The sequence below is a fragment of the Telopea speciosissima genome, chromosome 10 (assembly GCF_018873765.1).
Source record: "Telopea speciosissima isolate NSW1024214 ecotype Mountain lineage chromosome 10, Tspe_v1, whole genome shotgun sequence".
NCBI lineage: Eukaryota > Viridiplantae > Streptophyta > Magnoliopsida > Proteales > Proteaceae > Telopea > Telopea speciosissima.
The window spans coordinates 34,880,779-34,952,867 of NC_057925.1; the positions used below are offsets into that span (position 1 = coordinate 34,880,779).

Sequence of the window (72,089 nt, forward strand, 5' to 3'; positions counted from 1 at the left end):
GCATGGTTATCGAGGCGATTGGGAGTCTTCCTTCCCTCCATTGCCTGACATGTGGCAAAGTGGAGTTGGTTATTCCCCCTTAATGAGGGGAGATGTTCCCTAATGGCGAATGGAATCTTCTCTTATGCGTTGTTGGTTTAAATTGCTCTTTGAATAGCACCCTGTATCTGTTGCTTGCCCCCCAAAGGCAAGCTTCATGACACGTGTCGCATTGTCTTTCTAGTGGGTTACATGATAAGATCCTACCACATGTCGGCCGCTTGTTGGTTGGCTATTTTTTGGCGTATCACAACTAAAAATGTAAACAAACTTGGCATACTTAAGTTAAGCCTGTATTGCATTACTAGGCTCGGATACCACTAGATAGCGGTGGGGAATGACCAACAAAAATTTTGTATCCCCGCCTTATGGAACATGCAATACATATTTTGATCAAATATACATAAGAGAGGGTTAGAGTTACCTTAAAACTCACAAGTGCAGGTTCTCCAAAGGATTGCAATACTTGAACTTACGATCAAGGCAGTAAATATGTTCTTCCTAATTAAGTTAGTGTTTCAAAAACTCTAGATCTCAACAAATTGAAGAGAGAGAGAGAGAGAGAAAGAGAGAATTTTTAGGATTTTTAAACCCTAAAATTGTTGGATAATAGGTGATGTAATGTCTGTCTCTTCTCTTTAGCTATGTATTATTAGATTGACATCTAATAGTCTCCCAGGCTGAGTGTTCTAGCCAAGTGGTATGACCTTATAGGGTGTTCCCACTAAGGTTGCACAAGGTGAGTCTAACTCATCTATAGTAATTAGTATTATTTACTAAGTAAATAACACTAATTAACAACAAGTACGACAATAATTAAAAATAACATAAAACCCTGAGTAATAAAAAACATCACATTTAGGTCCCTCCATTTTAAAAACATTGTATAACAAATTTTCGAATATAGAAAATACAATTGTCGAAAACCCTAATCCGTTGAAACAGCCAGAACATAAAATCTAAACCATTGATTGGACATAAAATATTTTTAAAATACAATTAATTAATAACAATATTTGAATATATTTATAAATAATTTACAAAATTTTCACTGAGCTTGGTTTTCTTCCAATCATTATTTGTAAATTCTCGGGATATTCTTCCTAACCAAGAAGTGTTTTCCACGTTAGTTTTTCATTCCCTCACAGATACACAACATGAATTTGGCCTATCAATCTACAGCCAGTGTAGGCATCAATCATTATCACTCCAAGATGCATAAAGTATACCTGTAGCGGTAAGGACCTCTTAAGTATAGCGAAAAAAATAACTATTAGACAACCTTGTTTCATAAACAACTAACGGTGATCCATACTAGCCTCTAGTGTGGGCATCAATCATTATCACTCCAAGACGCACAAAGTATACTAAAGCGGTAAGGACCTCTTAATTATAGCAACAAAAATAACTATTAGAGAGCCTTGTTTCATAAACAACTGACGGTGATCCATACTAGCCTCTCGTAATGATCATATTCAACATACATACAATATGAATGCTCACATCTATATTACTGAATCACATTCCAATAAATATATAACATGACAACCATATGAATCGTATGTTCAATAATTGTGGATACTTTAAGGTGTAACCTTAGGACAATACATCGCACATAAAATAATAATGCAAATTAATATGCATAATTGGTTTTTGATGGACACACATGTCCAATATATAACCATAAAATAAAACCTGACATTACTACTTATTGCTTTTGTGAAAATATATTGCAAGTCAAAGCTTACTTAACAAGCAACTTTCAATATGCATAAAAAAAACTTGTAAGATCAAACAAGGCAAGAAAGGGAAAAGAAAGAAGAGAAATTGACCTCATCAAAAAAAAAAGAAAGTAGAGAAATATGAGAGCAACGTATCTTACTATTGCCCAAGACCTATGTACAATTAGCCTCAGACATATGAGAGCATCGTTTAAAAGAATGGAATCGGGACCCGAATTGGAAGGTTGTGCTTGGCGCATTGGTCAAGTGCTCACTTGCTGAACGCTTGGTCACGAGTTCAAGTCCTGGAAACAGGCTCTCTGGAAACAGGTGTAAGACTGCGTACATCTGACCCTCCCCAAACACTGCTAAACGTGGGAGCCTTGTGCACTTGGTACAACCTGAATTGTTCCTAGGAATCATCCTGGATTGGCCTACAATGGACAATTTTTGGATCGACAATGGATCAGCTCAAGAATCTGGTTTAAAAAAAAAGAACAAAACAAGGGAAGTTCCTCTCTCTCTCTCTCTCTCTCCCCATCACGACTCTCTGGTTTAAAAAAAAAGAACAAAACAAGGGAAGTTCCTCTCTCTCTCTCTCTCTCTCTCCCCATCACGACTCTACAAGACTACAATCCTCACTTGGTGATTCCAATTAGCATCAATGTCGATGGCTTTCTGCTACTGCTGTCAATTTAGGCTTTGGTAAGATTTCTCTCTCTCTCTCTCTCTATATATATATATATATATATGTTTCCTCTTCCCCCTCCCCCTCCCACTCAACACCACCATCAAAGCCCAGGTTTTACCTAAATCCCACCCCTTCATCCCTTCCCTACCCCTCTCTCGTCCTTCGCCCGTCCGTCTCCCTTCCCTCCCCTTCTCTCCCTCTTCCTCTCCTCTTCACCTCTTTTTTGTTTCCCCCTCCCCCTTTGATATAGAGGAGATTTCTGTAGAATTCCTGGATTGGTTGCACTAGTAGAAGACCACCCAATTAAGCCGAAAGTACTAATTTGCTAGCATAACTTTGGAGAGCAATAATTTTTTATTCGAGTGAAATTACAGGACCCATAACACCTTTTCGGAAACCTCAGCCAATGCTCTATAGGAAATATATTCAATTGATTCATTGGACCAAAAATTTTGGGTCAAATTCCATCATTTAAGGGGTCTATTGGGCCTCTAAAGTTTTGCGCACGATTTAGGAATCTTAGTTTTCTATTTATTATTATTATATCAGTTGATTCAGTTCATTTTTTATTTTAGGGAAATTTTCAGTGCCCCCCCTCCGTTGGACCGTGGTATTAATGCCAACTCATTAAGTCTCAATATTTCAATTTAAGCCCAAAAACTAACGGAAATCACATTGTAACAGTTAAATAGTGATGCCACCATGTTAGTAATTTTGTAAAGTCAATTTTGCCCTTGTTTTTTTTTTTTTTAATTCCTTTTTTTTTCCTTCTTCTCCTTCTGCTATTTTTTCCACTGCCGCCGTTGCCGCTGCCACCACCACCACCTCCAACCCTCCTTCTCTCGCTCCCCTGCAACCCCGCCACCACCCTCTTCAGTCTTCCCCGCCCCACCATATTCTCAGCAATTCAACCTTTCTAAAAGTGGGTTGTAGGTAAGAAAATTTTCAGGGTTCAAAATTCACAGGAAAAAATAGAAAGGTTGGGGAAAGAATGGATCAGACTCTTAGCTTGGATTCTCCGAAGAGAAAAAATAGCTTAGTATCATCAGAGTCGAGAAGTTGGGGAAAGAATCATCACTTCCATCCATTCTATACAAATCTCATTTTTCATCCCAAATTAAAACCCTAATCACGTAAAAAACAGAAATTCAGAGAGAGATAAAATGAGAAGATAAAAAAGAGAAATAGAATTTCTCCGGATCTGCAAGGGCACCTTTGATGCCGTCATTGCACCATCATGAATTCTCTCTCTGTCTCTCTTCGTTTTTTTCCTGTGTTCACTTTAGGGTTTTTTCCCCAAATACCAACCATGGAATTGGAGCAGATAATTTTCCTGGAATTAGGAGATGGGGACTTTGGAATTGGGAGAAGAAATGGAAATGGAAAATTTCCATTATGGGGACTTTTGTCTCTTCACTCCCCAGATTCTCATTTCACACAATTATCTCTAACCATGGATCGATTTGAGAGAATTGAAAGAGAGCTTTAATCTGAAACTTACTCACCTGGTAGAGTGAGTTCAAGCAATTGGAACAACCAGAAAGCTTGTTCCCTCTCCTTTAATCTGGAACTTACTCACCTTGTTGCTGCTCAAGCAATCCTTCTCAAGGCGATTCACATTCTCACCACCGAAAAGCTTCTCCTCTTTCGACACCGAGAACACATCAGGACAGCTCAAGGGTTGGAGCCTTGTACCACAATAGAAATAGATGAGAACGCAACTCTGAGTATGCAAAGTATGCAGAGTATGCAGAGTAGAGCCAAGCGGCAAGCACAGGGCAGCAGCGGCTTCGTTTCAGCCCTGTGTGTGCATTTGGGTTATTTTCATTGCACCGCAAGCATTGTTGAAGGCGTGGAAGAGCTCGTTAGGGAGGTCGAGAGGGCAGCCATGGAGGTTGAATTGTTCGGGGAAGGCTGGGATCATGGCTGGATGAGCTGACGTTGAGAAGAATGGTTGGATCAGAGGTGGATGAGATGGGGTTCGGAAGAAAGTCCCCATTTTCCATTTCCATTTTTTGTCCCTTTGTTCAAATGAGGGTAGTTTAGACATTTTACCCCCACTCAGTTAACTCTCGGTTATTTCCGTTAGGTTTTGGGCCCAAATTGAAATATTGGGACTTAATGAGTTGGCATTAATACCACGGTCCAACGGAGGGGGGGGGTGCTGAAAATTTCCCTGTATTTTATTTAGGTTTCATTTTTCTTTGTAATTTGACCTCCTTATATAAGAGTCATTTTGGATGAAATAAAGTATCTTTTTATTTTTTTTTGATAAGACAAACAAAATATATTAATTAAAGGATATCCACAAAAGTACATCGATCATACCGTTGTTTCAGCTTAGAGAAATTTTTTAGCCAAAGACATAAGTTAGGGGAGGGGCATAACATTATAGGCAACCCAGTGATATGATCAACTAGAGACAATAAAAGGTCCAAAATGTCCAATGGCCAGTGAGATCGGGATGGAGTTGGAAGAAGTCCAGTAATTGTCGGGTCTGAGCACCAAACTTCTTTCAGCCTCACTCCTCTCTTCTGGGTAAGAGTTAAACCATGAAGGATGGCCAACAATTCCGGTTCCAACAGGTGCCTAGACTTTAGCTTCCCTGCAGCCAACAAAAAGGGTTTGCCATGTTGCAAAATACAAAAAACCCAGCCAGAGTACTCTACCTCTCCTATGTCTCTGGGCTGAAACCCTGCGCAGAACAAAACAAGAAAATCTAAAGTAGGTAAATAAACCTCATGGATAGTCGGGGAAGAAATGTCATGAATAAAAGAGTTCAAAGTTAAATTAGGGGGGGGGGGGAAATACGAAGTTCCCGTAACCAAAGTTCAATCTTTCTTACTGCAGCTAAAGGATCAGGCATAACATTATTAAAAATCAAATTGTTCCGAACAGACCAGACAACATAACAGGTAACAATGAAAACAGAAAAAAACCAAACACGCGAATTCTTATCCAAACGGCGACTAAGAAAGGTCGCAATGCAGTAATGGCCAATAGAGGGGGCAAAAATAGATTCCGTTCTTAATCCAAGCGGCCCAGCTGCCCAGATGTGTTTAATCCAGTCACACGAAAGTAATATGTGCCAGATGGTCTCATTACAGGCGCCACAAAGAGCACATGTGGGATCCACCTGTTTCCATTTCGACACAATCTTTAACTGGAATCCCTGCATGTAATACATGCCAGAAAAAAAACTTTAAATTTAGGATGAATATTAAGCTTCCAAAAAAATTTCCACCATAAGGAACAAGAAAAATCAGAGGAATGAGACTCAGAGAGAAAATGTGCCACTTTTTTAGTGCTAAACTGACCATCTTTTGATAAAGTGCACCACCATCGGTCAGCAAAAGAAGAACAGGGGATGCGGCAAATATTTTTGACACAATTGGGTACCGTGTCTCGCAACAACCCCATGTTCCAGTGGTATTATTAATAAACAGACTAACCTTTTCAGGATACGTCCGCTGAGATTCAGAGGGCTTAAGTGTAAAATGCGGGATTGAAGGGATCCAGGGGTCTGTCCAAAAATAGGTATCAGTCCCGTTCCCAATGATCCTCAAAGAGAAGGATCTAAGATATTTAAGGATTTTGGCAATACTGTTCCAGACCTAGGATCCACATTTTACGGCAGTTGCTGGGTCAAAAAGCAAAGTCGAGGGGTAATATCTAGCCTTTAAAACCCTGGCCCAGACCGAATGTGGCTCAGTCAGAAGACGCCATCCAAGTCGGCATAGAAGGGCCACATTTTGAACCCGAGCAGGTCGAACCAGTCCAGAAGCAAATTTAGGAGAAGACATCTTCCAAGAGATTAAAGCAGATCTAGATTCCTCCTGTGACCCACCACACCAGAACTTATAGCTGATGGAATCAATCTTTTTACAAATAATATTAGGAAAGAAAAAGTAGCTCATTTGATAAGTAGGCATCGAACTGAGCACAGATTTAATTAGAATACTTCGCCCTGCAAATGACAAGCTGTTAGCAATCCAAGAAGAAAGTCGACCATTAATTCTGTTAACCAACGGCATAAGTTGTTTACTCTTTGCTTGCATTGGGAGCAGGGTGGTACCCAGATACGAAATAAAGTATCTTGAAGTTTATGAACGAAATTATTTATTTGCTCTTCTTCCCCATTGGAATTAAATTTTTTTTTACTTTGAGGATTCGAGGGTCGTGAGAGCCAGAACGAAATGTAGCCCTCATACGTCCTACTGTGTCACCCTCCAACTCCCACTGTCAGTGCAACACCCCCATCCATATATCCCTCCCCCTTTCGCTCCCCGTCCTCCTCTGACTAGCTCGAATTCCCATCTTTTCTTTTATTTTATTTTTTATCATATGATGGTGACACATGTCCACCATGCAGTTACATATTGACCACATGTCTATCATATTGACACATGACTTTTTTAATAGAATCAGTTGATCAATCCGGATCAGATCGATCCTGTTACTCGATCCACTTGACATCACTTCAAATTGAGCAAAATCAGGATCGATGGATTCCAATCGTTGAAGAAATGGGATCTTTACCCTCTCAATTACATTGTCCGTACTTGACGTCAAGTACATCTAATAGAGGAAGGTGGATCCCACCTCGGACAATGTGTTCGGGCAGGGGATAAGATAGTCATTTCTACCTCCTCTATTAGATGTACTTGGCATCAAATACAGGCAGTGTAATTGAGTGGATAAAAATTCGAAGAAACAATGTATGAGACAAGGAAACACACAAAGTTTGTCGGAAATCTTATATCGCGGCTATTAGTCCATGGTGGCCATGTACTGCCGACAGAGCATATGTGGCTACCATTTCATAATTCTCAGAACAAACCAACGAATAGATCCGTACAGATATACGTTGGAAGGTGTGAATAACGAATGTGTGGTTCCCTTTCATCGCTTCGTTGTTCTTCCCATGCTAACCACCCAAACGATAATGTGAGAGAAACACTTGACTCAAAAGAACCCACCAAATTATTATTCTTTAATTTCTGCACTTTTCTCCACTATACATATCCTTCCTTTTTTGTACGCTCTCTTTTAGTTTTCCTGTCGGGGCAATAAAAGGAACCTCACTCATAATTTAGATCCACGCATGCGCATGCATCATAAAACCAAAATAAAGAACAAAAACGTCTAGAGACCATCAAGGCATTAAATGGAGATAATTTTTCAAATATATAAAGGCATCAATGATTGAATTTAATGTCCCGGTCTGTTTTCAGGCCCAGCATCCAGGGAGGCAGTCAAGGGTTGGGCTGTGCCACACACCGGGATGTGTGTGGTACATCCTAGCAGCCAGATGCCCTTTGGGCACTCGTTGAGCACTAGGTTCCTTGGAGAGGAGTTCTTCCCTTTTCAATTTTGAACTTAACCGATGTGAGACTATGCCTCGAAAACTCTTAACATTTCAATTGACCACATGGTGCAAGTGAATTAGGGAAAAATCCTCCAAACAACTAACCTTAGGGTAAAAGAATGGGCACAATTTTTACTTTAAGATTATTAATTAGATCGAGTTATATGCATACTCTTTAATCATTCTATGTTAAAAATAACAAGATATTTAATATTTAAATCCATGCATACTTTATAGATTGACTGTAGATTCTTTAAAATTAATAATTTTAAAAAACCAAAGAATTGAAGAAGAATATAATATACTTATAAAATGAATATCCATTAATAATTAGATCCATAAATGGATCATACATTGCCTAAAAAAATATTTTGAAAATAAAATAAAGACTAAAGACGATGATGAGGAAGACGAAAAATTAGGAACATGATGATGTACTTATATGATTAGATTGAGTTGTTAATATGTTTTAAGTCACCCCATGCTTAAAAGAGAAAAGGAAGAAAGTAAAATAACTTTGCACCCAATTAAGGTTAGATTTATTGTTTTCCATTTTTTGGAAACTCTACTGATCAAGTGTAGTCATTGGAGGATGAACTACTTTTTCATCCATCCTAAGTTCAGACACTGATATGACTTTGAAAAAGGACCAATCCACCGCCAAAGGGGAGCCACATAAAAGTAAGGGCATTTGTGTTCCAAAAGAAACCATTTAATTTAGAGGGTGAAAAATGTCAAAAACATAAAAGGGAGAAAGTTCTCTCTGGGGAGTGTGCGCTCTGCGCTCAAACGCAGTGGGGCAAAATGATCTTCTGCCTCCATGAAAGGTGTTAATGACCATCCTATTGATGTTGTTGCATACGCTCTCATTGGCTCCTGCACGTGCTTAGGGCTACATTCCATAAAGAGAACCCTTGTTCAATATAAAATATGTTAGGGCAAGAGAATGCTAACGGTGTAGCGCCGCACCCGGGGGCCAATGAAAGTGCGATCGAAGCATTGGTTTGGATGGGATTTTTGATTTCACTAGGGGTTGAGGGTCTTTTTGCGCTCCTATGTCTGGGCTCAAGAACCATGTGATCAGTTAGCGTTCTTTTTCCCAATATGTTAATATTGGAAGGTATGATGCTAATAATGTCGATTATATCATTTGCAATCTGTCTCCTCGTTAGCTATCTATATGGAAAGAGAACGTCATCCGGTCGCGCAACGCATGCCGCCCCTGCGCCTTGACACAGGGGCACGCAAAATGACTGTCACACCCCCCAGAACCCCGGTATAAAAAAATCATCACCCGTTAGGACGTTACCTGAACGGAGATGAGAACTTAATAGAAGGATCTCATACGGATTTGGTTACAAGCTTTACGAACTTCAACAATCGTCTTCAATCTCTAGATATCTTTAAAGACTTCTCCACAGAAAACTCCACATCACAAATCTTTGGGAATAGATGCAATCCCACAAAGAATACACTGGTAACTTGGTGAGCAAGATTGAGAGTGAGAGACATCTCAATGATACAAGAATATAATTAGGTTTTGGGATGACTTGATTATATTTATAATTAATCAGTCCCCACCTCCTCATAGTGTCCCACTCTAAATAGGAATCATAGAGAGGGAAGAGACCTAAAGGGTAAAATGCCACCTCCTTAAGTGGTCAACCCAACTGGTTCAATCAGCTGCCCCATTGGTTGGTGCTGAACCCGAATCAGGTATGTACCCAGGTTTGGTTAACACCCGAAAATGACCAGGGTGCGACGGTCATTTAGCACGCCCCTGTGTCAGTGCGTAGGGGTGGCGTGTCTGGCGTGACTGAGTGGTTTTCTTTCTCCCATATATATATAATCTGATTTGATCAATTTTCTTTGTAATAATAGAAAGAAGCATCTAGTATTCCAGTACTCGAAATTGCATTTTAGTTTAATAAAATTATGAGAGAAAGAACCCCACTTGGTCGCGCCAGGACACGCCGCCCCTGCGCCTTGACATAGGGGCACGTGAAGTAACCGCCGCACCCCTGGTCATTTTTGAGGTTCAAGGGAAATGTGGCGGTCATTTCACAGGCCCTGCGTCAAGCACAGGGCGGCATGTGCTAGCGTTCACTTTCCCTAAAATTATAGAGGTTTTTTTTTTTGGGAAACCCCTAAAATTATAGAGGTAAAGATTTCTTCTATTATAAGCTATATGAGGTTAAATTAATGATAATTACTTTACTCAAAAAAAAAGTTTAATGATAATTCAAGTTAAAAAGTCCATTTCATCAAAAAACAAAAAAATAGAAAGTTAAAAAGTCCATTGCATACCTTTTAATATTGTCCAAACCTCGGTATCATTTAGTGAATTTTAACAACTATTTTTAAATGGGTTTTTTTCAAATGCCCCCCTCAAATTGCCCATAGGTACAAATGCACCCTTGAATGTTTATTAATTTCAAATGCACCCCTACTTTGAAAACTTTGTGACAATCTTGTCCAGTTTGTTAGTAAAGTGACCATATTACCCTCATCTTCTCCAAATCAGGATTTGAAATTGAAACGACTCCTTACATTTTATCAAAAAATTATGTAGCAAACAGACCATGACGATCAAAAATAGCAAGAACTCCATGCCGCCTTCTTTCCACCTCATTGAAAGAAGCTTTCACCATCCCTTAACCCCACCAAATGCCTTATCAACAAATTCCATCGCCCTGTTGATAAACCCAAAATCACCCCAACCAATCAGAGATCGCCATGTGGCACGATCCAGAAAAGTGGGCCAAGACAGAGTCAGTGAAGCACCATCCACCAACACCCATGGGCGCCAACCCCCTTGGGGCGTGGACCTGGCGTCAACCCCCTTGGGCGCGGATCCCTTCTCCGAACACGTCATCCTTGGGCATGGCTTCCCCGGACATGTCATCCCCGGGGCACAGTCTCCCTCCAACATGGCAATCATCACCACCATCAACAAGACACAGATTGCATCACCAAGGACTCTAGGCCAGCGCCTATCGAGTCACGTAGTCTGAACGGACTCATTTACTAGGAACCTCATCTACCACGTAGATGAGGTCTATCCACCAAGGATGCCAAGTCTATCAAGGACACTACTTTTTATAGGAAGACAACTACCAGGTCTACCGTGACACCACGTCTCACGGGAAGATAACCTATCAAGGAGGAGCCCTGCTACTCAAGGACTCTATCACCCACGGCAAACACTCTACATCAACTGGGACTCTCCGCCCCGCCATACACTGCTATAAAAGGCAAGGTACACAACCCCATAGGGGACATCTTAACTCATATGGAATACTACTATTCATCTATTTGCTCAGAGAGATCTAACTTAGGCATCGGAGAGTCCTAGGCCGGAACCACACCGGTTCTCCTTTGTCACCCCAGGGTCTTTTGCAGGTTACGACACTCGAAGGACCGCTGAGCGATTTCTTGACGCAACACCTTCTATGAACAGAATTAAATGACTATTGCGAGGAACTGTGCTCATCATCAATGTTTGATTCTGGAAAAAATGTAAGAAGCCATGGAAGAAGAGGAAAACAAGAATCTCTCAAAATGTACTGAGGTACTGATTTGCCATCGCCAAGCTCAAGAGCAGGCCCATTCAATAACTCCTTCGATTCCTCGACTCGTTGAAACAGCTTCGCCTTGCAGTGAATTGTGTCTGGACTCATGTAACTTGGCCAACCAGCAGAGACATCCAAGATCCTCCCTTCCCCATCCACCAAACCCTGCGCAATTATGGCTCCATCTTTCTTCCCTAACGCTCCTCCATCCACAGGAAACCTGCTGAACCCTAGAACGCCACAACAATTTGGTAGCGAAATCCAACCAAAACACTCGATGATCCTCCCCAAATCTGAGGGGAAATCAAACAAATACAACAATTGATTGTTAACTGCCTTGCAGACCGTATCAAAAGCACGGCAAGCAGAGGCTGAATCAAGCCCAAATCAGTCCTGAAAGTGTGTTTTCTTGTATTTCCTAAGTAAAATAGGTACTCCTTCTACTTGTTGAGGATCTTAATCAGCTCAAGTGCAACTTAAAAAATGATTTGGGGAAGATTTTAAGTTTCAAACCCTAAACGATTTGGAGAAGATGAGGACAATTTGATCACTTTACTCTTTAATTTTGGTGGATTTTTATCATAAAGGCATTTTTGTCATTAGATTCCCTAAAACTAACGTCTAAGTACTAGGGCTGTAAACGGATTGGATTCGGCTCGGATAGTGCTATATCCGCATCCGCATCCGCATCCGCATCCGATTAGCTATCGGATGGATTCAGATAGTCCTAAACAGATACGGACACGGATACGGATTGGATATTTTATCTATTTACATGTAAATATAGCTTTTTGAATAACTATAGCCTACCCGTATCCGCATCCATTTAGCTTTCGAACGGATTCGGATAGTGCTAAACAGATACGGAAACGAATTTTGGCTATTCATTTACACCCCACGTCCCGGACTACCAGACTGGACTAAATTGTTATAAAGTTTGGAAAGTAGGGTGCATTTGGAATTAGTAAACGTTCATGGGTGCATTTGTACGTATGGGCAATTTGAGGGAGGCATTTGAAAAAATCCTTTTTGAATTGGATAATAATGCACACAGATCTAGAAATGAGCAAGACACATAAGAAGTTTAGAAAGAGACATCCCTTACTGTTATAATCTTTCGGTGATCAATATTCTATGCATTGGACAGTTTTTTTCTTTGGGATGACGGGGGTGTGGGGCCAAAAGATTAATTAAAGGGTCTTTATGTCTGAATAATTTCTTCTTTGTCTTAGGAAAACTAAGGATTTGGGTCTCTTGATGCGTAGGCTGCCCCAACGGCCCTGCTGCGTAGACAGAAGGACATATGCAATGACCGCCTTACCCCTGCCAGAGCGCCTTGCCCGAGTGGGGGTAAGGCGGTCATTGTGCGCAGCCCTGTGTATATGTAGTAGGATCGTTGGGGCAGCCCGCGCAAAAGATGATCCGGATCCGGAATACTAATGGTTCCCACCTTAATGAATATGGTTCTGGGCAATCTATGATATCTAACAGACCTATCGATGATTTTAATTTCCTTATTATTTTCTTATCCATTAATTTGTGGACCTACATAAATAATAATAGGGAAAAAGAAGGCTGCCAAGTCGCGTGGCCCCTAAACCAACGCAGGACCGACAGGAGCTTGCACATAAGCATCTATTGTGGATGAAATCCAAGTGGGTGATGTGGATGACTTGCAAAAGGTGAAGGGCACAAAAGGGACCCGGAGCTGACTCCGAGGGGGGATTCTACAATTTCTAAGTCAAATCCCATGCAATAGTAAGAATGACATGGAAGTACGGAGAGAGCAGTAACTTGTTGAATGATCCTATCTCCCCCCCCCCTTTTCTTATATAAAGGAGAAGTAGTTAATGAAGCGTTCACAAAATCCTTACAGAGGTCGGAGTCCTTTCATGCTTGGAAAATTCGTATATTCCCTTATGCATGGTCGAGTGAGGCTTATACTTACCTTAATTAGGGGGGGGAATGTGCCTATCCTCCACGAGTATGGAGTGGAGTTCGAATCTTGAAATAACTCTAATAGTGGAGAATTGGCTCTTTGTGCGGAGTTTGAATCTTGCCAGGATTCTGATGTCGATGATCCATTTTCCTAACGGTTCTCTTCAGCTATGACTCATGTCTTTCCCTCGATTGGTCTCTTGCCAGGTGTCGCAGGCCCATTGAGAGTTTATTTTTTGTGTATCAGCATCCAAAAGGGGTGATGATCACCCAATAGGGATGGGTTCATAGGAGTGAGGTTGTCATACCCCAAAATCACCCCCTAGGAGGATTCGTGGGTTGAATCGAATATCCAATGTACTTGAGGACCTCTAAGATCAAAAGTTGTAGATACACATCACAAGCTCAACACAATGATAAAACAACAGATATGTCCTTGATCAGAGTGTACGAAAACTAACGAGTTTACTAGATAATTTACATGTTATTTACATTGTCATTTATCCCCCAAACTACCAGAAGGTATGATGCCCAACCGTCGAGCCAGAAACTAGCAAACTAGACAATATATACAGTGGACCACGCCCACCAAAAAGACTATATAACATCAAAAAACATGAGCTCCTCGCCATCAATTCCTATTCTCCAGGGACACCCTGATCATCCATGTAATAGGGGTCACACTTCTTTGAGTCCAAACCAGTATGGTCACTATAACCATTAGCCTCTGCCTCGAAGTAATCCTCCCTACTACCATCACATCTACCTGCAAAATCATCTAAAAAGAAAACATTCCACAACGGTGAGCTCCACCGAGCCCAGCAAGTAAAGGATAGACCACACACAAGCAATCACACATACAAATAAAGAATCCTAAATGCATAGATTCAATTTTTAAACCTAATTTTCACCTAACAAACAATGCCTAGGTCCGTAAGTCATTGTTACACCAACAACTTGGGAAAACATACATGGGTCCATCACCCCGACTGAAGCTGTAACCTCAATTGTTGCATGGAGCCCAGACCAGTTCTAATCCCCAGATCCCCCAATGGGTAGACTTCGATAATCATAGCCTGGACCTCATGCCGGCGTACCACACACTCCTCAGTGACAGGGAGCTATGATCACCCAGCATCTAAACCCCTGCTCGTAAGGGTTGTAGCACCAAGGATTGACTTCCCTAGCCATATGCCGACTAAATTGCATAGTACGAGGTGTACAGTGCTCCTGCATCCCATACTACGACACACTATACCTCTCATTTCTAAGCCATCTACGACATCTATTCTAACATACAGAGTTCACATTCCAACACATTCCACATCGAATCGTAAATCCACATTTCTATAATATAAAATATAAACGAAATAATTAATACGACAGATTCTAACAAGAATAAATTCATACATATGCACGGTTCCAAATAATCAATCTAAAATGATAAACATTCCAAACTAAAATCAAAGCCTATCCCTACTCACCTTATTATGATTGATTTTGCGATGCCGAGTTGGTTCTCGAGTCGATTGTCGGTAGGTTCGATGACCCAAGAGTTATGTCCTATTATTTATCAACCAAACATATATGTTAGGCGGTATCCTAATGTTACTGGAGTCCTAAGATAGGTTAGGGTTAAGTTAAAATAGGTTTGGAGTTAAGAAACCACTTGACAGCAACACTAGTCTGTGTCACTAGTTGACCAGTGACTTCCACCAAAGACAAACAGTAAACGAATTTACAAGAAAAACGGGTTTTAGAAGGGGGTTTTGGGTTGGTTTTCTCCAATTGACATTAGGGATGGTTCCCACATATGGCATTGAGTTCTTGTGACTCAAATTGGGCTAGGGAGATGGGCAATTTGGCGAATTGGGGTTGGGATTGGGTGCATGCAATGGGTTTGGGTTCCAACTTCACGGTTTTAACCATGCATGGTAGAATCAAACTTCCAAATGGTTTAATTTGGTATAGAGGATGACAATTAATCATCAATTATAATCAAAACCGAATTGGGGTTAGGTAAGCGATCATGGTTCAAATATGCATGGAGTAATCTGAGTTTTAATTGAATCAAACTAACTAAGCATGGCTGGAATTAATTTATAAAACCATGGCTAAGCATAATAAGATGTTAACTGATAGTAATGCATCCAAACTAGAACCAAAGTGAAGTCTCCTAACAGAATTCAAGCATGCATGGAGAAGGTTTGATCAAATTTAGTAACCTTCCAAGTAAATCCACATACATGCAAGCTGGGTATTTAGATTCCCAAATCAGAGATGGCTTTAGCATTAGGATCATGGTAAAGAAGGAAAATCAAGGAAAGATTTATGGAAAGAGTAAGAGTTACCTTTACAATAGTTGTTGCTTAGAGACAATGGGATGGATTTCCCACTTGAACCATGCATATAGAAGTTGGATAGAATTTACAAACAGATTTCAGAGAGGACTTGGTGGGAAGAACAGCTAGGATGAGATGGAGGGAGGAGTGGATGATGGATTTCTTACCAAATCCAGAATTTGGTTTCCAAGGCTGCCTTTTTCTCTTCTTCTTCTTCTTCTTCTTCGTTTCCCTTTTCTTCTCTCTGCTTCTATCATTTAGGGCTATAGAGATGTGAATAGTGATGGGTTTTGGTTTATATAGATAGTGAGTTAGAGGGTCAGTTTGGTCATATCCCATTTGATTCCAAAACCGATTAATTGGCCGATTTAGTGTACGTGGATTAATTAAGCAGGTCCCACATACCAACGTTGTTGGGGGAACATTCCAATTAGATAAATGGGATGCGGCGGCAAGAACCTTGACTCGAGGCACCGGGTCCCACACTCTCAAGATAAAATCTGCAGTAATAGCAACTTTGGTCTATGTGAGTGGTCGACTAGAGGGATCCACCAGAATGTGATCTTTATGCTGCCTAAGTGTCTTCACACCTCGAGCTTTGGCAGTTTCATGTATTAACACATCTCCAACAATGTTTTCATGCCACAAATACCCAAAACATGGTCAGGGTCGCTTACCAAGAACCGTACATTTGTTTATGAATTTTGCAATTGCATGGGGGAGGTACGCATCGTTTTGCTGGCCGGTGACATACTGATACAAGGGTTCCATCTTCCATGTCTACTCGCTCAAACACCCAACCCATGCTCCATAGGGTACACGAGGCTATGACCTCTGGTTTTGGACCTACAATCGAATTCGGGTTAGGGTTCAGGTTAAAATAAGTCAAACTGTAACATTCTCCCCACCTTACAGAAATTTCGCCCTCGAAATTTGGCGTGTCTGAGGATCTGTATAGGTGAGGATACCTTGACTGCTTTTCATCTTTTCGCCACCTAGATGTTCCTTTGTCGGGGCGACTACTTCATAGGACCTTTTTGTCTTGTATCGGCATGCCTCTTTCGTTTTGATTGAGCTACCAAGGTTCAATTCTCAAATATTCAGCCCTCAACAAGCGATGTAATCAGACCCAAGTTTGGTTAATCTAAGACTCTACTTAATATAAGGACCCAAGGGAAATCGAACCCCAAACGTACACTTCAAGAAATCAACTAATCAAACTATCCCCGCGTATTTCACCCACTAATCTATCTTTCTTATAGCTTTGGGTTATGTGGTATTAGTTTATACTATCTTACATACAAGACTTTTCCTATGAAAACTTTTACTTCTGGTTCTTCAATACCTAACTCAACTTTAGAATGAATAGGGTATTGATGGGATCACTATTGTTCACTCCCAATTACTTGATATACCTCATACTTACTTGAATTCATCCTGTAATGTTCCATCCATTTGGTTCATGGCCATATATCTTTATCGAGACTTTGTTACGTGTCTACGGTCTCTCACCGTCCCTCTAGAATCTAGATACGAACCTAAGATTTTCTAATGGATAAGGTTCTTGAGTGTGAGCTTATTCAATTCCTGATAATCAATGCACATACGCATGCTTCCATCCTTTTTTTAACAAACAACACTGGCGCTCCCCAAGGTGATACGCTGGGCCGAAACAGTTACTTTCCTAGCTTTCTTGGGTAGTTCAATTATATATATATAAACTCATCACCGCTTTGAATTTGAATAAAATTTTCTTCTCTGCACACATGGCATTGGCTCCATAAGTGGACCACCAATCTATACCTAGTATGACGTCGAAATCCTTTATGTCAAACTTGATCAGATGAAAGGTCAAGCTTCGCCCACAGATTTCCACCGGACAGGGTTCGTAGACTTCCTTCAAATTTACAAAACTCCCAGTTGGAGTGCTAACTACCAATTTGTGTCCTAAATTCTTCGGAGGTACGTTCATCTTATTAGCGAAACCCTTCGATACGAAGGAATGCGATGCACCAGAGTCAAATAAAACGTATGTAGTTGTGGATGCTATAGATAAAGTACTTGCCATCACATCGGGATTTTCTTTAGCTTCCTCATTGGTCAGAGCATATACCTTTCCTTGAGTCCTATTACCTTGGGGTAGGAAAGGTCGGTTAGCAGGCTAAGACTGTGATGGTGCACCTGCTCTCCGGTGAGGACAGTCCCTGGCCAAGTGTCCGGTTTGATTGCATTCGTAACATTGGAGCGGACTATAGGGTCGAAAGACAGTTGAGGGATTTATAGGTTGAGGAGATGCTTGGCTTGCTTGACTAATAGCCGGATGGAGAGACTGGGCAGCTGATGTAGCTTGACTTAGAATGGAGTAATTGTTTTGAGTGGATTGACCAAAAGTAGGCCGAGTAGTTAGCGAAGCTTATCCCGACTTAGACCTACGGTATTGTATTGGAGTAGGATTGTACACGAGTCCTCTGAATGATTTATTGGGCCAGCCATAGTTTTGGAAGGTGTTTGGTCTTTTTCCCAATACTTGTGATGCTGTCATCTTCTTTTTCAACCTATCTTCCACAATATTCGCCTTTTGAACCATCTGAGCGAAAGACTATATATCTAAAATGGCTAACATGGCACCGATATCGGGTTTAAGCCCCTTCTCAAACTTCTTTGCTTTGCACGCATCACTTCTAATGTGTACCGGAGCAAAATGAAATAAATCTTTGAATTGTTGTTGATAGTCCAAGACTAAACCTAATCCTTGGGTGAGAGCTGCAAACTCTGCTTCTTTCTCATCCCTGAAGCTTTCTAGAAAGAAGTTTTCGAAAAAGGCTTCCTTAAACTGTTCCCAAGTGGGATTGGGGTGTATCACTTCCAAATTTGCCTTTGTTGATTTCCACCAAGCCGCGGCCTCATCTTGCAACTGGAATCCAGCACAGATTATTTTTTGAGCGTCGGTGCATTCCAATACTTCGAATATGGCGCTAATCCATCGCTCGGGCTGTAGTGCATCCGTTCCAATCTTTGAGAATGAGGATGGTTGTAGCTTTTTGAATTTCTCCATCACCTTCGATGTAGAATTGTCCTGAACATTCGGAGGCATAGGGGGAGGAAAGTTTGGAACATAGTTGGGTCTCGGTGCACCCCTTTCTTGCATGACCGCCATGAATTGGTTATTCATGTTAGCCATAAGCTCATGTTATTGTTGCTGGATCTGTAACATATGAGCCATGATGGTAGTCATGTCGCCATCTGTTGCAGCAGGAGGAGGTACGAAAGTAGGAATAGGAGTAGGAGGATCAACTTGAGGGTTAGTTGAAAGAGTAACTGGAGGATCCTCCGCTACCGATGCAGGTTGGACATCCGATACGTTGGCAGAAGTGGCATCAGTTCCAATGTTTTGGGCCACGAAACCTTGAAGGACATTTCTGTTACCTCTTGTACTAGCCATGAGTACCTTCCGAGAGGATAGAGACAAAAAAAAAAAAAAAAAAAAACTAATACGCCATTGATGTTTTATACTCAAACACAATTTTCAGCATATATGTTCAAGTAGTTGTTAATGGAGGTAATCATTTCTAAAATCAGACTTTTGTATTCTAAATTACCAAATAGAAAAGAAGACTACATTAGTAGTTACGAAGACATTTATATGTGTTTGGGTAGGATACCTGTAGGTTCTCAAAATGCAAACTGTTGGAGTTCAAGTTCAAAGTTGCACTTCTCCCAGCCACGTGGAATTATTATTTGTCATTATTCATTTATTGTTCGGGAGTAATTGCCTCGATTTGTGGTTCTATTGGTCATATATAGCTCTTCTTGCTCTCTTAATATTCTTTTTGCTTTTTCGATGACTGTGTTTAGTTCAAAAATTTTCTTCCTAAACTGGCTCAAATACGTCATGGGATTAGAAGGCTAGTTGCTTGAGTCTCTTCTTGGCCAAGTAAATTTCTAGGTCAATATACAATATATCACCCTTTACCTCTTCAACTAAAGCAAGGTTACCCTTGGTATACAATCCAACAAACATCGCGTTTGATTATCCTTTCCAATTCCTCTTTAGCCTTAACTTTAATACTTTCGAGCCTTGCTATCCTCCTTCTCAATCTAGTAAACCAAATCATACTGTTAGTAGATGGTTAAGCTTAGGTGGCATTCCATTCCCTGATTCAGGAGAGTTGGGTGTTAGTTAATTAGCAAAGGTTCAAGTCAGGAACTTAAATCATATAGTTTTTTATTTTATTTTTTATTTTTTTTATGTACAGTTAATAAATTAAAAAATAGTTGTACATAGAGAAACGTGTAGAAGTAAATGGGTGTACTTTATCCTATGATTATGATGGTTAAATCATAGGGTAGATACCCCCAAATTTATATTTCTAAAGTGTCCAACTCATCCCCTTTCAAATTTTTACTGTTCTGTTTGTCTCTGGTCGATGCGAGTGGTCGATCAGAGACATCGACCAGAGAGTCGGGGACAGCTTTAAAACCCAAATCGTAAGTCATTTCTCATATCTCTATTTTGGGTTTTGGGGGGAGAGGCTGCTCAGAGGTCGACCAGAAGCCTTTTTCAAGCATTGCCCTTATTAATCCAAGGTTCTACCACAAGGTCCTTGCATCCAACATCAAGATTAGGTAAAAAAAAATTTTTTGTCTCCCAAATTTTGATTTTCCCTTCTCTATTGAAAACCTAATTTTTTTTGCCCTTGTTTCTTGTGAAATCCTTCCTTGCTTCTTTGTTTCCCTTCAAAGATGTTGCATATCTTTGTTCATTGTACAATCTCCATGCTTTCATCTCTTCTCTTGTTACATTCCACACCTTTTCTACTTATTTGTGTGTGTGTTTTTTTGTCTCTGTGGTTGCTGTTTTTCTTTTTTTTTTTTGAGATTTTGTTAACCTTTTTGTTGTTTTTTTTTAGGTTATAATCCATGCCATCAAGTTTTTGTTTGTGAGGCTCAATTTTTTTGTCTCTGTGGTTGCTGTTTTTTTTTTTTTGAGCCTCCTGTAATTTGTTAGCCTTTCTTGCTCTCATATGATCTATATTCCCTTTTTGGTTATAATCGATGCCTCTAGTTCTTGTTTATGAAGTTCATAATTATATATAAATATATATATATATATATATATATATATATATATATATATATATATATATATATATATATATATTGTTTATATTCATTCATGTTTATGTATATATATATATATATATATATATATTTTCATAACACATCTAACTTTCTCCATTTCTTATTATTTCTTTGTAGTCATGTCTTCAAGTAGAACCGGAGGTGCTCCAAGGAAGACCTTAGCTAGCAAGCGCCAACGGCAAAAACCACTATCACCATCATCTTCATCATACTCATCATCCGAGGATGAGCCATATGTTGTTCCTACAGAGGAGGAGGAAGAGAGTGAGGAAGAGGAAATGGGTGAGTATGATGAATACCTGTTCTTGAGTTACTCAAGTTCTTAGAAATGGGATGCCTACCGTGTGAAAAAGGTGGAGAATGGTAAGGTGGTCAATATAGAGCACCTCAGGAGGCTCAAAGTTTATGAGCGTTTATACGCGTTGGGTTGGGCACCCATGTTATTATTTGAGTTACCTTGTTACCTCCTCTTGGTTCAATACTTTTATTGCAACTTGACTGTTTCACATAGCGGGGAACACCGAAAATATCTTTTGACGAGTAGGGTCAAGGGAGTTGATATTGAGCTTACTCCATGTCAGTTTGCCATTATATTGGGTATTTCTATGGATGGGGAGCAATTTTATTTTAAGCCAAGGATTGACACTTTGACCATCATACCAATGGAGACTCGCAAGCAAGTGTACAAAGCACTCACAGGCACCGACTGAATCCCCACATCTGAAGTGGAGTACAAGCCATCTCCGAGGGTTTTGAGCCATGTCGTCCAATACAAAATATGCCTCAAGGGAGGGAATCGGAGTGGTGTTGCCATTTTGAGGGCATATATCACATATTGCCTGCCTATACAGGGCTGGTAGGGGAGGACCCCAGATTTGTTTACCGTATTTTTTGATGAAGACCATGATGTACCACACGGGGAATCCAGGGGACGGTAACTTACCTTATGGGAGACTTCTCTCCAAAGTCTATCGACATTTCAAAGTTGATGTACTGGTGAGGTGACTGGTGGAGAGGGAAAAGAGTTAATCAACTATGCTACTCTCAGAAGGATGCAATTGTTTGACAAGGCCGAAAGCGATGAGGAGGGAGGACCGTATCAGAGTGATACTACTAGAGGTCATGCTTAGGCTTCATCATCACAGGGATTATCACCACCAGTTGGAGTATTTGGTTGGGAGAGCATGATGGCTCACCTTGACAACATATCTACCCGATTAGATCAAGGCTTTATAAGTGTGCGGGAAGATATCGCTTCACTGAATAGCAGGGTGGGCACACTCGAGCAGAGGTTTGATTTTTGGGATGCCCGCTTTGGACTTGATTAGCATCCACCACCAGTCGCTTGGGATCCGCCTTAGGAGTAGACTTAAACCTTAGGATCTTTTGGAGTTACTAGCTATGTTTATGTTTTTATTTCTGTCTTTTGCTTTTACCAGGTGTATGTATTTTTTAATTTTTTTTCCAACAATCCTGATGTAAAAGCTTATGCTCTTAATTAATATATACATTATTGGCTTTTGCACCTGACTAGTCTCCTATGGTGTTCTTCTACCCCCACTTGTATTAATATTCTTTGAATTTTTTTTTTTTTTTGGCTCTAGGCTTTATTCCTATTACTTTCGTCACTTGTGACTATAAATAGAGTTTCACGCTCTGATACCAAACTTTGTCACACCCCGAAACCACCCCTAGGAGGATTTATGGATTGATCCGAATACCCGATGTACTCGAGGACCTCCAGGATAAAAAAGCTGCAGATACACGTCACAAGCTCAACACAATGATAAAATAGCAGATATGTCCTTGATCAGAGTGCAGAAAAGTAAAGAGCTTACTAGATAATTTACATGTTATTTACATTGTCATTCATCCCCCAAACTACCAGAAGGTACAATGCCCAACCGTCGGGCCAGAAACTACCAAACTAGACAATATATACAGTGGACCACGTCCACCAAAAAGACTATATAACATCAAAAGATAAGCGAGCTCCTCGTCATCAGTCCCTATTCTCCAGGGACATCCTAATCATCCGTGTAATAGGGATCACACCCCTCTGAGTCCAAACCAGCATGGTCACTATAACCATCAGCCTCCGCGTCGAAGTAATCCTCGCCGCTACCATCACATCTACCTGCAAAATCATCTAAAAAGAAAACATTCACAGGATTGAGCTCCACCAAGCCCAGCAAGTAAATGATAGACCACACACAAGCAACCACACATACAAATAAAAAATCCTAAATGCATGGATTCAATTTTTAAACCTTATTTTCACCTAACAAACAATGCCTAGGTCCCTAAGTCAGTGCTACGCCAACAACTCGGGAAACATACTTGGGTCCATCACCCCGACCCAAGCTGTAACCTCAATTATTGCATGGAGCCCACACCGATCGTAATCCCTAGATCCCCCCGTGGGTAGACTCCGATAATCATAGCCTGGACCCCATCCCGGCGTACCACACACTCCTTAGTGACAGGAAGCTATGATCACCTAGCACCTGAACCCCTACTAATAAGTGTTGTAATACCAAGGATTGACATCCCTAGCCATATGCAGACTACATGGCATAGTACGAGGTGTACAGTGCTCCCGCATCCCATCCTATAGCACACCATACCTCTCGTTTCCAAGCCGTCTAAGGCATCTATTCTAACATACAGAGTTCACATTCCAACACATTCCGCATTGCATGGTAAATCCACATTTCCATAATATAAAATATAAACGAAATAATTAATAAGACAGATTCTAACAAGAATAAATTTATACATATGCACGGTTTCTAATAATCAATCTAAAATGATAAATATTCTAAAATAAAAGCAAAGCCTATCCCCACTCACCTTATTATGATTGATTTTACGATGCCGGGTTGGTTCTCGAGTCGATTGCCGGTAAGTTCGATGACCCAAGAGTTATGTCCTATTATTTATCAACCAAACATATATGTTAGCCGGTACCCTAATGTTATTGGATTCCTAAGATAGGTTAGGGTTAAGTTAAAATAGGTTTGGAGTTAAGAAAACACTTGACAGCAACACTGGTTGACCAGTGACTTCCACCAGAGACAAATAGTAAACAAATTTAAAAGAAAAACAGGGTTTTAGAAGGGGGTTTTGGGTTGGTTTTCTCCAATTGACATTAGGGATGGTTCTCACATATGGCATTGAGTTCTTGTGACTCAAATTGGGCTAGGGAGATGGGCAATTTGGTGAATTGGGGTCGGGATTGGGTGTATGCAATGGGTTTGGGTTCCAACTTCATGGTTTCAACCATCCATGGTAGAATCAAGCTTCCAAATGGTTTAATTTGGTATAGAGGATGACAATTAATCATCAATTATAATCAAAACAGAATTGGGGTTAGGTTAGTGATCATGGTTCAAATATGCATGGAGTAATCTAAGTTTTAATTGAATCAAACTAACTAAGTATGGCTGGAATTAATTTATAAAACCATAGCTAAGCATAATAAAGTGTTAACTGATAGTAATACATCCAAACTAGAACCAAAGTGAAGTCTCCTAACAGAATTCAAGCACGCATGGAGAAGGTTTGATCAAATTTAGTAACCTTCCAAGTAAATCCACATACATGTAAGCTGGGTATTTAGATTCCCAAACCAGAGATGGCTTTAGCATTAGGATCATGGTAAAGAAGGAAAATCAAGGAAAGATTTATGGAAAGGGTAAGAGTTACCTTTACAATAGTTGTTGCTTAGAGACAATTGGCTGGATTTCCCACTTGAACCATGCATATAGAAGTTGGACAGAATTTACAAACAAATTTCAGAGAGGATTTGGTGGGAAGAACAACTAGGATGAGATGAAGGGAGGAGTGGATGATGGATTTCTTACCAAATCCAGAATTTGGTTTCCAAGGCTTCCTTCTTCTTCTTCGTTTCCCTTTTCTTCTCTCTACTTCTATCGTTTAGGGCTGTAGAGAAGTAAAAAATGATGGGTGTTGGTTTATATAGATAGTGAGTTAGAGGGTCAGTTTGGTCATATCCCATTTGATTCCAAAATCGATTAATTGGCCGATTTAGTGTACGTGGGTTAAATAAGCAGGCCCCACATACTAACATTGTTGGGGGAACATTCCAATTAGATAAATGGGATGTGGCGGCAAGATCCCCGACTCGAGGCACCGGGTCCCGCACTCCCGAGACAAAATCTGCAGCAATAACAGCTCTGGTCGATGTGAGTGGTCGACCAGTGGGATCCACCAGAGTGTGATCTTTATTCTGTCCAAATGTCGGAACACCTCGAGCTTTGGCGGTTTCGCGTATTAACACACCTCCAACAATGTTTTCATATCCCAAATACCCAAAACATGGTCCGGATCGCTTACCAAGAACCGTACATTTGTTTGTGAATTTTGCAATTGCACGGGGGAGGCACGCGTCGTTTTACCAGCAGGTGACGTACTGATACAAGGGTTCCATTTTCCGTGTCTACTCGCTCGAACACCCAACCCACGCTCCACAGGGTACTCAAGGCTATGACCTCAGGTTCTAGACCTACAATCGAATTCGGGTTAGCGTTCGGGTTAAAATAAGTCAAACTGTAACAGAGGTGGTCATTTCACTCTCTCTATGTTTGGGGAATTTTTATCCACTACTGTACAAGCAGCACTACTGTACGCATCGTGCGGCGCAGCAGCGGCCATGTGTGCACAACGAGCCCCACTATGCAGATATGGCCGCTGCTGCATCGCACGATGCGTACAGCAGCGGCTACTGTACTGGAGCGGATAAAGGTCCATGTTTGGGCACAAGGCCACGCAACCTGACAATGATCCTCCACTCATAATTATATATGCCATCACAACAACACACATACACTACATGATATTTCCACAAAGAGCTTTCAATTAAACAAATGGGTTAAAGAACGCCACCTGATCGTGTCCAAGGCTAGGACACTGCTCCTAGACATAGCTGAACGTGAAATAACCACCCAGCCCCCGCTATGGTGCCTGGAATTTCCGCCTTAGAATGGGAGTTGGGCGGTCATCCATGCCCAGCTGTGTCTAGGCGCAGTGTCCATGCCTTGGACACCACTGGTTAGCGTCTTTTATCCCTAAACAAACTTGGTAGAAAATGGTAAATGCATTTTATTAGAGAAATGCTGGGCACACTGCTCGTGTGCCGTAAGTAAGCTAACTTCCACTATTACTATAGTAAGACCATATATATTTTTTGGGAAGCAGTTTTCTATCCGGGAGTGTGGCCTACGCCAGCACTCCATGTGTCTATCTCTCTCCTCCTTAAAACAAAGGGGCAGAGGTGTCTTTTCAAATGGGGAGGAGAGAGATAGACTCATGGGAGTGTTGGCATAAGCTAAACTCCCGGACAGAGAACTTTCTCCCATATTTTTTATATTTGGAAAACACATTAAGACTATACTCATTCATGGAAACCAAGTAGTTTAGTTAGTTATTATAAATCCACCCACTGCATACACTCCCCCACGCCCGGTCACCCCCTTGGGCGCCCACCTAGTGCCCTAAAAGTTAGTTGTTATAAAGACAGACAACATGAAAACTAGTAGCACTATTAGAAGTTAGAAACCCAACCAATTCATGTCATGTGGCATTCCACAGAGTAAACAGCTTCAACGGTTTTATCTCGTCGGTCAGTAAAGAAATCAAGATAATGACACTTCAATATGCGCGATTTCTTTGCGAGATCAACAGTAGTTTCAGCATTGCCATTTGCTTATTTTGAATAAAGTATATAGATGTTTTACCTCAATCAAATTAGCCAAGTGAAAAAAATTAAACTTCCAAAAATTCAAGACGACCAAGAGGGTGCATGACAATGTTTAAACTAACAAGAAGATGCATGAAAATAAATGAGAGTATGTTATAGGGTTGAATTTAAAAATGAAATTTAACAAGTGACTAATCGAGATAATTCTCTAGATATCCAATGAACAAAATTACCACATTACATATCCATGGAAAAAAAGAGTCCTCTGCGATTCACTGCGATGCAGCCTTGCGGTATGACCATCTATATATAAATTTTTTGCATTTCATTTAAGTAGCCTTTGTCTTTCTTGAATACGGAACGGAATTCCTGAAAGCCACAAGACAGTGTGAACACTCAATCAAGAAGGTCTAATCTAGACATGAAGCAGCTACAATTGACCACTCATATCCAAAAAGGGAGAAAATTGCACTTCCTCACGATTTTAATCAACTTGAGCTGTTAATGCAACTACCAAGAAACATAAAGAAACAAAAACAGATTTAAGCAAGGATGGCACAAAGATTGAACGTGGTTCACACACTAATTAGATGCGCTACATCCACAGGTGAAGCTGAAGATGATTCACAGTATGATGAAAGAAAAATAGAATGGAGATTTTTCAAGAACACCCTAAAAGTCGCAACAAGAACTCTCCCCAGAAAACCCTTACACGAAACTGTCCAAATCCCACTTTTTCTCTTGCATACACAACAAAACAATAAAACAAGGGAATACTCCTCTAAGTCGGGTCAATCCATCGGGTCAGGTTAGGGGTGTCTTCCAGGCCCGACCGATCTTGCTTGCTTAAAGTCTGGCTCGGATTGGCTCAACTATTAAATATGTCAGGCTTAAGCCTGTCTAGTTTATAATCGATCGTTCCCGATGTGAGGTCCTAGCCCGCCGGGCTCTTGACTATACGCTTGACCTAGCCCAACCCTTTAATATTGCTTGAAATTCCCATTTTTTTTTGCCCTCCAATGCCCATAAACTAAGTGGTGGTACAACATATTAGAAGGTCAATTCCTATGGATGACCGAAACCGACTGAGCTCGACCAGTTAACATCCCTAGGTCGGTAGTACCCAAGTCCCCCCCCACAGGGTTTCATTCCCACACCCCCGTACGAGATCAATGACGGGCTCCAGGGCCCAAGCCCTCCACTACCATCACCGATCTCACAAAATTTCTCCATCATGTCGACACCAAAAAATGTCGAAAGTGAGACAAACTTCAAAACGCATAGAAGAATTCAAGACACACACATAATGGAGGGGTAGTTCTGTCAAATATACAGCCGTATTTGAGGTTGATTTCACAGAGAACTGCCCAGGTACTCTCCATAAGAGGGGTAGTTCCAATTGGAATCGAGATCTTCTACGATGCGCTGCCCGGAGCGGCCTGTGCGGCGCAGACTGGGCCACGCTTGTAATGACTGCCTTACCCCCTGCCCAGCACCTTGCCCAAGCAAGGGTAAGGCGGTCATTGTGCACGCAGCCCAGTTTGCGCTGTGCAGGCCGCTCCAGGCAGCGTGCCGTAGAAGATCAGGATCCTTCCAATTGTCCCCATCTACAGTCCAACTATGTACATTATTACAAGTTTTATTAGGTGGTTGTAAGCTATCAGCCGAACAAGAACCAAAGTATTACTGTAGATCCATACACATATCCTCATACATATATGCATTATCATACATGTATGTCAACATATATACAAACATATACACATGGAAGGATGTAGATGGGACCTCCTCTGTCTCTGTTGCCAAACTCTACTTGAACAATACTACATAATCCATTCCTGAGTCCTGAGAAAAGGAATTTCAGAAGACTAACTATCTGTTAGTGCTCAGAGCTTTCCTATTCTCCTCTGTGCTTTTGTTTCTTCACAGATAGACAGAAAAGGAGAGAGAGAGAGAGATGCAAAGGTATACAGTAACTGCGAACTTAAATGGTGGGCTTCCTCAAAGACCCATCTTTGAAGGGACTGAACATTCTCTTCCTTATACGTCATTTCCACCAAAATCCCATCTCAGAGACATTTCATTCTCTTCTTCTACCAGACCAGGTGGACCGAAACTGCCTGCTGAAGAATGCTTCGGGCCCGGAATCGATGACACAGAGATCAGCATTTTCGACGCCCAAAGGTACTTTAATGAGGGCAGAGATCACAAGGAGAAGAAACAAGCTTCTACTGTGACAGTAAATCTAGATAAAATCACTGACAGGTGTGATCTCTCTTCGGTTTCAAGGCTTTCTTCTGTCTCATCTGTTGATGGGTATGGGAGGAAACACAGAACTAGGTCGTTTCATGCAACCCCAACAGCTTCATCTGAAGCTAGTTGGAACAGTCAGTCTGGTCTGTTATCAATTCCACCTGGTTCAATTGCAGTCTCAATGAGAGATCTTCCTTCAGATGGGAAGAGAAGAGGTTCTTCAACCAAATGGCTTACTTTTGCGACAAGATGTCCCTGCTCTGGTAAGAAATCTGTTCAAGTGGAGGAGAAATTCTCTAATCCCAAGAACCCATTTTATTCAAATTGTAGTTCTAACACTTCTTTGAATCCCAAGAAACAGAGCTCTAAATCAGGGGAAGTTGCTCTTAATAGAGTAACCAAGGAGAAATCGAAGGAATTAGCATCCAATGAAAAAGAAAAGGTGATGTTTGACAAGAACATGATAATTATTGATGAAAGGAGAGAATTGAAAGTTTTGCCCGGAAACCATTCATCGTCGGAGTCAGGTGGTTGCCACCGAGTAATCTCCCCAGGGAGGTCAATTACTGAGGGTGGCGCCGCCTTCTCCTTTCCTGTACTAAATCCTCCGGCACCAGCAAAACTGCTCCAAAATCGTGGGAAACCAACAATTCAGCTTGAAGAACACTCACCTAGAGAGTCACTAGAGGTCTTCCGGCCACCAATTGATGAACCGGTTGAAAGGAGGACAACAGAGCTTCAGCGGCGCTTATTGATGTCATTTTCCGGCGAGACCGCTGAAGACTTCACTTTCCCAGCCAGTCCATGTCCGAAAACTCGAGCAATTATAACAGATGAAGATGTAGCAAGTGACACAAGCTCAGACCTGTTTGAAATTGAAAGCTTCTCAACTCAGACAACAATGCATCCATTGTACCGCAGCAGCCAGAGAGATTCCTTTGATGAGTTATTGTCAAGCAATGATGGAAAGAGAATTCTTGGGAATGGCAAAGGAATGTTACAGTTCCGGCGAAGCCTTGATGGGACTATGACAACTTCAATTGCTCCAACAGAATGTTATGAGCCCAGCGAAGTTAGTATTGATTGGAGTGTTACAACTGCAGAGGGATTCGACCGAGGAAGTGTCACAAACTTTTCGACGACGACGACGATGACGACGACGGCGGCGGTATCAGAGTATGAGAATGTCAGGTTCATAATACAGAAAGAATTTGACAAGGTTGCCAATAATGGTGATGGTGGTGGTGGTGATGCCGTTATTAACATTAGAAGGAAAGGAAATGGTTTGTTGAGCTGCATAAGTGAGAAGGCAGTTAGTACTGTAGGCCCTCATCCTGCAGTGAAACAAGAACCTGATCATCAGCGTCGTCATGCCGATGCCGGAACTGGAGCTGTCCCAGTTGAATCATGTCAAATTCCGGCAACGTCGAATTCCGCTTGCATGTCTCGTGCCTTTGCTACACAATAACAAGCTGATTATTGTTGTTGTTGATGATAATTTGAGTGATTTAGAAAGATTACATGTTAATTAGGAGTGGAAAAGATTGTTGAATTAGTGGTTCTTTTGTAGTTTCTTTTATATTTCTAAATATTATTTCAACTTCGACCATTATGGTCTGTGTTAATGCAAACCCCAAGAAACTGTTATTGGTGAAACCTGATTTCAGTCCTGAACATGTAGTGGGAAATCTTAGGAGGGCTATTTCGGCCTTGAATTGTATTTGAATGGCCTAAAAAGTGCGTATATCAGTCTTTAGCTGTGAGTCCTTTAGAGCTCGTCGAGACCTTCGAAATGATATGTATTTCGACATATATTTAGTTCTCCTCCGACCCAGATCGTGTGGTCCTTTTTGAGTGTCTATGGGTATTTCTGTACTTTTCTAGATTAGGGCTTCCTATATAATGTTTTTATCTTGTTGAGAGGGATATGTGAGAATTGTGGGTTTGTAATATTCTTTAGAGAAGTAGTGAAACCATATTCTATCGCCAGCCGTGGATGTAGCCTGGCTTCTTGGGGGTGAACCACGTAAATCCTTGTATTGTGTGTTTGTTTTTCTCTTCTATTGTCATTTTATTCTGCAAATCCCATTTCTGGGCTTTGTTTTTCTAACAGAAACACAAGAAAACAAAATATATTAAGCAATGATGATACAAAGATTTAACATGATTCATACACCAATTAGATGTGCTACATACTGGGGCAAAAGTAAAGATGATTGATTCACTATGTGATTTGAAGAAATAAAAAATAATGAAGATCTCTCAAGAACACTCAAATCTACATCAAGAACTCTCCCCTGAAAACTCTAAACTCAAATCTCGTTTCTCTCTCTTACTTACACAACAAGACAATAAAACAAAGAAATATTCCTCCAAATCAGCCAAACCTTCCGTTTACCATCATAGACCTCACAAAATTTATCTTTTCAATCACTACCGAAAAAAGTAAGAACGGACCAATCTTCAAAACGAGTACAAGAATTCAAGATACATGCACATTAGAGTCTTGAACAATCTTGCTTATTTTGAGTCCTGATTTCATGGCATGGCAGCCTCTACATAATAATTCCCTCAATGATTTCAGTGAGGGGTGGAAATATAATGGTTAAAATGGCCCCACCTCAACCGAGTTGTGTTGTAAAATTAACGAGTCCCGTGCAAGTCTCATAAAGGCTGGGTCCAATGCTGAGAGTGACACATTCTTTCCAAGAGGTGTAATAAAAATAACATTCAAATTAAAGTTGTCTTTTCCAACTACGGGTAGTAGGGAACAAGTAGGAAAGAGGGCCCATAATCAAACATAGTATTCTCAATTCTCAAGGGCTTAAAGTAGTAGATGAGATTTCACCAAAAAAAGTAGTAGATGAGAATCATTACCTTTTCATGTGCTAAATCTGTTGTAGAGTTTCAGGAAATGCTGGTTTTAATTATGGAGATTGAGATCTGATGAACCTGGACAATGCTTCAGTTTTTTTCACTTTTTTTTTTTTTTTTTCTTGAGTATCCATCCTTTTGCATGTGAAAATGACATAAAAGCCACAAAAAAACATAATAATCAGTTTAAGAAACTTAGGATTTTCTTTTAAGAGCTGATGTCGTTTGGTCACAAAATTTTTGGGAAAACTACATGAATACCTACATTCGAGTTTCCCTTTACCAAACTGCCCAATTTTTTTTGGGAAAACTATAAGATTTCTCACATTCGAGTTTTTCCTTACTAAACTACCCATTTATTGTTTGGGTTTACACATGTAATGTTCCAATCCCGGAATAAGGGAAAGAGTAGTCCTCACGGGCAAAGATCGTAATATTTTATTGACACACGGATATGAATACTATAGATACCAAAATAGAAGGGATCATTTCAACTTTCCATTAGGACTATAACCTTAAACATCAAAGTACATTATAAGCGGAGCATAAATTACAAGTCACAATCCCAAAACAAAATTCAGATTCTTCCCCCCTAGTGACAATTACAAAATATATATATACTTATCATCCCTTCCCATACAAAATAATTGTCTTTACAAGTATAAACAACACTAGTACAAAATCACAAAATAATCAGCATCACAGCTTGTCTCTCACCCAGCGTGATCGCCACCTTCCAGTTCTGAAGGCTCTGTAAACTAAATTTTCACGAGAGATGAGCTACAACGGTCCAATAAGTAAGAAATACTTTAAACTAGCATACAATTGTGGGATTTGGCTCTTGTCCTGCAGTGGCGGAAGCTGAAATGTCCAACCCAGCAAAACCACCCAAAAACAGGGGTAGAGTGGTCATTTCACAATTGTGGATCAATGCTCATATCATTTTACTCATTGTAACAGTTCATCAATTTCATCTTCATTTTTAATATTTCTTTATTAGGTTTCTATTTCCGCAGTTCCCATCATACAAGTGTCCCCATGAATCATCCCACACCCACTCTCATGGTGGTTGGGCCTCACACTCTCATATCGTAATGCATCTTCAAGCCATCACTACACTTACAGCGAGATGGTCACACATCACAATCCTATCACATCTGCCTTTACTAGCTGCCACGATTTCTATCATCATCATACTCATACCCTTCAACCCTTCCCTATCCCGGCTAGATGAGGTATGCACGCCTATGGTTCACCTATCATCTCATGCATCCCCCCCCCTCCACATGAGGTATCCGTCATCCAACTCTACTAAGTGGGGTATCTCTAATTGTTACCTCTCACTTCATTCCCCCCTCCTCGATGAGTGAGGAAATCCACTATTTCGTCATTTAGAGTTTCGCATGCACAAACATTCATCAACAAAACACAATATGAACCATTCCTACCCTTCCCCGAGTAAATTTTAAAAAAAATCTCTTTCTCCTCACTGTTACTTCTCGTTAATCTTTTATCATTTCAAATTTTCAATAATTATGTCCATATCCAATTCAAGAAAGATCCAATTCCGAACGGTAATCGCACATAGTCTCACTATTATTCGTTCCATAACATTAACATTCATAGTACCTTCTCGTTTCACATTCAATATTGGTCAACAGTCAAGTCATGTGCTCAAAACATATGCTTCAATGCATGAAATGCAACATTACAAATGGCAGCCATTTATAATGCACACACAAGCACATTCAACATATTTCACAACATCGTTGTTCACAGTTAAATTCATACACTATATGTATAAACATTGCTATTGTTCTATCATCATTGTTATACGATCATCCCATTGCATTCTAATCTCTCACATCCATCACACAATAGTAAGAAAGTCAAAAGTGATTTTTACTCACAAAAATGAGTTCGAGATGAGTTCTCGCCTCAATCCTTGAGGTTTAGCCACCGCACTTTCACCTGTAGTAAGAAAGAAGTGGCAAAACACATTATAATCTTTTATTCAACCAATGGTCTTATTCCCTACGAAACCCTCTTTTTTTTTTTATAACACCCTACGAAACCCTCTTGCTAAAATAGGAAAAAATCACCTGTCAGAGGTCTACCGGACTTGCCGGAAGTCCTACCAGACTCGTCGGTAGCTCCAGCCGAATCTCCGGATGCATACCGGACTTCTTACCGAGCTCGCTGGTAGCAAACCCGGTAGTATTCTGCCAATTAGACTGTGCAGGCTTTGCCCTGCTGGACTCGCCGATAGATTGGGCGACTCTGACCAAAAGGGCTTTTCCAGCCTAGGGTTGGGGATTTTGTGGGTTTTTCACCACGAATCCCAAATCCGTCATGCATGCTACCTCTAATCATGGGTTCAAGCTACACAAACCCCTATTGAGTCCTACACATACAAGATTGGAAAATAATTTGAGGTTTCATAGGTTCCTCCCTCTTAAAACCCTAACTCGAATTTCCCACAACCCCCTTTGACCTATCCTCAAATCAAGGTTGTAAGGAGGTGAGATCAACTCTTAGAACCTCATGACAAGTACCAAACTCGAAACTAAGGGCAGGGAAAGGGATTGAAAACCAAAAGGGTTTGAGCATGGTTTTACCTCAAAAGGTCAAACGAACGGTGTAGCCGTGTAGGTAAGCTCACATGTCCTCCACCACGTAATAGGGAGCAATCCTCTTGGATTCCACACTCAGTTTCATGAACTCCCCGTGGATCTCATTCACAGCTAAGGTTTTCTCTCACCCCCTTTTTCTTCTCCCCTATCTCCGAATCGTTATCTTCTGCTATCCGCTGTCCGGACAGCAGAGTGTTGTCCCCTCACATAGATGTCAAATGACGATTTAACCACCCTGCCCGAATACACTGCCTGAGGGGTGGTTAAATCATCATTTCACACCAATGTGAGGGGACAGCATTCTGTTGTCCGGGCAACGGATAGCAGAGGATAAAAATTCCCTATCTCCTCCCTTTCTTTCTCCCCTTACGAATAACTCATAAATATGATGAGTTAACTCACTCACCCCTTATGTGATTATAAATATTGGTTCACTATTTGAACCCAACCCATGGTAGAATAATTATCACCCCCAATTAGTGGGCACCTCCAATTCCTCTCATAGGAGGGAGTGGACCCCATCTTAGGCAGTGTTTTCGGGCAGGGGATAGGGTGGTCATTTCCGGCCCCATGTGAGGAATTGAAGAGGACAACGAATTGGAGGGGATAACGATTCACCCATGGTACAACCATGTATTATTACCTAATACCCAATCAAACCTCTATACCCTTCTATTTAACCTTCTCATTGGTTCAGTTTAAGTGAACCAGTTCAATGGCTCTCCCTAACTCAAATTAGCCCTTTATAATGTGGTATTCCTCTATAATCCTCTAAGGTAATTATTTATCATTTCCTATTTATTAGGGAAAACCTCAAAGCAAAACATGGATAAATTGCCTAATTACCCTTCAAACAACATATACAAGGAATTATAATTTCACATATAATATTAAAGTCATATTAAATTACAATAACAAGTACAATAAAGGTCGCGACTAGGGATGTAAACGGATCGAATTCGGTCGGATAGTGGCATTATCATATTCGTATCCGATTATATTCGGACGGATTCGGATAATATCCTATCGATTTTCGGCCGGATTCGGATAATTTTCGGATAGTGTTTTTTTGAATACAGGTTCTCCTAAATGGATATGATTATGGATCGAATACGATTTTTCGACTGTTCATTCTGATGTTTGGGGACCTTCTCCCACTACTTCTTTGTCTGGTTTTTGTTACTTTGTTTCATTTGTGGATGACTATTCTAGGTCTACTTGGACTGTTTTGTTGAAACAAAAGAGTGATGTTTGTATAACTTTATCAGTACTCAGTTTGGTACTCGAATTCAAATTGCTAGGTCTAATAAGGGGGGTGAGTACATGTATGGGGGGCTCCAACAGTTCTTTACTGATAATGGCATTATCCACCAACTGACATGTATTGACACCCCTCAACAAAATGGGGTGGCTGAGAGAAAAAACCGCCACTTGTTGAAAATCACCAGGAGTCTTCTATTTGGTATGCATGTGCCTAAGACTTTTTGGTCTGATGCACTTCTTACTACTGCCTTCCTTATTAACCAGATGCCATCTCCACTCCTTGGCTCCAAATCTCCCCTGTCACTCCTTTCTCCTCAATCCTCAATCTTCTCCTTGCCTCTAAAAGTATTTGGTTGTGTTTGTTATGTTCATGTCAACAAATCAGCCCACACCAAGCATGACCCTAAAGCTCTCAAGTGCATCTTCTTGGGCTACTCTGATTCAATAAAAGGGTATAAGTGCTACCATCCTCCTTCCCGAAGACGACTTCTCTCCAAAGATGTCACCTTCTTTAAGTCTATTCCTTACTTTTCTTCTCCTCAGCATCCTCTTCAGGGGGAGAGTACTACAAGTGAACAAGATGCTGATGTCATTCCTTTTCTATCTCCCTTACCTACCTCCACTTTCCCATTCCTATTTGATATTGGAAAATACAAAGAAGTGGATGTTGTTGATGCTGATGGTGTTGTTGATATTGATGCTAGCAGTGGTGGTGATGCTAGCAGAAAAAAAGAATACAAGGGAATACGATTCAAAGATGTTGTATTCACAAGAGGTGAATGCTTGTTGAAGGGAAAAGGAAAGCAACCCTGGTATGTGTTGCAGGGAAAACAACCCTGCCAAAACCCCTCTTTGGATTCACATGCTGATGGTGTTGTTGATATTGATGCTAGTAGTGGTGGTGATGCTAGCAGAAAAAAAGAATACAAGGGAATAAGATTCAAAGATGTTGTATTCACAAGAGGTGAATGCTTGTTGAAGGGAAAAGGAAAGCAACCCTAGTATGCGTTGTAAGGAAAACAACTTTGCCAAAACCCCTCTTTGGATCCATATCCTCAGTCTCATCCTCCTCAGTCAGGTAATACTTCTCCTTCTGAATTAGATCTTCCCATTACTATGAGAAAGGGGAAGAGAGCCTGTACTAACCCCATAGCCCAGTTTGTTTCCTATGACTCTATTTCTCCTACAGGTATTGCCGTTTCCACTACCCTTGAGTCTTCTTCCATTCCCAAAAATGTCACAGACACCTTATCCGATCCAAAATGGATGCAAGCAATGTCTAAGGAAATGGTGGCCCTAGAGAAGAATAATACTTGGACACTGGTTGATCTTCCCAGGGGGAGAATTTCAGTTGGATGCAGATGGGTTTATACCATCAAGTATAGATCAAATGGTATAGTGGAAAGATATAAAGCTCGACAGGTTGCAAAGGGGTACAGTCAAGTGTATGGTATTGACTACCAAGAGACCTATGCCCTTGTAGCCAAGCATAACTCAATCCGGGTTTTTCTGTCAGTAGCAGTCAATAAAGATTGGCCAATGTACCAATTAGATGTGAAGAATACATTTTTTCATGGAGATTTAGTAGAAGAAGTATACATGTAGCCCCCTCCTGGTTTTAAGTGTCCCTCAGCTGAAGGGAAAGTGTGTCTCTTGAAAAAAGCTCTCTATGGCCTCAAACAGTCTCCTAAGGCCTAGTTTGAGAGATTTAGACAAGCCATCCTAAAGAATGGATATTAGCAGAGGAAATGGTACAGTCATAGCTCTCATTGTTTATGTTGATGACATTGTAGTAATTGGGAATGATGTTGTTGAGATAAACAGATTGAAGTCTTATCTGGCTAAACAGTTTGAGATCAAAGACCTTGGGCTCTTGAATATTTCATGGGTATTGAGGTATCTAGATCAAAGAAAGGAATCAACATATGCCAAAGGAAATTTGTATTAGACCTTCTGAAAGAGACAGGAATATTGGGGTGTAAACCGGCAACCTCTCCAATTGATCCGAATCACAAGCTTGGTGATGAATGTGGTTCTCCTCTCATAAATGCAGGCAAGTATCAAAGATTAGTTGGGAAACTAATCAATCTCTCCTTAACTCGACCAGACATCACTTATGCAGTAGGAGTGGGGAGTTAGTTCATGCATTTCCCAAGAGTGGACATCTGGATGCAGTGTATCACATCATTAGGTACTTGAAATCCTGCCCAGGAAAGGGTCTTCTATTTGCTAGGTATGACCATTTGCAGATCGAAGGTTACACAGATGCTGATTGGGCTAGTTCAGTCTTTGATAGGAGATCTACTTCTAGATACTGCACTTTTGTGGGTGGTAATCTAGTTACTCGGAGGAGCAAGAAATAACCAGTTATTGCTAGATCTAGCGCGGAGGCACAGTTTAGAGCCATGGCTCATGGAGTGTATGAACTTATATGGCTAAAGAGACTACTTCAAAACTTGAGTTTTGACACTGAAGGACCAATGAGACTCTATTGTGACAACAAGGCTACTATAAGTATTGCCCACAATCCGGTTCAACATGATCAAACCAAACATATTAAGGTTGAGCGACATTTCATCAAAGAGAAACTGGATTCTGATTGCATTTGTACTCTTTTTGTGAAGACAAGTGATCAAGTAGCAGATATCTTCACCAAGGGTCTCATCCCTGGCCTATTTAGTACCTTATTGTGTAAGCTGGGAATATATGACATTTATTCTCCAGCTTGAGGGGGTACTTTAGTCCATGTCTTTGTTTTAAGTCCCTAGAGTTGTAATTTTTAACTTTTATTTCTTTTTATCTTTTACCTCCCCAAGGAGGTTTTTGTAATTCCCTAAAGTGTTTTTAGTAATGTGAAGTAAATAGGTGTTAGGAGAATACTCTCCTAACACACATGATTCCCTCATCCTCTCTTCTTCTTCTCCTTCTAGCCGCAAAGCTCTCCTCCATTACTAGAATCTATTCACCTTTAAATCCTAACTGTCATTCCCCCCATATGTCTGAGCACAACAAGTACACTCCCTCACAAAGAACATTTCTCCTTTGAAATTACTTATAACTGAAACAAAATTAAAAATCAAGACACAATTGAGCCCTTGGTTTTTCGTCGTTCATCATTTCGCCTTTTCTTTTGGCGTGTGTTCCATCTCCATACCCATCTTCTCATCTATTTTGTCGATGGTTTCTCTCCCTTTAGAAATCGCCCTTCATGGCATTGTAGTTGCGATCATGACTTTGATGACGTCTTTGTTTAATTGCTTTTATGAGTCCCTAAACTCTTAATGTGTAGGATCATGTAAACAACCCAAAAGGGGAGTGAATTGGGTTAATATGGAATCTTACCCCAAATAAAATTTATTCCAAGCCTCAACTGTATACTATCTCAAATCTCTAACAAATGCTAGTAAGACACAACAAAAGCAAATAGAGGAGATAGAGAAACAATGGAAGAGACAACACACACAAGATTTATAATAGTTCGACACGGCCTCACTATCATCATATGTCCACTCCCTAAACCCTCGCCGGTTTGGAATTTCTCAATCTTGTTGCAAGGTAGGAGAAACACCCATACACAAAGTTCAGGGCCTCAAAACCACATATCACCACACTTTCCTTACCGAGTAGGAAAAACACTTGGATATCTTGTTTCCTCATTCTCAAAAAAATTTGAACTAAGTTGGATTCAATAAATTCATATTTTTTAAAAGAATCTGAGAATAGGAGAAGAAAATGGAGCCTTTGTGAGGACAATTGACGTCATGGCGGGGGATCGCCACGTGTCCTCCATCGCATCCCTCTTTTGGGGAGAAAGAGAGAAGAGCGAGAGAGAGAGAGAGAGAGAGAGATGAGATGAATGTAGGGAGTCGCCACCTAAAGGAGGGTGTAGGACCCAAAAATTATGTTGTAATGACTCTTATGCTACGCCCTTTCGGGGACAAATGGTCTATTGGTCTAGGTACAGGTCAAGTTACGATCCGGGGAAGGTATTAGGCACCCTAGTCCGCCCGAACTTGCTGGTCTACATATTCCTAGGCATAGGTAACAGTATAACATGCTTTGGGGGAATGCAAAATGTAAGAAACTGCAAGGAACTAAAATATAGGGGAGGTGAAGAAGCACATACCCGGAGGTTCGACTACAAAATGAAGGCTAGTATACAGAAATGTAAAAAATAAAAGACTCAAAACCCAGGTGACCTAAGCATGATTGACTCTAAGCTAAGCAAGATAAGAGGATGAACATATAGAACCAAAGATAGCAGTTTGACGCATGTGCATGGTGAAATGTAGAAATTGAGTATAAAATGACATAAAAACGGGTATGCAAACTGAAATTGAAGATATGTAAGACGTGTGTATGGCATGTGTGAATATGCAATAATGTGAATGAACATGAGGGAATCTTAGACTATAGGGGATAGGGGTCATGAAAAGATGCATACATGACATGAGTTATGACAAGAAAAACAGTGAAAGAAGTAAAGGAGTACGTGATCGCCATCTAGAAAGATGGGATCACTTTCCTCCGAAGATGCAAAACAGAATAATAAAACAAAACCCATGTAAAATAAATAGAGTTTAAGCATGAAGGACCTACGTGATTGAAGGAGATCAAAACGGAGGTGTGGAGGTTTCTCTTTTGTAACTCAGGAGATTTGTACGTGGAGCAAGTACCGCCGCTTGTAAGGCTTCTCTCGTCTCTTGTACTTGAACGCTTCATTGGCCAAGCACCAAAATCACTGGATTGATGTTTCTAGGCTTTGGTGTTGAAGTTCAAGTGGTGGGAGAGGCTATAGGCTAGGGCCAAGTGAGGACCCAAAGCTAAGGACTCAAAGCTCTTGAACAGGGGTGGGCTAAGTATGCATGTAAGGGCTATCTCAATGAACTATGGGCCAAGAATCACCAAGTAGCCCTCCTCAAAGTGAGAAGTGGTGTATTTATAGATGTAGAGAGGTGTGTGCACTCCCAAATTCGTGTAGGGATGATAGGATTAATCCGGATCATCCAAATGGAGATCTTTATATCGACAGTGGGTGTAAAGTCAAGGTAAGGACCAAGAGGCCTAAGGAAGCCAAGATTGAGATCCAAATTGCCAAATATGAGCTTGGTCGTGAAAGAAATCGAAATCAGAGTCAAACATGACAGGTTTTGGCTTCTCAGATTTGCAGAGATTCAACATTGAAATTCCTCGAGTTGAAATCGAAGTAGGGTGAGGTCAACATCGAGTGGTTGTCGATGAACAATACTCGACATCAAAGGTTGGTGTTTGGCTGTTGAAATTTGAATTCTAAATGTCAAAGCAGGTTAGACACTAGAGATGTTCTGCCCGACAGTGAAAGGGCATGACTCAATGTCGATGGCAAGTGGGCTCGGTGTGTCGATGTGGGTTCCAGTATCGACAGAGGAAATTTGGGCTATTTGGGTTAGCAGGGTCTAGGCTGGGCCAGGCTGGTGCCAAGGGGTCTAGGTCAGGGCTATCTTTTCCAGGGGTTCTTGGAGGGCTTGGAGGCTCTGGTTTGAGCTCCGACAAGGGGATAGATGATCGGTAAACGGATTCGGGCAATGCACACTGACGTTACATCCATAGATACACTGACTCTAGGCCTTGGAGGGTACTCATCATCGTTACGGAAAACCTCCAGGAGTAAAGACAAAATGAGGTGTGTTCAGCCTTATGACACATTCTTATTCTTTCATCCATATCTTGAAGATATATCCACCCTCAAGTCTATTCTCTCTTTGTTCAAGGACCTCTCTGGCCAACAAATTAATTTTGCAAAAAGTAGCATCTACTTCAGCATCAACACTTCATCTGCCAAAAAAAAAAGATTAAACAATTTCTTATAATCCAAGAAATGGACTCATGCTCCAAATATCTTGTTTCCCCTCTTTTCCCTCCTAAATCCAAGAAACAATGTCAACCATATTGTTAGAAATAAATTGGCCGATTAGAAAAGCCACCTTATTTCCCAAATAGGCCACACCATCCTTATTAAATCTGTGCTCAGTTTCATCCCTTCCTATTATATGTCCTCCTTCTCTTTCCCTAAATCCATTTGTCTTCAGTTGGATTCAATTTCTGGAAAGGGAAAAAAAGGAAGGTAAAAAAAAAAAAGGCATCGATCTTATCTCCTGGTCATCCATCTGCTCTCCCAAACATGTTGGAGGTCTCGGACTCTGATCTTCCCTTAACCACCCTCCTTATGAAACTTGGATGACGACTTTTATCACAACTTGATAACCTCTAGGTAAAGATTTTAAAGGCTAAATATTTCCCATCCCATTCTATCCTCAAGCCCAACCGCCCCTGGCCGAAAGGCTCTTGGTTTTGGAATGGATTACGATCCATTCTCCTTGCCCTATCTAAAATGATCAGTTGGAAGATAGGCATGGCCATTCGGTTAACATTTGAGAATCTGCATGGATCCCCTAACTTGGAGGATTTCAAAATACCTACTTATGTTATCCCACATCCCTCATATCATTTGGTGGAAGATTTAATCATAAATCGAGAATGGAACCAACCGTTAATCTCATCCATTTTTCCAATGAATATTTCCCATGCAATTCTAATGATCCTCTCACCATTAATCCTCATGCCGACTTCTTTTTACTCCATTCACCAAATCTAGTAAATTCTCCACCAAAGTGGCTACAGCCTTCCTATCTATCTAAACCCTCAACCACAACCAATTCTCATCTTTGGAAAACAATTTGGAATCTAAAAATCCATCCCAAATTCAAACTCTTTGCATGGAAGATTCTAAAAAAAGGACTACCCACTTCTTCAATCTTTAAATCAATTCCTTAACATTGACAATCTTTGTGCATTTTGTAACAATGCACCAGAATCTGATTGGCACCTTCTTATCTCTTGCGAGTTCTAAAAGAATCTGGGCTGGCGGAGCCCTAGGGATCCGAACAGAAAACCTACATTTTAAGGATATTCCTCTTCTTGTCTACTCCCTGGTACATAATCCAAACCTTGATAAAAGAGATTTCTCTTTGACCTCAGCTTTGCCAGCATCACAACCTACTTTCTTTGGAATTCTAGGAATCAAGTTATCTTTCAAGGTCTTAAACCCAATCCCCATACCATTCTCGAACTCATCAAACGATAGAAAAAGGACCTAAACCTTCTCAACTTACCATCCGAGGTTTGATAATAACCTCGATGAACCTCCTCCCTCCCCTCCCCCCCCCCTCCCTCTAGAGTTTTAATTCGATGTACCATCCTCTGACCAGCTCATCATCATTTTCGATGGAAGGTTTGATCAAGATACCAAAATGGGAGGATGGGCAGCAATCATATTATCTAACAATAAAATTGTATCTGCAACTTTGGATTTTGGATGTTCAAGTTCAACTCAAGAAACAGAGGCTAAAGGGATCAAACAAGGAGTCCTCAATGCAATTCCAATGGCAAGATAAAGAATAGAATTGTAGATGGATTCAACAGAGATGGTGAATTAGTTGCAGCAACATACAACTCCATGGCCATGGGAATTATTCTCCGTTCTCTTTTGACATTCGGAACTCTTTTAGTCATTGAATCAGTTTGTATTAAGAAGATGCCCAAACATTTTATTCATATTCCTCATAGTTTAGCGAGGTTAGCAAGGCAACATTCTATAAATGGTGATGTTCTTTTAGTAAACCAGGAATGTTGACAACTAAAGTAGCTCTTAACTGGCTCATTTGGACTACAAAATGAAGCATGTGTTGAGCAAGAAAAAAAGAACAATGTTGACCTTTGTATGGTGTTTATAGATAGATCCTAAGTTTAAAATGTTTTTGTGGAAATTGATTGTTGGGGGCACTGCCAGTGGAAAGTAAGTTTCTATATTTCTGAGGATTCAGATTATGGTTTTTACGGAAAAGAGCTTGAGACTGAATGACTAGTTTTCTTATCTTGTGATTTCTCAAAGCACATTTTTGTTGTTGGACCATTAAGTATTAAGTCTGAATTTCTTGCTTCCCCTTCTCTTAATGTCATTATCAGTTATTTGGTTAATACCCTCTTTATGACTAAAACTTACAAAATGCGTATCCTTTCTATACTCGCCATTTCATTCCATTTCATATGGATGACTAGGAATTTCCTATTGTTTAAACAACTTAAGCACAACCCTTTTGGCTGTGATTAAAGCTATAGAAAAATGGGTCTATGGTCTTAAACTTATTCATTACGAGAATGAGGTTTTTTTTGGATAAGATCGATATTTCGATGCTGTCCTCTGATGAGTACCAGAGTTTATGGGCAGGGGAATCATTCTTGATCAATATGCAATGGGAGATCCACACCTGAGAGAGGAATGACTGTATGACATGTTCATAATTTTATATCATGTTTTGACCCCAATGACATCTCTTTGTTGACAAAAATAATAATAATCATCTGTTGATTGTAAACTACAAAGAACATGGATACTAACTAGCCTTCACCTCCATAGTTGCTTCCTCTTTCCAGCATGCACTTGATATATATAGACTCAAGATGACATATGAAGTGGGGGAGAAGAGAGAAAATATGGTGCCAATTAGAACAGAGAGCCAAATCTCTCTCTCTCTCTCTCTCTCTCTTATTCCAAGCACAAAGTGATTTTGAGTATAGATTGTCAATCTCATTCATGCCTTGAGGATGACATAAATAGGTTTCAATTGCTGATCACATAGAAACAGACTTGGCAAGTTTCCAAGTATATAAACTGAAAATAATGTGATCAATATAAGAGTATGCGTAATAATATCTTGGTGGAGAGGGCTTGGGGCTTGAATAGGATTTGAGTTTATGGTCCTTTTATGAAAGATTGTTCAGTTAAATGAACTCTCCACTAGTCCATCCATTAAATGAGAATACAATTATTTCTCAACAAGAGTTGTAGCTACAACCAATGATAATGATATAATACTAGGCAAAATTGTTATTTTGATTAAGACAAATCAAATCACAATAAACAACATCAAACTGTATGCAACACAAAATTTATGCACGGTTCAATCTGAAACAAAATTGGGTGGTAATGAGTCATGCTATGAAACTTTGAGCGAAGGTAATTGAATCCCGTAAGAGAAGAGAGACTCGGATCTCAAAGAATCAATTTGGTTTTATGCCAGGTAGTTCCACGACATAAGCTATCTACCGACTGACAAGGCTTATGGAAAGATGTAGATCTAGCAAGAAGGGTCGCCATATGGTTTTTATTGACCTGGAGAAAACCTATGACAGAGTCCCTAGAGATTTAATCCGGCATATTCTTGTGAAGAGAGGTGTATCGAGTAAGTATATAGAGGTAATTAAAGATATGTATGAGGATGTGGTGATTAGTGTGAGATCTATAAAAGGCCAGGGCAAGGAATTCCCAATTACGGTTGGGCTATATCAAGGATCAGCACTAAGCCCTTACTTTTTTGCGCTTGTCATGGATGAATTAACCAAGAACATTCAAGACGAGGTACCGTGGTGTATGTTCTTTGCCGATGATATCCTTTTGGTGGATGAGACAAAAGCAAGGATTAACACTAAGTTAGAATTGTGGAGATTGACCTTGGAAACAAGTGGCTTTAAGATCAGTGGATCAAAGACGGAGCATATGAGGTGTAACTTTAGTCACAATATGATGAATGACGGCATAGTAAAAATTGAGGAGAGAGAGATACCGCCAAGTGACTGTTTCAGATATTTGGGGTCTATAATAAACAAAGAATATGGCATAGATGATGATGTTTCACAAAGAATTAAAATGGGATGGATGAAGTGGAGAGGTGCGATTGAAGTACTGTGTGACCGACACATTCCTTTAAAGCTTAAAGGAAAGATCTATAAGATTGTTGTCCTATTGGCTATTATGTATAAGGCGGAATGTTGGGCAGTTAAGAAGTGCCATATAGCGAAGCTATGTGTTGCAAAGATGAGGATGTTGAGATGGATGTGCGGCAAAACTAGGAAAGATAAAATGAGGAACAAACATATTAGAGTTGATGTGGGAGTGGCCTCGATCAGCGACAAGCTTCGAGAATATCGTCTGAGGTGGTTTGGCCATGTGCAACGGAGGCTTAGGGATGCCCTAGTAAGGAGGAGTGGTCTGATGCCGATTGAAGGAGCTAAAATAACTAGGGGCAAGCCTAAAATGACCCTAGGTGAGGTTGTGAAGAATGACATGTATAATCTGGGTCTTTTGCCAAGTATGACCTCAGATAGAGCCTATTGGTGGGCAAGGATCCACGTTATCAACACCATGTAGCTGAGATTTCCCTGATTGTTTGGGCTATCCTCTTTCCTCTTACTTTCTTTTCTTTCTTTTTTTCATTTCCATTACTCACTTTCCTTATTCAATTTCTTCAATTTTTTTTTCTCTTCATCCCTCTTACTTTCCTTTCCCCTTTGAGAGGACATCGGTTTTCTCTACTTTATTTTGGAAGGATCCATGTGGCCGACCCCATTTAGTTGGGATAAGGCTGAGTTGTTGTTGTTGTTGGTCAGCCTTGTTTTAAGGTTTAGGTCCCCCCAAGATTTTGGGCCCATGATCACGATCAACTGTAGCATCATTGAACATTAGTGACTTTGCACACTTGTGAATGCCTAAATAAAGCTGTTGTTAAATGGATGAAATCATGAAATTGACTGAATAGGTTTTTTTGCCAAAGGTCAGCAAAATATTATAAAGAAAATAAAAGAAATGGATGTACAGGATTAACGTCCAGGCATACCCAGACGACAAAAACATGATGAAAACAAAAGAGACTTAAACTCCACCTACGACATTGCCATCAGTAGAGGATAAGTACATTAAACTTGAAACTAAGGTTCCACCTTCGGCATTGCCATTAACAGAGACATTTGAACCAAGCTAAAGAAAATCATAAAACCCCATTAGTCCATAAATCTATATCACGGTCTACATAGAATGGTTGTTGCAACTAATCTATCTAATTTTCTCTTTTGCATTTCTTAAAAAAGTGACCCATCGATTGGGAGTGGGGTCTTTTCCTTACTTGCCCACCATTCAAAACCTTAGAGAATTGCAGTTAAGCTGAGAAGCATATCATAGATGTTACCTCTTAGGAAAGATAGATGTGACCCAGGAAATTTTAGGATGGATGGATCCTAGCGTAGTTTCATTGGCCATTACATATCTAGTTTGAAAAATATATGGATCAAGTCCTTACCTTTGTTTCTCGAGTTTCAAGCTGACTCGCTCATTTGTATCACCTATGTCTGAGCCTCTGTCAAAACCTTTGCACTGTCTTTGCAGCCAAGCTAGCCTGGTATCTTCTCGTCTGACAATTTGTCAGTATCCTTTGGCTCGATTCCATCATCTCCAGAGGAAACTTCATTATCTGAACCATGTCCTGAAACCGATAACTCTGATTGCGGGAAATCGGACAAAACTGATGGAGTTAAATATCCTGAGTTAATGAAATCAGCCATCTTGCTGTCCTCCTCTTTCATCTGCTCACTATATTTTTTGTAGTCAAACCCAACCGTATTACGCCCACCAAATGCAGATTCAAGTTTGTCCATATTAAAAAGGCCCTGCATTATCTTCTGGCTTTCTGGGTCATTAGAATATACAAACTTCACTTTCTTGAATGTCTTGGGCTCTAGAAAGGGTTTCACCATCTGCCAAAAAAAAATTTAACTGTCATTTGCAATGCGGTATATTCAGGAAGAAAATTCAAACTCCAGGAGTTGGAGTACCATTTATTGAAGATCAGAAATGCAGCAAATTCAGAAAGTACTTAAATACAAGGAATTTGATCCCAAAGCAACGACATTCACTCGCTATTGAGAATTTGAGATTGCCCAAGGCCATGCAATCTTCCCCAAGCAGCAGAAGTTATACATAATATGACAATTCCCCCTTACGGTACATCAGTCGTTCAGAACCCTCCACTCGAAAAGAAAGGAGAAAACAAAGAGAGAGAGTAGAAGCAACAACCTTTTTTTTAGTAACATTGAGCTTCTTAAGGGGTTTCAGAACATGAAAGTTAGCAGGGGAAAAGAAGAATCCTGACAGGACCAAATTGCAATCAGCATCAATTGCTTTTGAAACTAGAATACCTCAAGATTAAGCATGTTTGGTAACAAGTAAATCAGTCAGCTGGCAATTCATAATTCCGTCGACAATGAACTGGATCAGGATGTTTAAATTTCTGAGAATGTTATCCAGGTAGCTCAATGATGATACTAGGCACTGAAAATTTAAAAGTAAGCTTCCCCCAAAAAAAGGAGGGGAAAAAAAGAAAGACAGACCCACAATAGGCTTAGTTAGGGTCAGAGCAACAGCAAGCAACAGAAAAACAGAAAATGTTTACTTCAATTCACTGTGGTAACAAGTTCATTTACACAAGCCATCCTAGAAGTACTCCCAATGCACTAGTATACCCTCATATGACTTTGGTCAGGTGACTTCCGACAAGGCATAGTCTGACAATTTCAAACCTATCATTTATTGGTGTCTTTAACACATGGTATGCAGGAAGCTTAACTATGAACTACTACTAGTCCCCAAAAACTGCTAATTTACCAGACCTTCCTGCACTGCAAAGAAAGCATTCAATTAAGTTTAACCATAAGCATTAGGGTTCGGAATGCTTCCAGCAAAGAAATACTTCAGCCTACTCTTTCTACATTCCTGCATTCATGTATCAACCTATGATCTGCTGAATGGCCAAAAATTCTCAAGGGAAAACTGTCACAAGCATGCCAGATGACACTGTCAATCACAATAGAAGCGTAAAAAAGTGAATACTACCCTTGAAACTAATCAACTTTCTCAATCCGCTACACATAGCTTTGCTAAAAAATTTCAACAGCCATCTTCCACATGCTAATCAAAGTTAGCCAGCCATTGGGTCCCATTATAATTGCAATTGGACTTCCTGATTATAAGTAAATCCCATCATACATTGTGTAACAATCACAAGGATTTTGACTACAGAAAGAACTCCAAATTTAAAATACTTTGCAATGATACTCAACAGAAAGTCTCTTTTCTCCAATCCAGGAACCAATTGAAACCAGGAAGCTATCAAGGATGCACCCCTTGATAATGAAAGCATTAGTGCAGAAAGAAGATAACTCTTGGATAAGGTTCCAGGTGGGCCGGGCCTGGGTTGGGGAATTGATAAAGTTTTAACCAACATGAGCCCCAAGCCTGGTTACACCTAGCTCATTTTGGTTCAAAGTTGAGCCCGAATTCAGGCTGAGTTGCACACCTACTCTTAATCACCCATCAAATCTGTTGTATTAAATGTATTTACAAAAGAATAGAAATTTCAAAATACTTCCTTTATGGTTTTCCTAGTTTCTGTCTCCTATAAGTTTTGAACCTAATACTTCCCCAAAGTTGCTTCTAGTAAAGCAAAGTATTTGGAGATCTCTAGTCCCACATTAGTTATGGAAGTGAGTAGAGTAAGCTTCATATAATATAATAGGAACTAAAAGGGTAGGTTCCACGAAAGAAAGGCTCACTATTCTCTCTCGTCTCCAGGGGCTTAGAGGTTTATTTTTAACACATGCACATGGGTGTGTCGAGCTGAGCCAGGCAGGGCCGTGCCATGGTGTGGTAAGATGAGGCCTTTGTGTGTGTGGTTTTTTTTTTTCTGGCAGCCGGACTTGAATCCGGAATTCCTTCACCGATGTCAAATAAGGTTTTTCAATGTAGGATGTCTTTTCCCGATGTCAGTCTTTGTTTGTTGAACGGCCAGAGTATGTTCTAAGTCGAGGTTTGTAAGGAACGTACCAACATGTTTTCCTCTTTGTCCGATGTTTAATGGGGTTCTACTGACATCAGATAAGCATTGTCCGATGCATCCCCGTCATTGGCAATATTTCACTATGCATCATCTAGAATCCATCAGACATCTATCCCAGCTAGTTTTTTGTTTCTCTCTGAGAGACACCTTTTGGACCCTCTTAGGCAAGTGTTTCCAAAGGGTATCTCTCCTCTATACATAAAGATGTCCTGGACACTTTAGACATGATATTCTAAGTGTTATATTCCCTTCCTTTGTTTTGCCTCCTAGTTTACTGTTTTAAGAAGTATTCTGAGTTCCACTACTCTTGTCAATTGAGCACAACATGGCTTAGTAAGTGAGTGCAACAACTACTGGAAGGCCTAAGGGGAATCTTCATCTTGGAGGTCGGTTCTTAAGAACCCATATTGCACCAGGGAGACTACAATATTAAGAAGAATAATCGGTGGCACAACTCAGCCCCACCATCATTCTTATTCATATGTAAATGTAGTGTTGAAATTGGGTTAATGTATTTGAAATTGGTAGAGGCAGTTTATCATATGATCATGATAGTAATGATACAGATGATGTTCAACCGAGTGATGAAAATCAAATGAGGAGTAAGAAGTAAAGAAAAGCTACAAACTTGGGTGATGATATGTTTGTCTATTTTGTTGATGAAGACCCTCTAACCTATCAAGAGGCTATAACTTCTCTTGATTCTGCATTCTCATATTTTTTATTTTTTATTTTTTTTTGTGATGGAAGCTATTGTGAATGAATTAGACTCTAATAGAAAATCATACTTGGGAGTAATCCGAAGGGCATAACCGTCCATTGGTAATGGCGATTAAAAGGAGTGGAGAAAGCTGTGAGAGGTTTGGATTCCTCAGTGAGCTTAATTTGCCAGAAGCCAGATTTTAAGTCAAACTTACTGTAAATCTTAGCCTGTTTGGCACGGTGGATAAGAACGTCTTTTCGCGGAATGAAATATCCGTCGAAGACAATGTGCTGGTTTAAACGTTTATAGTTTATAACCATACGTGGCAAACCTTCCACCCGGAACCAAGGTGTTGGATACTATATTTCAGAAGAAGTTGAAACCAGATAGGTCTCTTGATAAGTTTAAAGCATAGTTGGTGGTCAAAGGTTTTAAAAAAGAACATAGACTTTCTTGATACATTGTCTTTGGTTGTTAGATAGCCACTGTAAGAGTGATGACTGTCGTTGCATTAATATATAAATGATGTGAAAACAGCATTTTCTAAATGAAGCCTTGGAAGAAGAAATTTATATTAGATAACCTAAAGGTTATGTTATACAGGACAAGAACATAAATTATGTAAATTTGTCGAGTCTCTTAACGGTTTAAAGTAAGCACCTAAACTATGGCATGAAAAACTTGATATAGTTTTGAAATCAAATTGTTTTTATATAAATGATGCCGATAGATGTATGTATAGTAAGTTTAATAATGACAAAGATGTGTTTATTTGTTCTCTATGTTGAAGATATGCTAATTATGGGTACAAGTCTTGAGATTGTTGAGTCAACTAAGAACCTCCTTATGTCAAATTTTGATACAAAGGACCATAGTTGTCAAGGCGTCAGGCGACGCCTTGGTGCCTAGGAGCCTTGACAACTATGGTAGTCTTGTTGGTGTCGCCTTATGCCCAAGCCCCTCCAACGCCCGGAGTCGCTTAGACGTCGTGACAACTATGCAAAGGACATGGGAGAAGCTCATGTGATTCTAGGAATCAAAATCATCAGAACACAAGATAAAATATTGTTGTCTAAATCTCATTATATAGAGAACATACTTAAAAAGTATGGATATTATCAATACCCATCAGTGAAGACACTTTTGATTTTCGGAGGTCATTTAGACATGAGGGTCAACTGATACCTCAAGCATCAAGGAGTATTCATAAATAATCGATTCCATTTCTTACTTGATAAATTGTACTAGTCCTAACATAGCAATTTCTGTTGGAAAATTAAGCCAACCTACTTACAACCCATTATAGAACATTAGAATGCTCTAGTAAGGTTGTTAAGATATTTGAAGGGCACTATAAACTATGGTCTGCATTCTAGAGGTAGCGCGGCAGTATTGGATTTCTAACACAGGAATTGTTGGCTACTAGTGGATATATATTCATGCTAGGTGGTAGAGGGATTTCTTAGAAATTAGTTAAACAGACTTGTGGTACAAGATCCACCATGGAGGCTGAATTTATAGCTTTAGAAAAAGCTAATATAGAAGCCAAATGGTTAAGAAATATGATGGCATAAATTCCCTCAAGGCCAAAGTCTATGCCTTCACTATCACTACATTGTGATAGTCAGACTGCAATTGCTAAGGTAAAAAGTAAGGTCTATAATGGGAAAAGGAGACACATACACCTAAGACATAATCTGGTGGGATAGTATATCACAAAAGAAGAAAAAAAAAAAAAAAACAAGCAATCAACTTTGTAAGGTCAGAAAAGAATTTGGCTGATATGAAAGGATAAAGTGAGGAACGAATGTAGTAGAGCTGATGTGGGAATTACCCCGATCAGCGACAAGCTCCGAGAATAATCAACTAAGATGGTTTGGCCATATGCATCGGAGGCCTGGGGACGCCCCAGTAAGGAGGAGTGATCTGATTCCGATTGAAGGAGCTAAAAGATCTAGGGGTAGCCCTAAAATGACCATAGGTGTGGTTGTGAAGAATGACATGCATAATTTGGGTCTTGTGCCAAGTATGACCTCAGATAGAGCCTATTGGAGGGCAAAGATCCACGTTGTCGACACCATGTAGCTGAATTTTTCCTAATTTCTTGGGCTATCCTCTTTCCTTTACTTTAATTTTTCATTTTTCATTTTCCATTTCTCACTTTTCCTGTCTCAATTCTTCATTTCTCTTACTTTCCTTTCCCTACTTTGTTTTGAAAGGATCCATGTAGCCGACCCCATTTAGTTAACATAAGGCTGAGTTGTTGTTATTGTTGTTTACAAAAGCTCAAACCACCAAGATTATACATGAAACATCTAAAGGAATGAGCTTAAGGCCTATGACATAAGTCATGTGATGGATACCCCACCTATGTAAGAGGAGATCCTTAGAATCAGGTTCAAAGGGTAAAAATGAAGTCACTAGATTGATTTGTATAGTACTATCATCTTTTGGCTCATTCTGACTAGATGAGAAGGAAGTACTCACCACAATGAAAGGGGGATGAGTTTTAGACTCTTAATCAGCCATAGCTTACAAATGTTGGGGCGTTAACTATGATGCACACTATGGACTGACTTAAGTGGGTATAGGAAGTGTGGCCGCTTTCGGTGAGAATTTTAATGGCGAATTCTCTAAGTGTCCATGATTCTGAGATGGGAGCAAAGCCGGATAAAAATGTCCAAATATTTGCAAGAGACAAAAGGATCGAATGGTAGGATGTGATTAATAAATTAGTTGGCTACACCGCTAAGGAAATATTCAAGAAGTTTAACTTCACCCGTACTCTGTAGCATAGCTTATCAAACCTAGTATAGATTCAAATCCAAAAGACACCTACAATGAGGCATCTAGTGTTTTTATGTGCTCAATTATTCTATTTTGTTTAGTTGGTATTTTGTAACTTGTAGGGGAATTGTTGTATTAAATTTATTTACAAAGGAAAAGAAATTTCAAAATACCACTTTCATGGTTTTCCTAGTTTTTGTCTCCCACAAGTTTTGAACCTAAGACCTCCCTGATGGCACGACTCAGTCTCACCATCATTCTTATTTGTATGAAGTACAGTGTTTACAATTGGCAAGTGTTCGTGATTTTCCGTTCGTGTATAAAGCTCTCCTATAGTACGTGGCTGCTTAATTTCAAGTGTTAAGCCATTGAGAAAAGTCCTAAATTCTCAATTTCTTTGGTGTTATTTCCAACAGAATCCGACTACAATCGGGATCAAGCTTCCTAATTGTAAGTATATCCAATCCTAATTTACTGCATATTCACATGATTTCAATCCAATCCTACTTTACTACATATTCACATGATTTCAACTAGATGCAGAACCAACAATTCAAATCAGACTTTGCAATGACACTCAACAGAAAGGTATACATTTCTCCTTTCTAGTAACCAATTGAGGTCAAGAAGCTGTTAATGATACCACTTGATAATGAGAAGCATCAACACCAAAGAGAAGATAAAACATATTTACATGTTTATTTCTTTTCAAAAAAAACCGTGTACTTGAAAAGCTTCCATCAAAATTTCCTATATCAAAGGCCACTGAACAACCAATAAAAAATTCCCAACTATATTTTAACCCAGTCTCAAAACAGCTCCAAGGATACCTGGCAACAATCATTAAATTTATAATTATATATCCATATCCTTTTTGCTACAGTCATGTGAGAAGCTTACTATCAAGGCATCATAAAACACCACCCTCGCATGATAGAACTGAATACCGGGATTAAGTCATATCATAAGAGTAATTTTGGTTTATTAATGGTATCTGGTAATTACAACTTTTAGGGGAATTTTCTATTTTGTGTTTTAAGGTTTTAGGGGAATGTTATCTGGGCAAGCCTTGGCGCAACAGTTAAGTTGCACTATTGCAACGCAGGTTGCTGGTTGAAACATGGAAACAGCCTCTCAATGAAACGGGGGTAAGGCCAAGGTTTATCGCGCATCGTATCGGTGGGGTGATTTTAAGAGACGTACCTTGGAAACAAGAGGCTGTAAGATTAGTAGATCAAAAACGGAGTATATGATGTGTAACTTTAGTCACACTATGATGGATGATGACATGGTGAAAATTGAGGAGCGAGAGATATTTCCAAGTGACTATTTCAAATATCTAGGGTCTATCATACACAAAGAAGGTGACTTAGATGATGTTTCACAAAGAATTAAAGTAGGATGGATGAAGTGGAGAGGTGCGACCGGAGTTCTGTGTAACCGACACATTCCTTTAAAGCTAAAAGTAAAGTTTTACAGGACTTTATCCGACCGGCTATGATGCACAGGGTGGAATGTTGGACAATTAAGAAGTGCCATATAGCAAAGCAATGTGTTGCAGAGATGAGGATGTTAAGATGGATGTGCGGCAAAACTAGGAAAGCTAAAGTGAGGAATGAACGTATTAGAGCTGATGTGGGAGTTTCCCTGATCAACGACAAGCTCCGAGAATGTCGCCTGAGGTGGTTTGACCATGTGCAACGGAGGCATGGAGATGCCCAGTAAGGAGAAGTGATCTGATGCTAATTGAAGGAGCTAAAAAAGCTAGGGGCAAGCCTAACATAGGTGAGGTTATGAAGAATGACATGCATAGTCGGAGTCTTGTGCCAAATATGACCTCAGATAGAGCCTATTGGAGGGCAAGGATCCACATTATTGACATCATGTAGTTGAGATTTTCCTGAATTCCAAGGCTATCCTCTTTCCTCTTACTTTCATCTTTCATTTTCCATTACTTACCTTCCTTATACCATTTCCTCTTTAAGTTTCTCTTACTTTCCTTTCCCTTTTTGAGGACCTCAGTTTTTTTTTTCTTCTTTTCTACGTTGTTTTTGAAAGGATCCATGTAGCCGACCCAATTTAGTTGGGATAAGGTTGTGGTGTTGTTGTTGTTATCGTATCGTATTGAGAACCGTAGGATTGGAATATTTTCTCTTTGTGTTTAGTGTTTATTTATTTTTCCCTCTTTACTATTTTGCCCTTAGGGTTGTAATCATTATAAATAAAGTGGACCTCTGTCATTAATGAGAAGTCAAATCATTCTCCTAATTCTGATTCCGAAATTGGTATCAGAGCGCAAAATCCTAGGAAGATCTTTTCTTGGTTTTTGCATCGTCCTTTCTCCACTGCCGCCGCCGCCTCCTCGTCCAACATGGTAGACGGATCTCGTACCATGCACACTTGATTCCTTTTTCCACCGCGCCTCCTCCCTGCACTCTCGATGCTGCTGCTGCCGCTGCCTATCGACCGCTGGCCCTCTCCCTTCCGACGTTCCCTCTGCAGCCGCCTCCTCTGTCCGCCGCGACCTCTCCATTGCCATGCCAAATCCGCCGGCCCCTCTATTGCCAATGCTGCTCCGCCGCGACTCATCATCGCCGCACCTACACCGCCTGGCCTTCCTCTTGCCGACGCCGTCTCGCCGAAACCTTTGTCGCCACCCCCACATCCATCAGCCCTTCTCTTCCAACATGCCTCTTTTGCCGCGACCTTCGTCACCGTCCCACATCCGCCAGCCCCCTCTTACCGCGACCCCGTCGCTGCACCACATCCGTCGGCCCTCCTCTAGCCAGTGCTGACATCGTCGTGATCCATCGGTCACCGCGCCTCTCCGCAGTCGGTGTTGCCGCGCTCTTCTTGCGCTGCTTCTAAGTTCTCTTCTCCATGGTTCCCATGGGTGATGAGAATACCAATATCATTACTTATAGAATTTCTGCAAGGAAAATTATTAGTCGATCTAGCACCACTAGGCATCACACTCTCCAACCTGGAGCTATTAAGCTCAATGGTCAGAACTATCTCACTTGGTCCCGAGCATGTCTCCTCACACTTCGAGGACACAACTATTCTGGCCTTCTCACAGGAGACTCCTAAACCAGTCGATCCTATAGCTGCTACTACTTGGCTATCCAATGATGCGCTGGTAATGTCATTTCCTGCTGAATTCAACGGAACCTTCTATTAGTCCCAGCTTTGTTTTACTTAATTCGGCTAAGGAACTGTGGGATGCTGTTCGCCAGACCTACTCCTAGGCAAGAAATTATGCCTAGATTTATGAGATACGATGTCAGGTTCGTAATACTATTCAAAAGGAGCTCTCTCTTACGACATACTACTCTGCCTTGACTACCCTCTAGCAACAATTAGACTTCTATCATCCAGTTCCTATGGTGTGCCCTGATGATGCTAGAACCTTTCAAAAGGAACGGGAAATGAATACGATTTTTTGACTGGCCTCAATCCTGTGTATGACCAGGTTAGGGTGCAAATTTTGGGACGTGAAACTTTTCCCACTATCCTTCAGACTTATAATTTGGTGCAATCTGAGGAGCACCACCGGACTGTTATGATGCCTACTGTAGCTCCTGTTCGGTCTGCCCTGCTTACTACACCGCCCTCATCTACTCCTACACCCATGAACATCTCCAAGTCTTCCACCACTACACGAGCACTCGTGATGTGTGATTATTGTGGTCGCCCTCATCACGCACAGGAAACTTGTTGGAAGTTACATGGGTGCCCCAAAAATGGGCGTAATCCTAAACCAGGCGGCAATCGTTCCTAGGCACACCTCACTGAGGCATTTGACACTGCACCTCCGGCTTCCACTGTGGCACCTTTCTCTCCTAATCAGATGGCAGTTATCCAAAAATTGGTAACACAATTAACTTCTACTTCTACCTCTTCTTCTGCATCCAATCTTGCTCAGTCAAGTAATTTCTTTGTTTCCTCCTCGAGTCCTTTGTGGTTAATTGACCCTGGTGCTACTGACCATATGACTGGTAACTCCAAGGTATTTCTGGTAGAGTATTTAGAATATATTTTATTAGGGTAGTTCTGTCATTGTCTTGTTATAAGACATGACTAAGTTATATTTGTCCTTTCTTTTCTTATTTCCATATTACCTCCCCAGGGAGGTCTATGTAATTCATAGAAGATAAGTAAATGAAGCTAATATGTGTGTTGATATTTAGCAAATATATATATATATATATATATATGTGTGTATGTGTGTGTGTTGAGCATTACTCAAGACACATTATCGGTTCTCCCAAACTCTCTTCTTCTCTCCTGCTTCCTCTTGTTGTAAATCTCTTCTCTCTTACTAGAATCGATCCATCTTCAAGTTGTAACTTGATATCAAAGCCACCTCCACTGGTTTGAGAGTTGACTAAGGCTTGGTTCTTCTCTTCATCTCTTCTTGGAACCCTAGGAGGGTAGAGGGTTACATTAGAGGCTATACTATGTGAAAAAATCACACGTACTACATTCTTTGGAGCTGTATCCTTCAACTCAACAACAATGGAGAGAGATTCCCAGCTCGCAAAGTGCATTTGAAGCCCTAGAAGCTGGACAGAGCATTACCGCCAGCCTGTAGAGCATTCTGCTCATCTCTCTCTCATCTCCTCACTATTTGGAATGAGGACTGAGGCATTTGAATCGCCTGAGGAACTTCTTTCAGACCCCAACAGCTTGGTTATTGAAAGGATCTGATTGAGGAGCTTAGCTCAACTCATTGGTGCTTCCCAAGTATCGGCAGATTCTGGTTTCTCTTCTTGTTGAGTTTTTTATTGGCTGTAATGGGTGAAATGGTCCTTATTAATTGATGGTGTTAACTATTTGAATGCCTTTGGCTATTGTGGAATGGAACCAAAGTGCATATTGAGTGTTGGTTGTGACTTTTCATGTTTTTTCATCAAGAATTTGCTCTCGGGTTGCTTGTTAGCTGGACTGTTGGTTGTTGATTTATCTTCCTTGCCCTCCTTTGTTGGCTGGACTGTTGTGTAAGGTTTTTTGTTTGTTGTTGGTTTGTTGAGTATCTACATACCATGCCTGGATCTGAGGTCAGTAGACCTTTGGAAGCTTCTGCTGGTGGTTTGGATGGACTAGTTAGATTTTAGGTTTAGGAATGTAAGTAAGAGAAGGAGAGGCTGTTGGAGGAGGAGGAAGAAGAAGAGGACAAGAGAGAGGATTTGGTTGTAATGTGTTAGAGTGTAATGACTCTACACTCAACGCCTATACTACTTTATTACTAGAAATCAAAATATTACATACACCTCCCTAGAGAGGTAAAAGGTAAGAAAGGAGAAAAATAGAAAAATACATAATGAGGCAACTAGACAAAAGACTAGTTCCCAAACTACCCTTACATAACTTCTCACAACTCTAACACTCCCCCTCAAGATAGAGAATAAATGTCATGCATTCCCAGCTTGCATAGGAGAGTACCAAACTGAATAGAGGTAAGAGCCTTGGTGAAGATATCCGCCAGTTGATCACCAGTCTTCACAAAGGAGTATAGATGCATCCAGAGTCTATCTTTTCCTTGACAAAGTGTCAATCCACTTCAATGTGCTTGGTCCTGTCATGTTGCACTAGATTGTGAGCAATACTAATAGCTGCCTTGTTATCACAGTAGAGTCTCATAGGGCCTTCAATGGCAAATCCTAGTTCCTGAACAAGTCTTTTCAACTACATGAGTACACACACTCCATAAGCCATAGCTCTAAATTCTGCCTCGACACTAGATCTAGCTACAACTGGTTGTTTTTTGCTTCTCCATGTAACCAAGTTACCTCCCACAAAGGTACAATAGCCGGAGGTAAACCTCCTGTCTGTGATGGATCTAGCCCAATCAGCATCAGTAAAACCTTCCACTCTCAAGTGGTTGTGCCTGGCATACAACAGTCCTTTCCCTGGGCACGACTTCAAATATCTAAGAATACGATACACAACATCTAAATGGCCACTCTTGGGGGCATGCATAAATTGGTTCACTACTCTCACTGCATAGGAAATATCTGGGCGTGTCATAAAAAAATAAATAAGCTTCCCAACTAGCCTCTGGTACTTTCCCGCATCAACAAGAAAAGGACCACAATCTTCTCTTAGTTTATGATTCTGCTCAATAGGAGAACTTGCTGGTTTGCAACCTAACATCCTTGTCTCTGTCAGCAAATCAAGCACAAACTTTCATTGACATTTGTTGATTCCTCTCTTGGTCCTTGATACTTCAATGCCTAAGAAATACTTCAAGGGACCCAGATCTTTGATTTCAAACTGTTTAGCCAAGTAGAATTTCAGTTTATCTATCTCAGCCATATCATCTCCAGTGACTATAATATCATCAACATAGACAATGAGGGCTGTGATGGTACCATTGCCCCGCTTGGTAAAGAGAGTTTGGTCCACTTGACTCTGGGAATATCCATTCTTCAAAATAGCCTGTCTGAAGCACTCAAATCATGCCTTTAGTGACTGTTTGAGTCCATATAGTGCCTTTTTGAGGAGACACACCTTCCCTTCAGCTGAAGGTATTTTGAAGCCTGGTGGGGGTTGCATATACACTTGCTCTTCCAAGTTACCATGAAGAAAGGCATTCTTCACATCTAACTGATATAAAGGCCAATCTTTATTGGCAGCCAATGATAAAAGAACTCTTATAGAGTTGTGCTTAGCCACAGGAGCAAATGTCTCCTGATAGTCAATCTCATAGACTTGACTATACCCCTTGGCCACCAACCTTGCTTTATATCTCTCAATAGTACCATCAGATTTATACTTGATTGTATAGACCCATCTACATCCAACTGGGACACGTCCCTTGGGAAGATCCACCAATTGCCAAGTACCATTCTTTTCAAGAGCCATCATCTCCTCAGATATAGTTTGTCTCTACTTTGGGTCAGACATAGCATCAGTAACACTCCTGGGAATAAAAGCTGTAGAAAGGGCAGCAATAAAGGTAAGACCTGTAGGAGAAAGAGCATCATAGGAAACAAACTAGGCTATAGGATTAGTACAAGCTCTTTTCCCCTTTCTAACAGCAATAAGAAGGTCTAAATCAGATGCAGGAGAAGGGATATCACCTGATTGAGGAGAATGAATCTCAGGATATGGATCTGGATCCAAAGAGGACTCTTCGTAGGTCTTTCCTACATTATGCAAGCCTTCACTTCTCTTATATTTAATGTGGTAATCCTTCTCCTTACCAGAATAACTGTCAACAACCAAATCTGTATTCACATCCACATCCACAGCCCTATGCTTTCCAATGTCAAGCATAAAGGGAGAGAAAGGTTGAGGATAATGAAGGAAATCAGTAGTCTGTTCACTTCCACAATTCTCCCCCTGAAGAGGATGCTGAGATGGTGCAAAGAAAGGGACAAACTCAAGGAAAGTGACATCTTTGGAGGTGAGGCACCTGCGAGAAGATGGGTGATAGCACTTGTAACCTTTGGTAGTAAAAGAGTACCCAAGAAAGAGACACTTGAGAGCTTTGGGATCAAGTTTAGTACGATGTGATTTGTTAACATGCACATAACAAACACAGCCAAAGCCTTTAGAAGGACGAGAGAAAGCAGAAACCTGTGGAGATAAGATTTCTAAAGGAGACTTGAAATCAAGAAGTTTGGTAGGCATGCGATTAATGAGAAAGGAAGTAGTAAGAAGAGCTGCAGACCAGAAGGTCTTGGGAACATGCATGCTAATCAAGAGACTACTGGTGACCTCCAATAAATGGCGATTTTTTCTCTCAACAACGCCATTTTGTTGGGGTATGTCAACACACGTGAGCTGATGGATAATGCCATTATTAGTAAAGAAGGCTTGCAGGCCACCAAACATGTATTCTCTTTCTTTATCAGACCGAACAATTTTGATACGATATCAAACTGAGTAAGAATCATCTGATAAAAATTTTGAAATGCATCACAAACATCACTTTTATGTTTCATAAAAACAGTCCAAGTAGCACGAGAAAAATCATCAACAAATGACACAAAGTAATGATAGCCAAATAAAGAGGTAGTAGGGGAATGTCCCCAAACATCAATATGCATAATATGGAAAGGAGTAGCAGTTCTATTACCATGATATGGATAAGAAGAACGACAATGTTTGGCAAACATACATGGTTCACATTGAAAAACATGAGAAGAAGTAATAAAAGAAAATAAGTGAGGCAATTGTTTCCTCATTACAACAAAAGATGGATGGCCAAGACGACGATGCCATAACATAACAGACTCCACAGAACTATTATCATTACGTCTACACACATAGGACTAAGTTGTGGACAAAAAAAGGTCAAAAAGGTAAAGGCTTTACTCCTCACGTTCACTACCAATAATCCTTTTCGTCACCAAATCCTAAAAAAGACAGTGAGAAGGAAAAAATGTGGCATAGCAGTTCAGAGATTTAGTCAAGTGACTCACAGATAAAAGATTAAGTGTAAGGTTAGGGATATGAAGAAAAGAAGTAAGAGAAATAGATGATGTAATAGGGATACTACCCTTACCAGATATGGAGGAAAGGGAGCCGTTAGCTACCCTAACCTTATCCTTGCCAGAGAAAATGGTATAGGAATCATAATAATGGGACGTACCAGTCATTTGGTCAGTGGCACCAGAGTCAATGACCCAAGACTTGGCTGCAGTAGAAGCGGAGGTGGAGACCTGTAAAGCTAAGGATGAAGAAGAGCTGGCCACTGTGGGTGCAAGAGATATGCTCAGCTGTGACATGACCCTGCGAAACACTACATCTACCAAAGTGGAGTCATCCTGTGTAGCATCTGCCTCAGTCATCACAGAGTGTGCTCTAGCTCCCCCTTTATGGCCACCATGACCCAGTTCTCCCATAATGATCATATTTAAACCTGTCTCTCCCAACTCCACTGGCACCAACTGTCTCCACTGCTTTGTCTTTCTCACGGTTAGGCCATTGGCCTCTACCACCTCCACGGGTATCTCAGAAGAACTAGAATTGAGAGCTGACCTCTCAAAAGATGATGCTGGTGTTGGTTCCATAGCAACACGCCGAGTCTCCTCACTTTGTAAGTAACTACAGACCTCACTAAGAGATGGAAGGGGAGACCGACCTAAAATCTGGAGCCTGATTGGCTGATCATCATGGTTCAGACCACCAAGTCAAGTGAAGACATGCTCCTTTTCAAGAGTCCGATACACCTTTACTTCATCCTCTGGGTTGGTCAAGTGAAGATCCTTGTAGTGGTCATACTCCTCCAAAAGACTAAGAAAAGCATTGTACTACGCAAAAATGGTCCTGTCAACCTGCCTCATTAAGTTAATTTTTTGGTGAAGTTGATAGACCTTGGCAGAGTCACTCACTCTATCAAAAGTCTGGGAGACACTGTCCCAGATTGCCTTGGCAGTTTCTTTTCTTGTAAACCTTCTCCCAATCTCGGGTGTCATGGAGAAAATTAACCATATCATGACTGTAGAATTTTCGGTCTCCCATTTGACATAGGTAGATGAACCAAGCTCTTGAGCTTTAATAGTACCGGTAATGTACCCAAGTTTCCCTTTGCTCCTAAGGGAAAGCTTCATAGAGTATGACCAATCTAAGTAGTTAGAGCCATCAAGCTTCACAAAGGAAATCTGTGTATGTGTGCTCTCATAAACCAATTGAGGGGCAGCTAGAGTGGGCTGTGAATCAACTGAACCAAGTCTAGATGTACCCGAATAAACCATATTGTATGAGAAACAACACTTAACTATAAACCAGATTACCAACAGCAAGTGGGGAGTACACTCAACCCAAATAGAGGATTCCAATACAAAACAGAAATTCCAACAAGGAAGAAGACACATATAAGCTGGTCCTTAACACTTTCCTAGAGGTAATACTAACTTAAACAAGCTCCAATATCTCAAACAAGGTGTCTACTATCATTCTTATACCAAGAGAGAAGCCCATTGTACACCAAAAAAGCAAGAGCAAGAAATAAAGGCAATCTCAATTTTACTTGGGCAGAAAAAGGAGCACCATGAAAATGAGCTATGCTCAAATAGGGTTCTCATCCATCAAAGGAAAACACAAGAGGCATAAAGAGGACCCTTGTACGATCCTAGTGAGTTACTCCAAGCCCTAAACACATGCCGAGAGGAGGAGAAGCACAACCTGCAACTTGTAGCTGGCGGTAACCCTAGCTGAGACTGGGTGAGCTTCAAAACATCATGAGAGCCTCAACACAGCTCAAATAACACTTAAAAACACTTGAATAGGTTATATCGAACCTATTTCATGCTTCTTTAACAGTTTTCCTACATAGGAGTCTTCTCCTTGAAATCCTTTGTGAACTAGGATCTCAAAGAGAAGAAAATGAACAGAAGAGAAGAGCAGAAAACGACTCTCAAACCTAAAGCTCTGATACCAAGTTAGATTTTAGGTTTAGGAATGTAAGTAACAGAAGGAGAGGATGTTGGAGGAGGAAGAAGAAGAAGAAGACAAGAGAGAATTCGGTTGTAATGTGTTAGAGTATAATGACTCTACACTCAACACCTATATTACTTCATTACTACAAATCAGAACATTACATACACCTCCCTAGGGAGGTAAAAGGTAAGAAAGGAGAAAAATAGAAAAATACATAATGGGGCAACTAGACAAAAGGCTAGTTCCCAAACTACCCTTACATAACTTCTCACAACTCTAACAGGACTCCAGCCCACTATTACGTCCTTTGACAACCCCAACACCCAAATCTCTGTTGTGAAATTGGACAATACCAACTACTTAGACTGGTCTCAGTCGGTGAAGATGTCCCTGCGAAGTAGGAGAAAGTTGGGGTATATTACTGGCTCTATTAAGGAGCCTGCCATTACTGATCCAAGACATCTGAAGTGGGAGACTGAGAACTCCACAATTATGACATGGTTGGTTTTCTCTATGAAACCTGAAATTAGTAGGAGGTTTATGGACAAGGAAACTGCTAAGGAGATGTGGGATAGTATCACCAGGACCTATGATTGAGTTGGTGACTATGCAAAGGTGTACCAAATCCACCAAAAATTCATCAATATGAAACAGGGTGATAGAAACATCTCTGACTACTACAACATTGTTATCAGCCTGTGGCAGGAATATGATCACTATAGGTATCTTCGACTGTCCAACTCTGAAGATGAAGTCAGGGTCTACAAGAACCAGGAAGTCAAAAGGATCTTCTCTCTACTTGGTGGGCTTAATCCAGAGTATGAGCCCATTCGTCTGCAGATCTTAGGGAGGCCTCCCTTTCCATCCTTGTATGAAGTGTGTAGTTACTTGCAAAGTGAGGAAACCAGGAGAGCAACCATGGTTACCGCACCTGGAGAGATCTACTCTTGTTTCTAGTTCTCACCGAGACTGAAAGAGTGAGGGGAAATGCTAATAGAGATCATCATGAAAGATTTAAATGTGATCACTGTGGAAAGTTGGTGCACACTAAGGACAGGTATTGGGACCTTCATGGGCAGCCCCCTGGTATGTATGGTGGTTTATCTGGTGCCTGTGGTGGCAAGCGAGGGGGAGCTAGGCTCACTTTGTGACATCTGAGACTGAGACATTTGGATCCCAGTCTGCTCCTGATTCTCTTTCACAGGATGACATTGTAGCCTTCCGTCGATTGATGTCACACCTTGGTCATTCTCCTACTAGTTCTACCCTTGGAGGGTCAGCTACTTCTGCCTCAGCTCTGCAGGTCTCATCTGCACCTTCTACTGCTCTTACTTGGATCATTGACTTTGGAGCCTCTAACCACATGACTGGTATGTCACAGTATTATGATTCCTATTCCATTTGCTCTGGCCGGGACAAGGTAAGGGTTGTTGACGGTTCCCTTTCTTTTGTTTCTGATAAGGGTAATGTAAGAGTTTACTCCTTCTATTTCTCTTGAGTTTGTTCTTCATGTTCCTGATTTTGCTACTAACCTACTATCCGTCAGTCATCTAACCAAATCCTTAAATTGTTGTCACTTTCTTTCCTTCTTATTGTCTTTTCTAGGATTTGGAGACAAAGAGGGTTATTGGCAGTGGGCATGAGGAAGGACTCTATCTACTTGAACCACTATTACCTGGTTCATCTACTGCTGCAGCTTATGTTTGCGGTCAGAGTGACCGTAGTACTTTAGAGTCTATGATGCTTTGGCATCAACGTTTGGGTCATCCCACTTTTGTTGTTATGAGGAGATAGTTACCACATTTGTTTACTTCTTTTCCGTCTTCTTATGTTTTTCAATGTGAATCATGTATTGTTGCTAAACATTGTCGAACATCTTCTCCCACTACTTCTTTGTCTGGATTTCATTACTTTGTTTCATTTGTTGATGACTATTCTAGGTCCACTTGGACTGCTGTATTGAAACAAAAAAGTGATGTTTATGATGCTTTCAAGAATTTTTATCAATTTATCAGTACTTAGTTTGATATTCGAATTCAAATTATTAGGTCTAATAAGGGGGGTGAGTACATGTATGGGGGTCTCCAAAAGTTCTTTACCGATAATGGCATCATCCATCAACTGGCATGTGTTGACACCCCTTAACAAAATGGGGTGGATGAGAGAAAAAACCGCCACTTGTTGGAAATCACTAGGAGTCTTCTCTTTGGTATGCATGTGCCTAAGACTTTTTGGTCTGATGCACTTCTTACTGTTGCCTTCCTTATTAACCGGGTGCCATCTCCACTCCTTGGCTCCAAATCTCCCCTGGTATTTCTTTCTCCTCAATCCTCAGTCTTCTCCTTGCCTCCAAAAGTGTTTGGTTGTATTTGTTATGTTCATGTCAACAAATCAACCTGCAGCAAGCTTGACCCCAAAGCCCTCAAGTGCATCTTCTTGGGATACTCTGATTCAACAAAAGGGTATAAATGCTACCACCCTCCTTCCCGAAGGCGACTTCTCTCAAAAGATGTCACCTTCTTTGAGTCTGTTTCCTTTTTTTCTTCTCCTCAGCATCTTCTTCAGGGGGAGAGCATTACTAGAAGTGAACAGGATGCTGATGTTGCTAATGTCACTCCTTTTTTGTCTCCCTTGCCTACCTCCACTTCCCCATTCCTATTTGATATTGGAAAATACAAAGAAGTAGATGTTATTGATGTTGATGGTGTTGTTGATGTTGATGCTAGTGGTGGTGATGATGCTAGCAGGGAAAAAGAGCACAAGGAAAAAGAAAAAAAGTTGCTTGTATTCAAAAGAGGTGAATGCTTGAAGGGAAAAGGAAAGCAGATCTGCTAAAAGTTCTCTTTGGATCCTCATCCTCAGTGTCATCTTCCCCAGTCAGGTAACACTTCTCCTCCGGAATTAGATCTTCCCATTGCTATGAGAAAGGGAAAAAGAGCATGTACTAATCCCATAGCCCAGTTTGTCTCCTTTGACTCTATATCTCCTACAGGTATTGCCTTCTCCACTGCCCTTGAGTCTTCTTCCATTCCCAAAAATGTCACAAAGGCCTTATCCGATTCAAAGTGGATGCAAACAATGTCTGAGAAAATGGTGACTCTGGAGAAAAATAATACTTGGACATTAGTTGATCTTCCCAGGGGGAGAATTCCAGTTGGGTGTAGATGGGTTTATACCATCAAGTATAAATCGGATGGTATAGTGGAAAGATATAAAGCTTGGTTGATTGCAAAAGGGTACAGTCAAGTGTATGGCATTGACTACCAAGAGACTTTTGCCCCTGTAGCCAAGCATAACTCAATCAGGGTTCTTCTTTCAGTGGCAGCTAATAAAGATTGGCTAATGTACCAATTAGATGTGAAGAATACATTTCTTCATGGAGATTGAACAGAAGAAGTGTACATGCATCCCTCCAACTAGTTTTAAGTGTCCCTCAGCTGAAGGGAAAGTGTGTCTCTTGAAGAACGCTCTCCATGGCCTCAAGCAGTCTCCTAAGGCCTGGTTTGAGAGATTTAGACAAGTTGTCCTGAAGAATGGGAATTACCAAAGTCAAGCTGACCACACCTTGTTTATCAGGAGAGGAAATGGTACAGTCACAGTTCTCATTGTCTAGGTTGATGACTTTGTTGTAACTGGGAATGATGTCGCTAAGATAAAGAGATTGAAGTCTTATCTAGCTAAATAGTTTGAGATCAAGGACCTTGGACTCTTGAAATACTTCTTAGGTATTGAAGTATCTAGATCAAGGAAAGGAATCAATATCTGCCAGAGGAAATTTGTCTTGGACCTTTTGAAAGAGATAGGCATGATGGGGTGTAAACCAGCAATCTCCCCAATTGATCCGAATCATAAGCTTGGTGATGAATGCTGTTCTTCCCTCATAGATACAAACAAATACCAAAGATTAGTTGGAAAACTGATCTCTCTCCTTGACTCGACCAGACATCACTTATGCAGTTGGAGTTGTGAGTCAGTTTATGCATGCTCCCAAGAGTGGACATCTGGATGCGGTTTATCGCATCATTAGGTACTTGAAATCCTACCTAGGAAAGGGTCTTCTATTTGCCAGGCATGACCATTTAAAGATCGAAGGCTATACAAATGCTGATTGGGCTGGTTCAATCTTTGACAGAAGATCTACTTCTGGGTACTGCACTTTTGTGGGTGGTAATCTAGTTACCTGGACGAGCAAGAAACAACCAGTTGTAGCTAGATCCAATGCGGAGGCAGAGTTTAGAGCTATGGCTCAAGTAGTGTGTGAACTTATATGGCTGAAGAGACTACTTCAAGACTTGAGCTTTGACACCGAAGGACCAATGAGACTTTATTGTGACAACAAAGCTGCTATAAGCATTGCCCATAATCCTGTTCAACATAATCGAACCAAGCATATTGAGGTTGATCCAACTTCATCAAAGAAAAGTTGGATTCTGATTGCATTTGTACTCCTTTTGTGAAGACAGGTGATCAAGTAGCAGATATCTTCACCAAGGATCTCATTCTTGGTCTATTTAGTACCTTATTGTGCAAGCTGGGAATGTATTACATTTATTCTCCAGCTTGAGGGGGAGTATTAGAGTTATTAGAATATTTTGTATAAGGGTAGTTCTGTCATTATCTTGTTATAAGACATGACTAAGTTGTATTTTTCCTTTCTTTTCTTATTTCATGACCTCCCTTGGGAGGTCCGTGTAATTCATGGAAGATAATTAAATGAAGCTAATAGGTGTGTTGAGCATTACTCAACACACATAATTGATTCTCCCAAACTCTCTTCTTCTCTCCTCTTCTCTTCTCTCCTTCTTCCTCTTGCTGTAAATCTCCTCTCTTACTAGAATCTATCCATCTTCAAGTTCTAACTATTTAGTACCTACACCCAAGGTTTAAAGTATCGGTATCGGGTATCGTATCAGTCGGGCAATTTTAAGAGACGTATTGTAGCGTATCGTATCGTATCGGAGATACGTATCGATCAGTGCAGAAACGCATGAAAATGATCAAAATACATTTTTGGACACAAAAACAATAAAAACAAGCAATATATGTCATATATCATGCATATACACCAAGGATTTAAGTCTCGGTCCGTATCGTATCGTCTCGGCCGATACGTCTCGGTATCGGTCGTGGTCGATATGATACAGGCCGAGACGTATCTTTTTTTTTTTAAAATGCAAATGTCTCGACTGTATCGAGACATTTCGATCGAGACGTACCAATACGATACGATACGTATCGATACAGTCGAGAGTTTTTAAAAAAGATTATTTTATTATATTTAAAAAAGGATATGTATCGAGACGTATCGTTAACTTAAAAAACACATGGCCATTTCATTCTTTTCACCTAAAACTCGATTTCTAGCAGTCCTGGCGGAAAAAAGGTCTTCCCAGCTTTGAGAAACCCTTCCAAAAACACATTTAAACTTGCTTTTTGGGTAAGATTTCTTGAGGGCTTTCAATTCTTTGCCAAAAACGAACTTAGAGGAGCTGAAATCACATCATTTGGTGGATCTAACAGCCCACATTCGAATTCAAAAGCTGTTCTTAAAGGGTTAGGTAAGTTTTTTGAAAAAAACTTGAATCTTTTGCTTTAATCTTTGATTATTGGTATGTTTTTTGGTATGAATCAAAGAGAATATGTTAAACAAACATAGAAATTGCATTCTTTGTATGCATTTACAAAGATTTGGTTTCAAATCCATGTTTCTTTGACCATTTTTACCCAAAACCGAAAATTCCTTCTTTAAAATGAAAATTTTTTTTTTCTTCTTAACTTTAAAACAAATGGTAATGTTTATAAGATATGGAGTACATGTGTATTTTGATCATTTTCATGCGTTTCTGCACTGATCGATACGTATCTCCGATACGATACCCGATACCGATACTTAAATCCTTGATATACACTAAGAATTGTGAATAATGTATAACCAAACAAGTGCGGCACTTCTAAATTGTTATAAAAGATGAGATTTCTTACATGCAGAGTCACTCTATTGCCATGAAGAATGTCGGGGTGCATCAAACTCATGTTTGTAAGGGTCTTCAAGAAGAAGAGCAACTAGGATGATGTTGTGTACTAACTGAACATAAGCACAATACTGACCCTTAAGGAAGCCATTTTCGATTTTGGGTGAAAAACAGTGGATTTGAGTTCAAATCTTTGCAAATGTATACAAAGTATGCATCTAATAATTAGTTGAACCTATTATCCTTGAATCATAGCAAAAAAAAAATAACGAAAATGTAAGATTTGAAGCAAAAGATCAAGTTTTTTTCAAAAAACCTACCATTTCCCTTTTCAAGTGTTGAGTATGTCTTGTATTCCAAGGATTCGAGTGAGATGTGGATTTGACCTGACCCAACATATTTTGTAGCGCAACCTGAAGGGAGAAAAAGTTGAGATTTAGTTCGTGACGCGGAGGGTTAGGCTGATAGGCCCAACCCGTAGCAAGCGAACAAATCTCTTTGGGGGGTTCGGGGGCGATGCCCCCAAAAAAATTTTTTGGGGGTTCTAGTTTGTGTTTGGTGTAAAATATGAAAAAAGGCATGTGTATCGATATGTATCGATACCGAGACGTATCGGCCGATACGGTACGATACACACCGATACTTTAAACCATGCCTACACCCCTAGCTCTGGGTGGGATAAGGTAGTGGAGAATACAAATACATGTTCTGCTTGGTCCCTTTGGCGGTCTCCAGAGTAGGTTCAACTGAGACTTATGTCTCATCGGGTTCATGGTGTCGTAGAGACAACCCAGGAATGCACAAGCGTATCCCCAGAAAAAGATACCCGTCATGGAGTGACCATTTGTGATCCCTCCCACCTTGCTGTAACGTCTTTTAGATGGCTGACAAATCCTTATCTAATGCATACTCACACTTGATGTGTCTATGTTCGTTGCATGGGCTGAGAAAGTGTGTAGAGTTAATATTTTTCTGCTCAAGGCGTCTACCACAGTGTTCTCTTTCCCAGCCTTAAACCTCAATGCAAAGATAAAACTCTTGTAAATATTCAACCCAGTTGGCATCAATTACTGACCGATTTCTACGAGAGGAAATGAATCAGAGCTTCATGATTAGTAAACAAAATAAATTCCTTGCTAATAAGATAGTGTTACCAATGTTTCAGCACCTGTACAACTATGTAGAGCTCCAAATCACAAGTATGATATTACCTCTTGGAATCATTCAGCTTCTCACTATAGAAGCAATGGGATGACCTCCTTGCATGAGAACTCCTCCAATACCAACAAGGCAGGCATCAGTAGCAACCTCGAAGAACACCCTGTCAAAGTCTGGCAAATGTAAAAGGAGAGCCTCAATTATCTTCCATTTAATATGCTTGAAAACCTTGGTGGCTGTGGGTGACCATGCAAACTTCCCCTTGCTCTGCTTCAGACATCAATGCTGGGAGCTATGATCAAACTAAAGTATCTGATAAGCATACGATAGAAAAAAGCAAGGTCATGATAGATCCTGACTTCGGTGAGGGTTTTGGGATCCGGCCAGTCTAGGATGCTATTGACTTTTTCCGAATTATTCTCAACACCTCATAAAGACACAATAACCCAAGGAAAACAACCACAGGTAGCATGAAAAAACACTACTTGAAATTGTTATAGAGCTTCTCAGCTCTATGTACTCTCATGACTTGTCTCTGGTGATCAGTATGATTGTCCTCTTATCTACCAATAAAGGGACAAAAAACCTCAGTCATAACACACACATAAAAGTACTTGGTGCGTTTGTAAGATTGAAGGGAATGACTCTCCACTCAAACAGTCCATTTTTTATCTTGAATGCAGTCTTCCACTCATCGCCTGGGTGGATACAAATTTGATGGTATTAGCTTTTAAGGTCAATTTTGGAGAAGACCTTAGCACCGGACAACATGTCTCATATATCATCTAGCTTTGTGATAAGAAATATGCATTTCACCATATTCTTGTTGATGGCTTGGCTGCCAATGCAGATACGCCGATAACCATCTTTCAGTGTAAGTAAAGTAGGTATTGTGCAAGGGTTCAAGCTCTCGCATATATAGCCCTTTCTCAACAGTTCATCAACCTGTCGCTTCAACTCTGAATGCTCTATAGGGCTCAATGTGTAAGCGACTAAGCGGGCAGGTTAGGTAATACTGATCTTGGCACCAAATCAATAGTATATTGAATATCACGAATAGGGCGGCTCATCTGGAAACTCCTCAGGCACTCAATCTAAGAAGTCCGATTTCAAATCCTATTTGTCTTGGGAAGCTTAACCTTAGGCTAAGAGGCTACTTCCCTAGTGACAAGAACCAATATGAGTCTTGAATCCTTGCTAGACTCTAGAAACTCTTTTTGCAGTAGTGCCAACAGCTTCTTCTCACTGTGAGCCTGCTTCTGATTGGTCTTCAATGCTTTGCACCAAGCTTGCTCAGTTGGGATGTTGATAGGCTCAAATACATAGTTGTCAAGGCGTCACCTACAAGTCTAGGCACCTTGGTCGCCTAGGCGGGTGTCTTGGTCGCCTAGGAAGGTGCCTTAGTTGCCTAGCTTGGGACACCTTCTTGGTGTCTCCTTCGTCCAGGCCCCCTCAAACGCCTTGGATTGCCTAGACGCCATGACAACTATGCTCAAATATAATGACTTTTCTTTTGAACATGAAGATACACTAGTTCTTGATGCCACCAACCAGCAGACTATTGTCACATCAACTTCATTGGAATCACATTGCACCATACCTTCTCATCATAACTATTAAGTTTCAAAGCACAGAACATCTCTGATTCACCTCTAGTGTATTTACCATTCAGAAGAGAAACCTTATGAGGATGAGGGTGCTATTCTATATGTGGCTTAGCCTTGTCAATAAAGGCTCTGGAAACTACGTTGATGGA

General features: G+C 40.5%; 4 protein-coding genes and 1 non-coding gene across 6 annotated transcripts in view; 1 reads left to right on the top strand and 4 right to left on the bottom strand.

Annotated features, from left to right (window-relative positions):
• Nucleotides 1-3,442: 3,442 nt before the first annotated feature.
• On the bottom strand, nucleotides 3,443-3,535 carry LOC122644421. Its single transcript, XR_006330351.1, has one exon. It is a non-coding gene; the product is annotated as a small nucleolar RNA Z103 (small nucleolar RNA).
• Nucleotides 3,536-11,289: 7,754 nt separating this feature from the next.
• LOC122643501 (protein ALP1-like) lies at nucleotides 11,290-11,778 on the bottom strand (the record flags this gene model as incomplete). The annotated part of the gene is made up of 1 exon (XM_043837118.1): nucleotides 11,290-11,778. A coding segment is annotated over one exon (489 nt), but the record flags the coding sequence as incomplete, so codon positions are not given.
• A 6,492-nt stretch (nucleotides 11,779-18,270) lies between these two features.
• Nucleotides 18,271-18,843, bottom strand: LOC122643503. Its single transcript, XM_043837119.1, has one exon. The coding sequence runs from the start codon at nucleotides 18,841-18,843 to the stop codon at nucleotides 18,271-18,273; it is 573 nt and encodes a 190-aa protein (XP_043693054.1).
• A 9,562-nt stretch (nucleotides 18,844-28,405) lies between these two features.
• Nucleotides 28,406-30,256, top strand: LOC122643504 (protein PHYTOCHROME KINASE SUBSTRATE 4-like). The gene has a single exon (XM_043837120.1). The coding sequence runs from the start codon at nucleotides 28,493-28,495 to the stop codon at nucleotides 30,254-30,256; it is 1,764 nt and encodes a 587-aa protein (XP_043693055.1). The 5' UTR covers nucleotides 28,406-28,492.
• A 16,402-nt stretch (nucleotides 30,257-46,658) lies between these two features.
• The window catches only part of LOC122642867 (phosphatidylinositol transfer protein 3-like), a 30,640-nt gene continuing 5,209 nt past the window's right edge, over nucleotides 46,659-72,089 (bottom strand). For both annotated transcript variants that reach the window (XM_043836470.1, XM_043836471.1), the window contains exon 6: nucleotides 46,659-47,183. In XM_043836470.1, the coding sequence (XP_043692405.1) occupies nucleotides 46,821-47,183 (363 nt within the window). In that variant the 3' untranslated portion in view covers nucleotides 46,659-46,820. The remainder of the gene's footprint in view (nucleotides 47,184-72,089) is intronic.

What these genes read in the sequence shown, in the direction of transcription:
- LOC122643504 (XM_043837120.1), top strand. Translation starts at nt 28,493, where the DNA reads ATGCAAAGGTATACAGTAACTGCGAACTTAAATGGTGGGCTTCCTCAA.
- LOC122643503 (XM_043837119.1), bottom strand. Translation starts at nt 18,843, where the DNA reads ATGAATAACCAATTCATGGCGGTCATGCAAGAAAGGGGTGCACCGAGA.